Below are 72,089 nucleotides of genomic sequence, written 5' to 3'. Positions count from 1 at the left end.
TTATTGGCAAATTGAAATTGTATTTCTTTTCGAGAAATGTGGGTGGCCCTGAAAAGGGCCTTTTTATTTTGGTGTAGGGGTGAGTTTAACCATTCAACTTTAACTGCCTTAAGCCTTTGCCACGGCCAAGGCCTACTTCTGATGATTGGGTTGAAATCACTAAGGGTGGTACGACAGGCTTAGTCACAGGGTTGGCATGTTTAGCTCGGGAAGGTCGTATTCTCTTCGGTCGTGATAAAGAAGTCTGATACATTTGTTTCAGACTTCTTAACTCCGCTAAAATGTCCAACAGTACCGTAGCCGTTTGATTTTCACCCTCTTGTTTCTTTGCTGCTACTTCTTCTTGCTGTTGTTGCTGTTGTTTTTTTCTTACCTCTTCTTGTTGCTGTTGCTGTAGGAGAAAAGCTTGTTCCGCTTCCTTTTGTCGTTGCATAAATTTCTCCAGTTCTTCTTTCTGTCTCTGTCTAAAATTCTCCACTTGCGGTAATGAAGAAGGTAACGAAGGTTCCGGAACAAATTCTTGCGAGGTAAGAAAATCCACAAAATCCCAATGTACCTCTTCTGAAAGTAAGTCCGGGTTCCCTTGGGCGGTCTCCCTTGCTGGTGCACCCCAATGGATCGTTTTCTGAGTTTCCGTCATGTTGAATCACTGTCGCATAGATTGACTGCACACAAGCGCTAGCGAATCTATATAGACCAACTGACGTCACAGACTGCTCTCTTCGGATTGGATGCGAGCTGACTGAATTTTGTAAAGCGTGTTCGGATTGGTGAATGAATTCAATCCGTTTCAATCCTTCCTGTACCTATAAATAAGCGCAGTTCACTGCATTGATTCACCTATTCTCGTCGCTTCAAGATGTGGACCACAGTTGAGTCATCCACCCTTGTGTCTTCCATGATGTTTAGGACGGACATGCTCATGTATGTCAGGTCCAAGTGGACTGTTGTTGATAGGACAGATACTAGTCAATGGATGAGGAGAGTTTACATAGAAAGACAAGGATGTCTCAAGAGGGTACTTGTGTATGGACCGGCAGTTAGAAGGAGTTTAAGAAGAAGAAGAAGAAGATGTGACAGATGCCATCTATGTTAATATTAATATTAACATAAACCCAAAGGCCCTTTTCAGGGCCAGCCATATTTCTCGAAAAGAGATAGCCTTTCAATTGACTACCCCTTTTTTTAAATTTAAATTTAAATTTAAATTTAAAAAAAAAATCCCATATTCAATTCCCCTTGTCCCTAGACAAACCCAAACTCTATTCCCATGTTAATTTCCCCTTGTCGCTAGACAGACCCACACTATAGTTCCATGTTAAATTCCCCTTGTCGCTAGAGTGACCCACGATTTTTTCCCATGTTAATTTTCCCTTGTCGCCAGATTGTCCCACGATTTTTCTCCATGTTAATTTTCCCTTGTCGCCAGATTGTCCCAGGGGTGTTTGCAATGCTAATTCCCATTGTCGCTAGGGTATCCCCATTTACTACTTATATCGCAAGTCCAAAAGTATCGAGTATTCCGAATAAATTTCAGTTGTCTTCCGAATTACTTCCAATCACAAATGTGCTGATTTAATAATAGCACGAATAGTGTTGATGTGCTAAGTCTTGGTGTGTCACAATGGTATAATCCAATATGTCTCTAAATGAATTCACCATAATCCCAAAGTAGTGATTTAGTCAGAAAGTATTGTTGAGGGTTTTGTAATTCCAATGAATAATTTAAAGAAATTAATCCTCTCAAATTAAAACTGAACACAACTAAAAGACTGGTTGCACATCAGATTTTAGGAAAGGAATGAGTAAATCTAGTATAAAATCCTAAGACACAATAAGATGACCAGGATGAGGTTCAAACGTTAATTTCTAGAACATTGTCAATATGATCAATTTTTTAAAACTTCAATTTTGATTATGAACATGGGGAATAAAAAATCAAGTAGACCAGGAATTCTCGATGGGAAGACCAATTTCCTGAACTCAAATCCAAGTAAATATGCTTACCTAGAGATATAAAATATACAATCATAGACAAAAATTAGCTATGCAATATGTTTACGAAAAAGGCAGCAGTCAAGTAGGCCCACACAGCTACCCTCAATTTAAAAAATTATTTTACATAACAAAGTGAGCTGCGATTTTGTTCCAAGTCGGGCAGGAAGAATTTGAAATTTCCTACTACTTCCTAAAGTATCAGGGAGCATCAGTGTCGCGAATATATCATGTTCTTTGAAGTTGTTAATTAAGTATATTTGACGAACCTCAAAAGATAATGTGTCCCATTCTCGAGTAGCCGCAGGAAGAAACGAGTTGTAATAAAGACTTGTTCTAGTAATTACTGGAAATTCTTTTCATTACGTACGTAGTATCAAGTAATATCAGTAACAGCTGGCGGAATCAGAGATGTGAAATAGGGAGGGCTTGGATCAGTTGTCATTTTATAAACGTGTGTAAGTTTGCGTTGTGGATTAAAGATTTTCCTATAATTATGACTCTATTCTTTTCAACCGTGTAAAGACCATAGTACATACCCTGAAGATGAATTCGATGTATGGACAAGAGAGTCAGATCTCCATCTGAAGGCTAAAAACTCCTTTCCTTTGTATTTTTGTGGTGCCTTAATTTCATTTTTGACTGAGTAGAGTGCGGATTAGTTCTTGCAGCTTTACAAGTCTTTGATAACTAATAATTAAAATCACAAAAATAGTCGAGAAGAATAATTTCTATGTATTCATCTGAAAAAAGTTTCTCTTTTAGCAACTTCAATGATCCACGGACAATATGTCCAAAACCTAATTCAAAGGGTCCAAGTCAGACAGATTTTTGAAATGATTCAATAGCAGCAAACATCAGTAAATTAACACCCTCGTCCCAATCTTTTCCAGTATCAAACCAATATGACCAAATCATATTTTTGATGACATCTTTTAAAGCCCCATGGCATTTAGGGTTATAAGCAGAAGATATAAAGTGCTGGATGCCTAATTGATGAATAACGTGCTGAAATTTTCCAAATATAAATTTTGACCCCTGTTTAGATTGGACAGAGTTGGGAAGGACACACTGTGTACACAACAACATAACAACACTTTATCAAAGCTTTTACTATTGCTTTAGTTTTATTATTCCTCAAAGGAATTGCCTCTGGGAATTTTGTTGACGCACACATTATGGTCAACAAGTATTGGCTACCTTACTTGGTCTTAAGCAAGGGACCGACACAGTCTACTATTATTCTGCTCAAAGGTGTGATACATGTAGGGAAAGAATACAAATGAGCCTTAGGTATCTTCTGATAGGGTTTTATCCTACTATTTGACAAGTATAAGATCTACAGTATTTACAAGCGTCACTTTTGAGTTTTGGCTAATTACAATGATCCAGGATCTTGTGATAAGTTTTATTAACCCCTTAATGACCAGCCAAAGGAGTTTAATGGGATAGACTAACAACTTCCCGTTTATACAACTTAAGAACAACAATTTGATACCTCACTGACCACTCGTCAACAGCGGGTACATTGCTCGAGAAAAGAGAACTAAAAAAAATACAAATGAGGCAGCCATGACTGTGATCGGTGCACCAAAATTAATATATATTGAAGAGCTACGCAGAGAAACAGGACAGTGTTATGCATATTTAATTGCATTATTTGTTAGTTTTTTTCCCATCATTATGGGTTATGTAAAATTGTATTTTCGGACTGACCTTGTCCAAAATCAAATTAATTTTCTACTTTACCAGCATCATTGATTTTGGTTTTGCAAACAACGTGTTTATCTCAATTTGAGTCCAGAACATTGGAAATTCCCGAAGAAATGCCGAGTCATCGTGATGTTTGCCACATTTTATATTATAATTTTCGTAATAGAATCTTCTAGAATAGAAGTTTCTATCAAGTAACAGTTTGGTTTTTAATTTAAAAAATGCTAATTATGACCTAGATCAAGTAGAGGGCTTTATAACTTTGTTTCTTTAGAAATTACTCATTCGTGTTGTCAGATCTTGAAGCAGAATGATTTTTGTCGTGCTCAATATTTGAGTTGTGCTCGACTTTATTTATTCAAATTATTTATTCACTGGAATTGCAAAGTGCTCATCAGTAATATTCTTGGACAGAGACATTATTTTGGAAGTATAGTGAATTAAAACAAGAATATCTTTGATTATTTTTTTCATTCATCATATACATGCTGGCACATCATCGCACTTCAAGTCTTTTGCTACATTAGCACATTAGTACATTCATTCGAGACAACAGGCCGCTATAGGTACGTCAACACCTTCAGGTTTAGATTTTATTTGAAATACCACAAATGTTTATTCAGAACTTTATTTATTAGGAATTTTGTTATAAATTCTAGGACTATTTGGGATTTAATTCAAAATACAAATTCTTTTAATATTTACATTTTGTATTCTATTTAAATAAATTATTTGTTGAATTTTACTAAACTTGTTAATTACTTAGTTTAAGACCATACAGTAGAATAGAAAATTGGTGGCTCTTGTATAAGATACAAATTTCTCTAAAATATTTCAGAAACTTTCTTTTTAAAGCTTATATTCACTTTGTTTTGGAAATTTTACATATTTGAGGAAACAGTGGTAAACCAGGAAGCTTTGACAATGTCATCGAAAGTGGAGAACTTTATTTTAAATCCTACCCGGGAAATATTAGAATCCTTTAAAAAAAAAGGAATTAATCGCTCCAGCTTGTCAGACAATGTGATCTTTCTGAGTGAAGGCTTCTTTAACGAAGCAAGAAATTTAAAAAAATATTTTGGTCCAGTATTTGGTAGAAAAGAACTTTTGGGATAAATGTGCTTTAGGTTTCATCAGTAAGCCTTCGTCTGGGTCTAACCTGCAAGATCGAGAACTGAAATGAAAATACAAGAATGAAATAAAGTTGAGAAAGATAGAGCTTCTGAAAGAGGAAAGAGAGACAAATGTTACAGAAAAAGGAAAGACTTGCAATCATGAGAGAGAGAGATACAATTGCAGTTGCAGAAAGAGGAAACAGAAAGAGAATATTGGCTAATGCAAGTACAATGTGAAAAGAAGAGAGAGAAAGAAATACAGAGAGAAAGAGAAAAGGAAGAAAAGGAATTTCAATGTAGATTAAAGGAATTAGAACTGGCAAATGGAAAGCACCCTCGTCCCACTTTACACACAAAATTCAACTATGATGGTACCAAAATGTTAGATTAGTACTCCTTTTAAAGAAAAAGAATTAGATATATATTTTTCTCAGAGGAAAAAAAAAGAAGGAAAGCAATAGCCATTGTATTAACAAGGAGATAACTCTAAAAGAAATAAAATACTGCTGGTGTATTGAAAAGAGGTCATATTGTTAGAGAAAGTCATCGAAGAAAAAAACAACAGCAGAAAATACATTTAAACACCAAATGTATTATCTCATTCTTCAACTGAAAAATATGTTTTGTGAGGAAAACAATTTAGAAGACGTGACTATCAAAATCGCTTACCTAGTAAAATACATTGGACCTGTTGACACCGTAGCGACGTGGTTGATGATTATCCACCGTTGTTTCAACAAGTAGTTGTATGACATCCACTCCCTGCCAATCGAAGTGGTTGTAAAGTTCAACAAGTAGTTGTATGACATCCACTCCATGCCAATCGAAGTGGTGGTAAAGTTCAACAAGTAGTTGTATGACATCCACTCCCTGCCAATCGAAGTGGTGGTAAAGTTCAACAAGTAGTTGTATGACATCCACTCCATGCCAATCGAAGTGGTGGTAAAGTTCAACAAGTAGTTGTATGACATCCACTCCCTGCTACTCGAAGTGGTGGTAAAGCAGTTTCTGATAGAAGTACTAATGAATGAAGTTATGAATAAACTTTTGTGGCTTTTCTAATCAAATATAACGTTGAAGGTGTTGACGTGCCTATAGTGGCATTATATGATTTGTACTAGATAGGTTAAATTTTGATAGCATATTAAAAAAAGATAATCATAAATCCATCATGGATTTGATATGTATATATTCTGATCTTTATACTAGTTGTTCTTTCCATTTCATGTTGTGTATGTTAATTTATACATTTTGTTATACTTTTATAATATGCATGTAAGTTTGGTATCAGTAAAGCCACTATATTGTATGATGACATTAAGTCTAACTTGAATAAAAATCTTAATTACCATTGAAAATATTTTTTGTTTTCATTTTATATAACAAAACGCTTAAACATGAATGAAAATACTAATAATGATATCTGAATGAAACCTGTTTCAGTTTGCAGGGCGGACCTAACGGCGCCCGCACTTTGGCAACCATTTCTGGCCTCACATGACCAATCTTCTTCACTTCGTGTTATCTCCCAGTGAAGAGTTGGTGATTGTTCCTGAGTTTTATTTTAATTTCTTGCACGGTTTCAACTTCTGTTTATCTTCTTTATACTTTTCTGTTATTAATAATAACGCATCAAACGACTCTTCTAATTTCTGGACAAGTTTCTTGTTAGAATATATCATTCTCTGCATTTTAAGAAAGCTTGAACACTTTGCTTGAGTATATAATTCATTATGTTGATTATTGTGGTTTGTTGAGACAAATAGTGTCAATATTCCTTACAAAATAAAATTATGGCAAGTAGATGAGTAGATGATAAATCAGAATAAGAATGATGAATAAAGCAAGTAGATGAAAAGACGATGAATCAGAATAAGAATGATGAATAAAGCAAATAGATGAGTAGATGATAAATCAGAATAAGAATGATGAATAAAGCATGTAGATGAGTAGATGATAAATCAGAATAAGAATGATGAATAAAGCAAGTAGATGAAGAGACGATAAATCAGAATAAGAATGATGAATAAAGCAAATAGATGAGTAGATGATAAATCAGAATAAGAATGATGAATAAAGCAAGTAGATGAAGAGACGACGAATCAGAATAAGAATGATGAATAAAGCAAGTAGATGAGTAGACGATAAATCAGAATAAGAATGATGAATAAAGCAAATAGATGAAGAGACGATAAATCAGAATAAGAATGATAAATAAAGCAAATAGATGAAGAAACGATGAATCAGAATAAGAATGATGAATAAAGCAAATAGATGAAGAGACGATAAATCAGAATAAGAATGATGAATAAAACAAGAAGTATGAAGGATGATCTTTATATTATCTTCTCAATTTTTATGCCGCTACTCTTAATATCTGTTGTATAAAAACACCATAAAGTATGATTTTTACACGGCCTTTGTATTTGTATATTTATGACTTTGTTATTTTATGCTAGGATGGAAGGGAATGGTCGAGTGATGTAGATGATATGTTATATACGTTTCAAGAACGTATCCCACTTTTTAAGTATATATTAGCGTTTTATCTTCATGAAATTTTTTAATATAATCTTTCAAAGTAATTTCTGAGTTTTTCAGTTCTTTAGCGTAGAATAAATGGAAATATAGTTTTATAAAATATTATTATATACACAGTTTTTACCATAAATTATACTACTTCAATTAAGATTATTCCTAATAATAAAAAGTGCATTTTATCTAAAAATGCTTTCATATAGTGAAAGATTCAGTGCGGTGAGAAAGGGTACTAGTTACTAATGCTTCCATATGATGAGTGACTGGGTGGGGTGATTATGGATTGTATATCTTAATGTACGTTTATTTTTATATGTGGAGTGAGGTGAGAAGGTGAGAATGGATGGTATCTATGTTTCGACATCGTAGATAATTCAGTAAAATCACCTGGCAGGTAGATTTAATGATGCATGATTTAGATTTGCATTCGAAAATCTATCAAGCAGTCAACATGGTAGTACACAATATAGCCTTCAAAATTACGCTGCAAGTAGTTTATGCGATCTTTGTCTATGCATTCAGTAAAAGGAAATTTTAACTGTTCCTCTTACTAGTACAATTTAGTAATATCTTAAAAACTATCTTTAAAGTTACAATAATGCATATCGATCTGGGCTTCTGGCACGTCTTTTGATGGTCTCCTCGACATGCCATGGTTAGTGCCCTCAACGTGAATTGTAACGCCTGAGTTATAATAGTACGTGAAACTATTAAAATCATCGCAGAAAGTGTTTAACTCTATGTCCTTAATTTATGCATAGATGTAAAATACGTATAAACTCTAAATTCTTTTGCGAGACACCGTTTTTCCGAGCGTGTCAACATGAGCCCGTGTTAGAAGTTCGTTCATGGTTCATACCCTTGAAATAAAGGTCACGTGATGTAATATTAGAGTGTGTCAATCGGGCAATGGTGTAAGTATTGTTTATAATGACCCTGAATTATTAATATTTGCATCTACAATACATTTTAATTTATTTTAAACGCATGTTGGCTAATAACACTTTATTAAATAATGATGAGAAAAATATCAGAAAAAATTACATATAAAAATTTATATTTTCTTTTTCTAATAAAGATTTTCGATAAAATTGTCATATTTGAGATATTAAGAATGTTTAACAAATGTATTTCATGATATTTCATAAGATTACAGTGAAATCGTACTCTATAGCTTTTGATTGGATTAATTATTCTAGCATAATAATGTTAGTTCATATGGAGTATTGATAGATTTATCATAACAATTACCCATGTAGCCACACATTTTTGCATGCGAGTAAACTTACTTGACATGTTGATGTAGAATCTCTATGTTTTACTTATCTATAAAACGGTAGTAGACTGTACAGTGTGACCTTTGTTTCAACCCTGAAATCCAACCATCCATCAGTCTCTCAAAATGGCGGCTTACTCCATTAGCAGTTTACCATGTGTGACCTTTGTTTAGCCATATTCTATTGAAATATCGGAATACCCTGCAGCAGTTTTGTACTACTACCAGTTTGGTTTGGTTTTCTTCTAAGAATGGAAACTGGCGACCAACGAGGTAATTGCGTTGAAAAAATCCCTCCTATTGACAGCGTACTGAAAAGTTTTACAAGGCTACATGTATGATCAGTATTTTTAACGACGACCCCCCCCCCCCAACAAAAACAACATATACCAAATTATTCACTAGTATATTTCTCTTTACTTATTTCGAGGACAACTTAATTATGATGAATTCTTATTTGACGATGGGGAAACATTTTTTTGTGTGTATAAAAATAACCAATGTATATTACAAGACAAGAGGAAATGGGCTTACAACAATACCATAATAATCCCATGGTATGGATTCAACTCTCTGTCAATTAATACCCAATTTTACATTTAGATAATCAAATATATGCTTTTCCTTTATGAAAGTATGCTCCCCCCTCTCCATTTCGATTTCAGCTTATTATGAATATAAATTTGCATTAAACATATTATAGACGGTTTACTGTAAGGAACAAAACATAAGAATTGGACGAATTGTTTTCAATAGAGACTTCAGGGGCGGCTTTATTTCGGATTTAACGACATATGCTTGCAAACATCAAGCTGTTGAATTTCTATAAATTGAAATAAACTGTAATTCGTCGAAATCATCTATGATTTGTAAGAAGAAATACTTCGAGAGTAAAACACTTTGATTCATTGTATTTAGGAGAAATTTATTTACGAAATAAACAGTACGGAATATGAAAGGTACAGAGTACGTCAAACCAATTTAAACCAAGCTGAACAAGACAATCATATTTTTGTGTATCAACAGTTTACAAAATAAATCACTAGACTAGCCAGTCCTGGCAATATGATTTCACCAAAAATAGTTCGGACAAAAAAGATTATAGAAGACGAGTATTGAGTTATCGTTTCTGCATAGGTGGCACCATTGCTACCGGTCAATCAATGCTATTACATCTGCAGTTACATTCGATCAATAAAGAAAGAAAAAACACTTCTTAGATATAATATAGAGTTAACATTTCTTTAATTATGCCAAGTACATGATGTTTTATGCTTGGGTGGCATCAGAGTGGGGAACATCAGTTTCTAAGTGACACTAAAATGCAATCGAAATGGATCAATGCAGTTCATCTGGTTGACGAAACCCAGAATGTGTAAGGCACGGCAGCATCGAAATCAATTGCCGTGAGCAGGCCCCATTTCACCCACAAGGACTATGTACAGGAGACAAAATTGGTTTGTGTCAATAAATTTTGTTTATCTTATATTGAATTGTAAATAGTGCATAGCATTTTTAATTAACATACCCATCTGGATAAAATGTACACACATCTAAGTGGACATCTGTTTAAACGGAACACAAAATAATAGATATAAAGTCTAACGGGTAGATGGGGATGTATCCATATGGTTTGTGTACCCCTATCTATGATGGGGAGATTTTATTGTGTTTTATGCTTTAAAAATACTCATAAATTATAAGAGTTTAAAATAACGCCTTCTCGTACTTAAAATTCGATCAATGGTATTCGTACATCATAGTTTTATATGCATATTTTAATGTAAACTTTACCTTTTTTCCCCGTGTTTACATTTTCAAGGCATGAACCCAATGAGACAGTGTAACGTAGTCGAGCTGACCCTTTGAGACCGGGCAGGGTTTTAAAGAAACAATAAACACGTTCGTGGATGACAAATGACAATATATTAAACACTGGTACTAATGATATGAAAATAACACAGAAAAGCATATAAAATGAATATAAAACACATACGAAATATACTTTGACTACTATGTCACATTCATGTAGTCAAAAAGTTCGAGAAACTCCATGTAAACTTCATGTGCACAAATATTTCTAGCAAACGTTCATATAAACAAATACTTGTTGCAAACCCATATAATCAACTACTGGTTGCAAACATTTATGTAGTCAGACACTACTGTCATAATTCACATGTAGTCAAACCACTACTTGTTATTGTTCTTTTACTTGTAGTCAATACACTACTTGTTATTGTACTTTACTTGTAGTCAATACACTACTTGTTATTGTCCTTTACTTGTAGTCAAAACACTACTTGTTATTGTGCTTTACTTGTAGTCAAAACACTACTTGATTGGAAAATACACGTTGACACGGCCTTCTCTCTGGCACGGTCACTTTCCCCTCCGCACTTGTAACCGTACGCTGGCACTGAATTGGTGGGTTATACTAGTAATGGTACACCAGACGTCATGGTATTCACAAGCCCATCCGGGTGCTCATAACCGGCGAGCCAACTGTTTGACTTTAACGAAATTACAATGGCACCTGCCCGACAGCTGAATATGTTTAAGAGCTTCCCTCTATATTGGCTGTGCCCTTCAATATCTCTACCCGATATATATATAGTAGTGCGCAATAATACATTATTTCGCACGTGCCGCGCGAGCAATAAAAGCGTCACGCGATACGACGAAAAATTACATTTACAGAAATATTACGGTGCGTGAAACAAGACAACCTGATTTAAATGAAAAGTATGGAAGACTAAATGAGCCATATCGGGCATTTCGTAACAGACAGAAACTCCTGCCTTCAACGCTTCCAAGTAGGTTTCTTGGACAGTGCCAGAACCAGAGATAGAGGTCAACAGGAGAAACGACTGAACGAAGTGTCACGGAAACGGAAAGCAGAGGAAATGACAAAAGAAGACCCAGAGACAAGTTTATTGAATGATTTTAACTATACGGATGTATTGTAACCGCTCCGGTGGCCTAGTGGTTTGAGCTTCCTCCTCGGATGAAGAAGGTTGCGGGTTCGAACCCCGGCCGAGTAATACCAAAGATATAAAAATGGTAATAACAGCTGCCTCGCTTGGCGCTCATCACTAAGCGGTTAGTGTTTGGACTGGTCGTTGCATACACTTTTCTTTAAAAGGAAACTCGGCAAACCTCGTTTTGTTTTAATGAAAAATGTATACATCTCGTGGTATATCATTGATACAGCGTACATTATATATATATATATATATATATATATATATATATATATATATATATATATATATATATATATATATATATATATATATATATATATATATATATATATATATATTAGTGTGAAAAACTGAGGAATTCGAATACTTCAAAAATACTGTTCCTTTAAAGTTTATCAAATTCTTTTGAAAATCTGAAAGAATCGTATTCTGGGCGTCTCCAAATTTTTGCATCTTTTGATTATATCACATAATTTTAAGTTATTATCTAGTTATTATCATTTATAATTTCCCATATTTCACAGTTTTTGTTGAATACAATATTTTCAAGAGCGTCAGTATACGTCCCCTATTTTTTTATTTGGCATAAATCAGGTGGGTAAAAATGTGCTACCTAAAATGTATTTATTACATTTCTTTCCTACAAACTCATTTATTGGCCCATAGGGGGAGCTTTCCAAGAGTGAATTTTCCTAGTAGAAGGCTTTCCTAGCACACCAAACAGGACGTAGACAAGCTGCAACGATGATGGCCACAATTCTACCACTGTACAGTACAAACACAAATACATGTAGTCGTCTGAAAAATGTGGAAGCATTGTTTGTCAAATTTATTCTTCCTAACTGAAACATGTTCCAAAGTGCACAATCTGAAATGTGTCAATGGTCTAATATACAGATGTGAACATTTACTAACCTGCAAAATAAGCTTCCCGAGTAGCAAAAGCAGGAAAGCAAATTTAAGTGATAGCAGTCCGAATAGGCTCACTGACAGAGAATATTATAATTGTATTGACACATAACTGACACAATATTATAATTCTATTGACATATGACTGACACAATATTAAAACTCTATTGACATATGACTGACACAATATTAAAATTCTATTGACATATGACTGACACAATATTAAAATTCTATTGACATATAACTGACACAATATTATAATATTATTGACAGCGCTTTCTTACTGTGCATTAATGGCATACGATGGTAGCTAGAGAGATCACTACCACGTTATAACAATGGTTTAGATCATTAGTACCTTATTTCATATATGCATTCGTTTTGGCTGAAGTCAGACTGGAATACAGTACTCACTAAAGCGCTTCGGTATTACGCATTTGTTCATCCATTTGATTTTGAAATACAAAAGTTGGATCTATAATGTACTTAATTTTAAGACGGTCACATTCTAAAGCAGTATACTCATTGTCTCCCATGAACAGCGTTATAATGTGGAAATGCTGTACATATGAAATAGTTCTTCATACTTTTTTCTCTACATGTAAAATTGTCTGGATAAACACAAGATGAATCTGAAAGTCTTTGAGAAATATACTGATATTTGCTTGCTTTTAATTTTTCATTTCATACAATAGGTCTTAGCGCTAGGTCATAATACATTCTAAGGTCACATAAGTCTTTTTCAGATAAATATGCTTGTAAAACAAAGACTGAATATTAACACTTTTTTCGAAACAAGATATTTCTTGACCAAGCTAACTCTAACTGATACACAAAGGTAAGCCACAAAAGCTAAGTGTCACTTATCGACCAACTTCTAAGTAAGAAGAAAAATATGTATCACTAAATAATCCAAGCTACTTAACCAAGTTTATGAAATGTATCACTAAATACTCAAAGCTGCTTAACCAGTTTTGTGAAATGTATTCTTCTTGGTAGTCTCTCGAGCCGAGGACGACAAGTTGTGCGATCTCATCGACGGTGGACGCGCAGGTGGCTCCGGAGTCTAAATTCCGATGTTCACAATTCCGGTTGCAGGTGGGGCATGGGACACCAGTGGATGGGGGTGGCTGGGATACAGCTCTGTGACGGCTCTCAAGAGCTGCAGCAAGACGCTGGCGGCGGTCAACCTTGAAGGTGGAACATGCCTTTCTGGCCAGGGCCATCCAGTGGCTTCTGTCAGAGGCAGCGAGCTCAAGTTGGTGAGATTGAAGGTCTGTCCATTTGATGCGCGTCTTGAGATTGTCTTTGTACTTCTTGCGAGGGCGGCCTTGGTTTCGGTTGCCTTGAGCTAGCTCGTCAAAGAACAGCTGCTTTGGGATTCAGTTTTGATCCATGCGGATGCCATGGCCAATCCAAGAAGCTGGGCATGGATTATCTTGGCTTCAGTGCTTGTTGTGTTGGCTCTATCAAGGGCTTCTGGTTGGTGATTTTGATCAAACATGGGAAACAGACCTCAGGAAAGTACTACTATGATCGAGATGGACATATTAATGTGGTGATATTGGTTGAGTTTGTCCACATTCTGAGAATCCTATTTTTGATAAAAACATGTTGTTATCAAATTTGTTAATTAGTTTTATATCATCAAGATATTGGATGAGCTCTATGGATTTTATAAGATCATATTTTATCCACCCGCTGAGCTATTTACTGTACCAACTTGTGTGTGTGTGTGTGTGTGTGTGTGTGTGTGTGTTAATTGGGGTAGGAAAGTAACACCAGATATATCAATCATTATTTGACTGAAATTGTTGCACTCTAAATGACAGACCAGTCTTACATTCGATAAGCAACACTGACAAGATAGGAACGACTTTGTCGACAGTTAAATTATTTACAATTTATTTATACTTTGTTTGTTTGTTTGTTAAAAAACACCTATTTTAATGAATACATGCAATTAACACAATGGTCACGACCAATTTTCTTGTAGATGAAACATTTGTTTTTCTCGAAAACTTTCTGTAGTCTAGTGTTAAAATAAATATCCGTCTGAATTCGTGAAACATGTCAACATTCTCACCACTGCACAGAATGCAGATGTGAACATTACACTCTGCACTATGTCAGTATGTCAGAAGTAAATATTATCTGTAGAGCGCTACCTAATTAACCCTCTCAAATAAATGAATAGATTATTTTCGTCATAAAATTAAGGATTGTTGAAAACTTCATCCAATGCGCATCTATTCACATATTCCCCTGCCCCCTCTCTCTGTGGTCAAGATTACGAACGATTTTGGTATCTGATGAAATGTCTCGCATCCAACACAGTCATTAAAAGAAGGCTAGTAACTTGGACATCGCATCCGAGTTACAAGTTCACAACAGTCCGCGTGGGATCGAGTATCAGGCTCGGTAAACGTTTGTATGTGGCAAAGATTGCCAGTCACTTACCATGGGTCGGTGGTCCTTCCCGGGATATTCCTCCACCAGTTATACTGGCCGCCATGTATAGCCTATCATGTACTGAGAAATGGCATTAACCCATACCAACCAACGAACCAACCTGATCCCTTTGACGGCAGGGTCTTGAATCTGGCACTCATTGATTTGTAGTACTGTGGCTTCATTAAGACTTCCAGCATCACCGCTGTCACGACGTCCAGACCAGAAGTTTTGTGCTCTAATAGCATAATAGCAGGTACAAACTGATTAAATCCTCTTTGCCACGTATATATATATATATATATATATATATATATATATATATATATATATATATATATATATATATATATATATATATATATATATATATAAGCATAAGCATAAGCATCGTCGAGGATGCTCTTCTTGTAGGTACATTATACTTACAAAGAATTTTAGAATGATGACATTGCTAAAATAAATTATGGATAAATTTTTGATAATCTATTGGTTGAGAGTAATGAATGTAAACACCACTGTGCAGGATGCACCGATCCGGTGGCCTAGTGGTTTGAACGTCCGCCTCGGATGCGGGAGTTCGCGGATTCGAACCCCGGTTGTGTCATACCAAAGACTTACAAAGATGGTACTAACAGCTGCCTCGCTAGGCGCTCAGCATTAAGGGGTTAGTGTTAGGACTGGTCGGCCTGGTGTCAGGATAATGTGACTGGGTGGGACATCATGCTATATGTCTGCGGCATGATGCCCCAATGCTAGACATCACTATAAACTGTCACACTGCAGACATCGTAGCGATATGACTGAAAAATTGTTAAAGCTAGGTTAAAAATCCAAAACACACACACACACAAGCAGGATGCAAATGCAAACAACTACACCTTGTATCTTGTCACTTTGTCAGAAGTACGTAATAACTGTCGACCTAATTCACCATCTTCTCACATATTCCCCGCCCACCCACCCCCGCCCCCCCGCCCCCCTCCTTTCTGGGCAGGATTAAGAACATTCGGGGTATTCGATATTTTTCCGCTTTCCAGTACAACTATTAAAAGAAGTAAAAGTAGTAACTTGTGACATCACATCAGCGTTATTAGTTCACAGTAGATGATTCACATAGCTATTTTCAAATGATCCTAGTATCTGTTATCTTGACATAACAGCGGGAATCTCTATCCACAGCGGAATCTCTTAATCCCTCTGAATCATAGTCATATAAAATATTGAATTTTCCTTTAAGAACGAACCAGACTAAAAATTAAAATACTGCGAATATTTTATTATTTTACGCAGTTCTACGATTGGAATGCAGTCAAGTAATCGATATCCACGCAGCTGGTGATCAAACGCTGTATTTTGTGTATAATTGTAATATCGGTAATTCACATCCATGCAGCAGTGCTCAGACGCTGTGGTTGTCTCTGTGAGTGTGGAAAAGTTCACATATGTCGGTAGCACACTATCATTTAAAGTCGGCATCGACGCTGAAACCAACGCCAGAATTGCTAAAGCAAGCATGCCCTTTGACAGACGAAGTGCAAATATGTGGGAGCGCAGATGGATCACTATAAAAGTAAAACTTAGTTCTACAAAGCCATTATGTTCCTGACCCTGCCGTATGCTTAAGGAAGCTGACGAGGATAAGATGGTAGAGTAGGGTTCCAGACTCCGAGTTTCTCATAGGGATAGTACTATTAGGACAGAACTTTTAAGTAAAAGTATTACGATTGAAATTTATTTTAAACTGTATTAAAATAATTTTTCATTAATTTATATTGAAAATAATTTTCCACTAAAATATATGGAGATAAAATTTATATATCTGTGTGCTATTTTATAAAGATCGCACTTTACAAGCAGGTGCAGAAACCCATACAATAATAAAATACATTTCGCTCGTAAATAAATATCAACAAATTGTCAGTACAAAATATAAAATACATTTTGCTTGTAACTAAAAATCAACAATAGTCAGCACAAAATACATTTCGCTCGTATCTAAATGTCATCAATTTAGAATTGGGGGGCAGCTGCAGAACATGCAAATTATTATATCAATATTGGATGCGTTGCGCAGATAGTTCACACGATCGCCACGGAAAAGTTCAAAGGGGCATGTTCTCACTAAGACTGAGCCAACGAAAAAAACTCTATAAATAGCGAATCAGGCTTACGAAGAATTAATTCGTTGCACCAGTCAGAACAGCTCTGTCTTTTCCTTACAGATAGAATCGTCTGCGTTCTCAAACTTCTTTAAAGAATGTGTACTTTTTAATATTTGAGACTTTAACGTAAAGTTCATAATTTCCAACATTTTTGTGAGTTCTTATATTTTATATTATAATATAATGGAATGTTTAATTGTATTTGTGGTATGTATTATTGGAAAAGATGAATTCGCTGCCAACTTCATGTTTAGATTTAATTTGCAGCCTAAAGATTCCTTAAGTAATATCGAGTAATGTTGAGTAACCTATTCCAAATTAGTATCCTATTTTAGCACGATACATTTCTTCAAAATGATCGTTGCATTATTCGCAACTAATGAATTTATACTCGTTAGATATCATGAAGTTAATCGAGATTTAACTATCTATATTACATTCTAAAAGTTACCAATCAATATATACAATAAAGTTGGTAAGCACGATGGTAAAGTGTAAGTTTATATATATTTCTTGCATTTTAAACATAAAGGCTTTAAAAATGTGTCTTTAGAATTTAGCATTATATATATATCAATAAAGAATTCGTTGCACTCATCAGAACAGCTCTGTCTTTTCCTTACAGCGATTCCGTACCTCCTTCCCCAAGATGTAGTCGTATCTTCACGGTTATTGGTGACGCTCTTGTTGGAGAGTCTGAATTCCTTTTTATCTCTCTCTCTCTCTCTCTCTCTCTCTCTCTCTCTCTCTGAACATGGGCAAAGACATTTCTTAACGTATGAGTAATCCCTTCTCATAGCAAGACACGAGAAGAAGGTTATGATGCAAACCATATCATAACAGTACATAAGCCAGGTACAGAAACATCGCTTTTGGCTCATCACGGGGTCGTGCAAACGTCGTCATATAGCAGACTTGCTTGTGATTTAAGGGAAAGTCATGAGGTTTAAAAGGCTATCCTATATCAGTGAAGCCCGGACCAAAACATGCATTCATATACATATACTATTCTTGAGATGTACACCTCTCAAAAGACTACTAACTCATTTTAGTCATTTTAAATTCACGGCTTCAAATGGTAGATTGGAAAACGAGCCCGTAAGTATTTTACTTTTGATACATTTTATACTTCACTCATTACTCTTTCAGAAGATGGTATTGTCTAACGCGGCAAAATTAATTTTCGTTTTTGTCATAACTGCTAACTAGTACAGGTTCATTTTCGAACACAATGGAGATGCCTATTTATTACCTGTTTGCTTTAATAGTGCATAGTTTCCATAATTACCACATGTAAAGAAATAGTCACAGTACATGAAAGTAGCACATATGTATGCCAGCATTTTCTCCAGTGTACAGTATGTCAATGCAAACAACTTCACTTTATACCGGTCCGGCTCTCAAAGTTACGTTCTTTAACTACTCTACGATCTTAATCTAAGTAACAGAAATAACCAAGACCTAAATGTTGGGTAAAACTTAAATTTTTATTTCTTCAAGTTATAAAATGAAAATTTAAGAGGATCTTGCACTGTTATGAATTCAATCCAAAATAGTCCTAAAATGGTCAACACAAGTCTAAAAGAATCGACTGCTTTGAATGAATTCAATGTCTTCGAATGTGGTTATGTGCCAACAGTCTTGATGTATGAGAACGACGTTGTCCAGAACTCTGTTGAATAATTAAACAACAGTCACCTAATAATAATTTAATCTCGAGTCAAAGAGTACCTTTTAATTTCAATGAATAATCCAAAGAAATGGATTCCTCTCAAATTATATTGAAAGAAAACCTTAAAAACATCCGCAGACTGATATTAAAACAAGAACATAGGAAAATAGGCATGAATTAATAGGCATGAATTAATTTTCCGTCTCTAAGTTCTTATATACATCCATACGGCTCTACATCGCAATATTTTCTACATGACATTTCACACAAAATCTCACGTCGTAACAGAACTCACCTGACATAACCATCCATACAGAAATCACCCTGAACTTATACAGAGGTTCATTATTAGGATAAACTTTAAAACTCTTAAACCCCTCTTTATATATATCATGTGCAATGTGCAAATTACGTGCCAGTGAAACACACAAAATAGACATACATAACAATACAAGCTGTAAAGCAGGAACAATAAACACCAAATAGGTAGTATTATTGTATTAATTTTGGTTGTATAGCTGAACCATTGAGGTAAAAAGTATATAAACAGTGCTTTTGAATATTTATCTTGGCATGACCGTCAAGATGGTTGACCTAGGTATAATATTCAAAGTTGGAGTGCAAATTGCAACATAGTAGAGGGGCTTATTTAGCCTCGATAGTGCTGAGTGGTGACATTATTCCTTAGATCTAATTAAAAGACTTCTGCTTTCTTGGCTGTTATTGTTAAGATTAACGCAATCCTTCTGACTATCAAAAAGACTGGTGACTTACAACTGTATCCATAGCTTTATTCTAAGGGCGATTTCAGTGTTGAAATAAATACATCGCCCTTACATAAAAATGTATCTACTTACATGTGCATCAATGCTTTTGCATGGAAATTCTTCCTTATATCCTAAGGAGTTAATAATTTCTATAACAAGTTTTGCTACTGAAGAAGTTCTTGCCCTGGCCCATCAGAATCATATGCATGATACCCAAACTAAAAATATAATTATTGCCCACCAATTAAATCTGTCAGAGCTTTTCTGTGTAAGAAATTAAGAGCACTATTTAATTTCTTTATTTTTTGTTTTACTTATTTTAGTAATCCCAAAAGGGACACAATTTTGAATTAATTCATATCTACCAGTGTTTACCATAAAAAAAGTTGTGAAAAATTGATGAGAACTTGCAATGTGGATTACAAGAGCAATCAATTAATCAACACATCACCTTAAATCAGACTGTTCCTCTTAGAATCACAAATCCTCACTCACTCAGCTTTAATCACTACTGCTTTTGTAGCTCTTAGAAACTCTTATTATACATGTTTAGGCTCTAATAAACAGTAACAAAAGAAAGAGAGAAAACAACAAGCTTTGAAAAATGTAACAAATAATTTATTTCCCTGGAAAAACAATGGAAAAATGGAAAAATAAGAATTTAAGGTTTTAAGAAATAAAATCCAGAAATAATCCAAGAATAATACGTGAGTTAAATTTTAAAAGTCCTAGTAATGAAATGTTCTTTTGAATTCAAGTTCGAGTCCCAACAAAGAAATCCAAGATGGAAGGTGATGACGTATACTGTAGCCTTTATATTACAGATGTGTCTACTGTTCTTTGTTGATTTACAAACAAAATTTCGGTGTTTGAATTTCCGAACAAAATCTCAAGAAATGTCTTTGTCCAAGAATTCTGTATGAGCACTCAAATATTTCCAGGAAAGAGAATTAATCTTTTAGAATCCTAAAAAATTGAATAAAAATTAAAATGTAACTCCAAATTGGTCACAACGAAACACTTTCCAATGTCCAAGGTAAAAGCCCAAGCTGAGAAATATCTCTCTAAACATCACTATTAAATCTAACTACTGTGCAATTTTGGAAAACTCAGAATTGCAAAATAGAGGCTGTACTCAGTATGACCTTGATAAAAACTAATCCAAGAATAACATAAAAATAGAAAGTTGTTTACTTGTCTCAGTGATTTCTGAATCAAGGTCGGGAACTAAATCAAAAACATAAACAGTGTTTCTACTACTAGGTGTTTATGAAAAGAGTCAGGTCAAACTAATTTCTGGAAAATATTAAATTCCTAGTAAACAAAATCACATTACTATGACATGTAATGAAATTAAAATAAATTTTTTTAAAACTTACAAACAATTAAATTATATCAAGTATAAATTAAATGAAATATACGTTAAAAAAACACAAATCCTCACTCACTCAACTTTTACCACTACTGTTTTTATTCCTTTCAAGAGTCATTGTTATGGTCATTATTCACATCGCAGAAACAATAACATATCTGGAATATAATCTGCAGTTACCCAACTTTACAAGAAACCACAAATGGTGCTATAGCTCCTCCTTTTGTAGGCTAATACCATCTGGTTCATAATATCATCAGTTTAGTTCAAGCCAACTAGATGGAACTTCAAACGTTCTTAAGATTTAACTTTATTTAGAGATAGTTCTGTAAACCTTTGCAATTTGAATGCTTTATGAGTTAATTGTTTGTCGTGTCTTTGTTTTGTTTTTGCCTTTGACAAAGTCTTGATGACAGTTGAAAGCGTTTAGGCTGGTTAAAAACTATTTTTGCAGTTTATTGAGATTTTGCATTTATGCTTCTTTGTTTTTGTTTTTTTTGTGTGATTGCTTGAAATGACTATAATGGCTGATCCATATTTGTTGAAATAGCTTCATTCATCTGTCAGTTGCAGTGTCAACATTAAATTGTATCATACCTAGGTCTATAATGAAGGTTTTCATGGTATGGTCAGGTCAAGTGTTAACATGAGCTTGTTGTATCAGAAGTGAAGAAATAGATTCCATGCAAAGTGTGTGCACGTGCGCCGAATTGAAAATATAAATTCCACGCAAGGTGTGTGCACATGCGCAGAATTGAAAATATAGATTCCATGCAAGGTGTGTGCTTTTGTTGTTGCTGTTGTAGGGTTTAACGCCATTTTTCAGCACACATGGCGGTCAGTATTAATGGTGGAGGAAGAACCCGGGAAAACCCCAGAAAGAACCACCGACCCACGAGAAGCTATTGGCAAGCTTTCTCATATACCCACATTGGCTGAATCCGAGACTCGAACCCATGTAGACTGAGGTGAGATGGCAGTGATCCATAACGGAGAGTGCTTTAGACCACTCAGCCACTCTGCAAGGTGTGTGCACATGAGCAGAATCAAAAATATAGATTCCATGCAAGGTATGTGCACATGTGCAGAATCAAAAATATAGATTCCATGCAAGGTATGTGCACATGTGCAGAATTGAAAATATAGATTCCATGCAAGGTATGTGCACATGTGCAGAATTGAAAATATAGATTCCATGCAAGGTATGTGCACATGTGCAGAATCTGTGACATTTGAGTCCATCTTGATGTCTGGAAGGAAACAAATTACAGTGAACTCCCTCTGATCCTTATTTCTCTCCTCTCCATCCCTATTGGAGACAAAAAAATTGTCATCTCTCTCTCTCTCTCCTAAAAACATTGACAAAATTTCCAAACGTTCTTGATGTTAATGAATTTAGTTTATTCAGTCACACATTGTGTAATGCATGTCAATATTATATTTTCCATTCAGAACAAAATTTTATCACCAATACTGGAAGCAAGATGATGAAAATACCCCCTCAAAAATTCATATCATAATGATATTGTCAAAGTAATTTTCAAACTATACAATGTCAATTTAAGGTTCTGCTAACTTCAGAATCATAGGTGTAATCAAATTGATAGAATTTGATCCATTAATTCTCCTTCATCTTCAACTTAATGTTTTTGCAGTTTCACATTAATCTGGATTTAAAATCTTGTTACAAGCTGAGAATCAGAGTGATTATAACCCAGATTACTTATTCCACCACTGTTTTCGTATTTGTGTTGCATCAATGGTGACTTCTTGTCATCACCGATTATGGCTTGTGATAATTTGGGTTTCACTGGGGATGTGTTTATGTCTGCTCCATTGTTGTCATATCCCATCTGCGCATTTGGCTTTAAAGACAATGATTTCCGGTCTTTTGTCCTCTGAAGGGTTTCCTGCTGATATACCTGAGGCAGATTAAAAGTGAGTAAATCTTTATTCAAGTTTTAAAAATTTTTTTTTGTGTGTTATTATTTTAATGATAAAGTTGTAAGTGAAAGACCTGGATGGGTAGAAACGTTTTAGAATGAAATATTTGAGTACAAGAGTACACTAAATCAGACAGATAATTACATTCAGTACTGTAATATGCATTTGCTCCAGAAAGCTTCTAAGATCGGTTACTAAGCCAAGTGTAGGTTATAGTTATTGTCTGCTAAATATCGGGAAAAATCACGCACATTTATAGATTTTAGAATGATGCAGCTATGCTCGATGGTATATATATATATATATATATATATATATATATATATATATATATATATATATATATATATATATATATATATATATATATATATATATATATATATATATATATATATATATATATATATGAAGGGGGCAAAGATAGGTCTGATGAATTAGAGGAAATAAAAACATAAGCATTCTAATAATATTTAGGACAAATAATTATATATTAAATACTAAAACTCAACTCATTATTATGTCCTTTCCTTTGTATATGTAATCTTAATAACAGTTTCAGGGAACAAAAATGCATGGATTACAGAAGAAAAACAAGGAGTTAAGTCAGTCTGTAAAACACACAGGGACTAGGAGAATTTAAATGTTTTAACAAACTTTAATTTATAAATACACAGTTATATTTACTTTCAGTCATGTTAGATCAGTTGTAGGTTGTCAGGCTCATAATCCATCGGTCACGAGTTTGATACAGTTGGCTGACTCAGTCTGTCCTTGGCGAAAGGTTGCATAATTGGCTTAATATTGCCATATATTGTCTTAAAGCTAAAATGACCAAAGCATAAAACAAATTACGTTCATACTTGAATAGTATAAGTACAATAATTTTTTTTCTTAAAGTCAGGAAATTTGTAAAATATACGTTTTGGTATAGCACATGCCATTTTAGTTTATAGGCACAACCTTACCCTCTTGTGTTTGACCCCAAATCTTAGGAACTGCAGGCATTTCTCGGGCAAACAGGGAAAGAAAGTATCAAAAAACGGACAAATAAGCTTTGGATTTAGAGTGCTTGGATTTGTTGGACCTGGAAATGCAAGAAAAGAAATCCTACAGTTTTTAAGACATGGAGGTAGATTTATCAATATTTATTTGATGTACCTATTCTTTTATTACTTGTTTAATAACATCTAGTTTCCTCGATGTAAATATATCAGAAAATGTTGAAAGATGAGATTAAAAATACTGGGACAACACATCTGTGACACGAAATATTATTAGGTAAATTTCATATTGATGTTGTTTTTTATATAAAAAAATAGGCGGTATAAATATGTAATAAAAATTGCAAGTTTATGCATATTAATATAATGTTAGCAAGTAATGATTTTTCAATATTTTTCTGGAGTCTGAGAAGAGAACAAATACACAGAATGTCTCTCAACATCTGATGAACACAAGAAGAAATGCTTAGACATTGAGTGAAAATTAGTAATGAGGAGATATGAAGCACATTTTCCAAGCATTCATTCCACATCTACATTGTCAAATGAATTATAATTAAGAACAATTTTTTATTATTTTACCTGTAAGGAAACTGACAATAACACCCACAACGACAGTCGTTAATACAGCAAGACCTGCATACCAGACATAGGACATGGAATATATCCTGTCAACTCCCCTGGAAACATAAAGTCAAGAGAGTATATGATAATTGTAAATGTTCATGGATTCATTAATAGAAAACAGTTTTTAATTTCATTTAGTCTGATTGCTAAAATTTCAATGTCACCAAACAGCTAGATATTGTTTTATTGCAAGAAACTTATAGAAAGATGATGAAGATCATCCATAATGGAGGGAAGGGAGGGTGTCCACAAGCAAGTAGGCATTGTGTCTGTGAGATGGAACCCTTCTAGAGCAGGGGATGAGGAAAAAAAACCCAGAAGCTCCTTCAGTTTTAGTCATTTCCAGGGATCTTCCAAATATGTTCCAATTCCTTTTCTTCACATCATCAAATGTTTTTTTAACTCTTTCAAATTATTTATCTCGTATTGAGTTTGAAAACAAAATAAATCCAAATGTATGTATGTATGTATTAATATATGTATGTATGTATGTATGTATGTATGTATGTATGTATGTTGATCTGTTAGATATCTACTAGTATTTACCATTTGGAAAATTTAATAAAATTATGAGACAAAAATATTTCTCTCTCTCTCTCTCTCTGAATGTGAGTAAATATTAATCCTTTTATTACGAGTATTTGTCATAGACCAATGTTGACCCTGATGCCATGAAAGTAGTGACGTTAGGTGGTGCTGGTGTGGTGTTGCTGCTAATATTCCAGTTGCAGCCCTCCGTCGAGAGAGGGGACGGTAAAGTAACACTAACTCTGTTCACATATGTACCAAATACGATCCACAAATCCAGTGCTAGTGATGACAGAATCCCTATTAGTCCACCCTGTTGGAAAGAAAAGTATACAGCATTAACATGCTCAATAAATCAAAATTCTCTCTCTCTCTCTCTGAGAAAGAAGCTTTTTGTTTTAACATGTTTTTTTTTAATGAAATCTCAGTTAGAAAACTCACTGATGATCTACCATATGTCACCTGAGTAAATCTTGACTGGAGGATTGGGGCATGTGATTTATATGGTACAGTTTGACAATATTTTTAAGGATTTTACATGGTTAATCTGTATTGATTGTTGTATATACCTTTTTATATAAAAGAAGCTTTTCCTTTTTCCAATATTTTATCATTTAATACTCTATGTTTATTCCTTTTCAGAAGGTTTTATATTCCTAGAGTAAAGTTGTCCGCTATTTTCCAGGAGTAATATGTTCTCAGTTCTGATTTTTCTCATGGATCAATTTGATAAAAAGTGTGCCATCTAATGTGTTTGCCAATGTAGTCATATAAGCACATTTATTCAAATTAAATAAAATATTAATCGTTGCTCTAAAATTAAAATTAGAATAATTTAACCAACATATATACATATATTCATTCCTAAGTGTTGAATGCTCTGCATCTTAAATGTAAGGGTAGTACCAATGTATTAACACATGCTGCTAGGGTAATACCAATGTATTAACACATGCTGCTAGGGTAGTACCAATGTGTTAACACATGCTGCTAGGGTAGTACCAATGTATTAACACATGCTGCTAGGGTAGTACCAATGTATTAACACATGCTACTAGGGTAATACCAATGTATTAACACATGCTGCTAGGGTAGTACCAATGTATTAACACATGCTGCTAGGGTAGTACAAATGTTTCAACACATGTTGCTAGGGTAGTACAAATGTTTCAACACATGTTGCTAGGGTAGTACAAATGTTTCAACACATGTTGCTAGGGTAGTACGACTGTTTCAACACATGCTGCTAGGGTAGTACCAATGTATTAACACATGCTGCTAGAGTAGTACCAATGTATTAACACATGCTGCTAGGGTAGTATGAATGTTTCAACACATGCTGCTAGGGTAGTACGATTGTTTCAACACATGCTGCTAGGATAGTACAAATGTTTCAACACATGCTGCTAGGGTAGTACGAATGTTTCAGCACATGCTGCTAGTGTAGGATGAAAGTTTCAACACATGTTGCTAGGGTAGTATGACTGTTTCAAACCATGCTGCTAGGATAGTATGAATGTTTAAATACATATTGCTAGGGTAGTATGACTGTTTTAAATTATGCTGCTAGGGTAGAACGAATGTATCAACACATTTTGCTAGGGTAGTACATCTGTTTCAACACATGCTACTAGGATAGTACGATTGTTTCAACACACACTGCTAAGGTTAGTACCAATGTTTCAACACGCTGCTAGGGTAGTACCATGTTTTAACACATGTTGCTAGGCTAGTAAGATGGTTTCAAGCTATGCTGCTAGGGTAGTATTAATGTTTCAACACATGTTGCTAGGGTAGTATGACTGTTTCAACACATGCTGCTAGGATAGTATGAATGTTTCAATACACACTGCTAGGATAGTATGAATGTTTCAACACACACTGCTAGGGTAGTACCAATGCTTCAACACATGCTGCTAGGGTAGTACCAATGTTTCAACACATGTTGCGAGTGTAATATGACTGTTTCAGACTATGCTGCTAGGGTATTATGAATGTTTCAACACATGCTCCTAGGATAGTACCATTGTTTTAAAACTTGCTGCTAGTGTAGTACCAATTTTTTAACACATGCTGCTAGGGGGTATTATGACTATTTCAAACTATGTTGCTAGGGTAGTACGAATGTTTCAAGACATGTTGCTATGGTAGTATGACTGTTTCAACACACGCTGCTAGGATATTATGAATGTTTCAACATATTTGCTGTTAGGGTAGTACCACTATTTCAACACATGTTGCTAGGGTCATATGACTGTTTCAAACTATGCTGCTAGGGTAGTATGAATGTTTCAACACATGATGCTAGTGTAGTACCAATGTTTCAACACACTCTGCTAGGATAGTACCAATGTTTCAACACATGCTGCTAGCATAGTATGACTATTTCAAACTATGTTGCTAGGGCAGTACGAATGTTTCAACAAATGTTGCTAAGGTAGTATGACTGTTTCAACACATGCCGCAGGGATAGTATGAATATTTCTACACATGCTGCTAGGATAGTATGAATGTTTCAACACATGCTGCTAGGGTAGTGCCAATGTTTCAACACATGCTGCTAGGGTAGTACCCATGTTTAAACACATGCTGCTAGGGTAGTACCAATGTTTCAACACATGCTGCTAGGGTAGTACCAATGTTTCAACACATGCTGCTAGGATAGTACGAATGTTTCAACACATGCTGCTAGGATAGTATGAATGTTTAAACACATGCTGCTAGGGTAGTACCAATGTTTCAACACATGCTGCCAGGGTAGTATGAATGTTTCAACACATGCTGCAAGGGTAGTATGACTGTTTCAAAACCAGCTGCTAGGTGAGTTTGAATATTTCAACTGACACTAATAGCCTAGGATAGTATGAATGTTTCAATATCACCGGGCATGACAGTCAATCAGGTATTTATTGAATCACATCATACCTCTATGTTGACCTAGTCCAAATATGCCCACATAATTTAACATTGATTTTACCTTATGTTCTTCTCAGGGCATGTAAATAGTGAACTTCAAAAGGAACATGGATGTATGAGGATACAAAATATCAATGAACAGTTGCCATTTAAAGGTATGTATAATCAAATTCCAATATACGACACTCATTACTGAAATAGTCAGTTATGAAAGACTACATGACAATTTGTATGATATATATAATTTATGTGCTCATTACTTTTATTTTATTTTCTACATACCCATTTGTTAGCCATGGGGAAGAGCATTCCAAGGGTAAATATTCCCAAAATGGGACCACCAAGCACACCAAACAAGAGGGAGACAAGCTGAAATAATAACAGTAATGATGATGATGATCACATGAAGCAACCCAACCTAAAGGGAATAAGAGATTAATAATAAAACCATCACTGGGCTTTAAAACAAGAGATATTACTACTACTACAACTACTAACATTCCTACAAAAATAAACACATGCAGATAAACCAGTATTACAAATAAGTAAATTTAGGAATGTGACAAATGTGTTACTACTGTTCTACTTTACTTTTGATCACTAAAATCTGTTGAACATTGTACAATGTCCAAATATATTTTCATGTACTTTATATAGTGACGTGATGTGGAGTACTGTAATGATAGATGGTATTTTAATTGAAATGCAGTTGACTGACCTGCAAGATCAGGGTTCCAAGCTCAGATACGAGGAATGCGAATGCAAGTGATACGAGTCCGATTACAATCACTGAAAAAATAATAATCTTGTTTAATAACGATTACTAATCTTATTATGTAACCAGATGTATGTATGTATGTATGTATGTATGTATGTATGTATGTAAGTATGTACGTGTTGTGGATTTATGGCTCTTAGGCACAATATCCCCAACATGTACCAAATAAAGTCAAATTTGTAAACATTTAATAGCAACAAATATGCTTAAATGTGAGAAATGGATTTTACTTATAACTGAATTAATGGCTTTCATTCTTTATCCCTCTCGCTCGTAATCTTTTTGGACGTCAGATGTATGTATGTATGTATGTATGTATGTAATGCTTGTATGTGTGTACATACATACATGTGTGTCTATGTATGTATGTTTGCTTGTATATTTGTATGTATATATGTATGTATGTATGTGTGTGTGTGTGTGCATATGTATGTATGTATTTATGTATGACTGCATGTATGTTTGCTTGTATGTATGTATGTATGTATATATGTATGTATGTACATACATATGTACATACATATGTACATGTGTGTCTATGTGTTTGCTTGTATGTATATATGTATGTATGTATGTATGTATGTATGATAGGTAGGTAGGTAGGTATATATAGTATGTATTACAATTACAATCTGCTTGCAGATGTTAACTACAATTACAGTTTCAATTACTCAAAAGCTATAATTGTTCAAGTACAAGTACAATTACACCATATCAGTGATGTTTAATTACAAATGCAGTGTAATTGTAATTAATTACTCAATTACCAGTGGTCAAACAATGGTGTCATATGTGTGTTATGACATTTTATATGCACGTCATTTGTTTAATGCTCTAACTTACTGATTTTCTCCCAGCAGCTATGAGTAAGACGTCATGATTTATTTACTTGTAGAGCAATATTTAATGATACATATACTGATATATATATATATATATGTGTGTGTGTGTGTGTATATAAAATATATATAAATATATATATGTGTGTGTATGTGTGCATATATATATATATATAATGAATTTTATTGACATTGTAGATCAGTTTGTCAACAGAGTTTACAAAAATCCTAAGTAGTCAGGTGAGATAGCTTACCAGATCCTTTTGATAGCATGGTCTGGGATCTGGTGCTCATTTCTTTGCAGCAGTTTGGTTTCATGTAATCTTCCAGCATCACCGCAGCAATTGCGTTCAAACCGGAAGATATTGTACTTTGACGATCACAGAAAAATGAATAAATCTCATTTAATATAAATTATTCTTAACCTATCTATCATCTTTATATGAAGTTACACATCTATAAAATACCTTGATCTCCGTTTTATTTAGGAACAAAAAAGTCTCCAGTTTATTCAAACACTAAACCTACCAAATCATACATTTTTTAACCTATCTATGGCTTTTTAAATGTTTACTAAAAGCTCAACATTGATGGTTTTTCTCAAATTTAGAAATATACAGTTCATTATATTCTTCTCCCAATAACTGCTTATCTTGACTATCCTATGAAACCACATGTTATGAGACCTAAGACAATATTAGCTATCTGCTAGACCCTGATTTTAAACATAAATATATTTTGTCTCCTGTACTTACAGCCATCTAAAATAATGAATAGTGTATTAGGACAACATAAGTCAACACAGTATGATCCTGTGAAGAAACAATACTTGACAAGGTTGTGATATCGAATTTCAGGCCAAATACTTAAAAGTATATACTTTCGGGGTGTTCAAACATTATGTAATTATTCCTGTGTGTAAAAGAAGATTATGGTCTGTATGTAATTATCATCATGTGTAAAGAAGATTATGGTCTGAATGTAATTATTCCTGTGTAAAAGACAATTATGGTCTGTATGTAATTATTCCTGTGTGTAAAAGAAGATTATGGTCTTTATGTAATTATCATCATATGCAAAAGAAGATTATGGTCTGTTTGTAATTATTCCTGTGTGTAAAACAAGATTATGGTCTGTTTGTAATTATTATCATGTGTAAAAGATTATGGTCTGTATGCAATTATTAGTATGTGCAAATGAAGATTATGGTCTGTATGTAATTATTCCTGTGTGTAAAACAATATTATGGTCTGTATGTAATTTTTTCTGTGTGTAAAAGATTATGTTCTGTATGCAATTATTAGTATGTGCAAATGAAGATTATGGTCTGTATGTAATTATTACTGTGTGTAAAGACTTCTGCAAGAATATGCTTAAATCTTATTTTTCTGAGAATTTGTAAAGTTGGATTAATATTCATATTACAACAAATTCTCTTTGTATTAGTTAAAGTCAATAATATAAATTAAATTCTGTTATATTAAATGCAGTAATTTACAATAATTACTCTGTGATACGGAAGATACTGGATGATAGAGTGTTTAGTACACTTCTTGTTTATTCCATTTCAACTTTTGTTTAAACTTGATTTGATTCTAGACTGATACCTTAAACTGCCACTGAAAATACAGGAGAGTAGGAGCCCTGGTAAACCGGGTAGATCTCCCAATGTGTCCATAACCAGCAGGGGAAATAACTGTTTAAGGTAAAAAGAAGTATAGTAAATGAAAAGGAAACAATATGCAAGGGATGCTTGCATGTTTGATTTGTAAGTAGACATACTGAAAACAGGAATGTGAAGATAATGTTGCTTTTAAAAAGATAATAAAGAAAAGTCTTGTGATGCTTCCTGTTGCCTGCATTCAAATTTGCAAATACAATTTTTCATGAAACAATCTGTGAATCTCAGGCCTCTTATATATATATATATATATATATATATATATATATATATATATATATATATATATATATATATATATAAGAACACTAATCTTAAAACCCAGAACTTAAACTTTTGTCACAAAATTCTTGTCTTTGCAGCATCCAAAATAACATGTGAGCTCATTAGGCACTTATAATTAGAATGGATATAGCTAAATATTTAACTATTTACCGTAAGTCACTGCACACCGTGCTGACGGCGATATGCTCCAGATTTATAACCCAGTCCAAAGCTAGGTAAGGCTTTAAAATAAAAGACTTGCAAGACAATGAACCTATAAAGATATAATATCAAGCATACACTACCTGGTCATTTTTCTGGACGAGACCAATGGACACTGGGTCACATGCAGCATAAAAAGCATACATGGCCACACCCACCATGACAGATAGTGTTGTAATGGCTGCAATACCCAGAACGTTCAACCAGAGTGATCTGCAAAACAAGAAAAACTGAGACAGTATTACGACGGTGAGAAACAATTTTGGTTCTAAATTGTAAAATAAAATGTTAATCAACTGTTTTGTGATAAATTATGCTATGATTAAGGACTAAATATCCTCTTTCAGTGCTTACAAGATGATGAATGCCCATTCATTAATTAGGGATAGGCTCATGTAAGTATTTGAATAACGTTACTGAGGAGAACTCCCGCAAGATAAAAGGTATTAACTCTAAAAATTCTAACAAAATAAAAAGGATCCATTTCTCTAGATTTTAACTCCAATTCAAGTATTATTCCCATAACCACACACTATTATTATTATAAGTAAAAGAATATAGATATTTTTAATATGCATTTAGAGAGAGACAGTGAGAGAGAAAGACCATCATACATACACTAAGCTCTGTGTTCTACTTACAAGCTGGCCTTATTGAAAGAGGACATTGATATAGCTCTGTTTTCTGGCCTTATTGATAGAGGACATTGATATAGCTATGTGTTCTGTCCTTATTGAAAGAGGACATTGATATAGCTATGTGTTCTGGCCTTATTGATAGAGGACATTGATACAGCTATGTGTTCTCTCCTTATTGAGAGAGGACATTGATGTAGCTCTGTTTTCTGGCCTTATTGAGAGAGGACATTGATATAGCTATGTGTTCTGTCCTTACTGAGAGAGGACATTGATATAGCTCTGTGTTCTGTCCTTATTGAGAGAGGACGTTGATACAGCTATGTGTTCTGGCCTTGTTTATAGAGGACATTGATATAGCTATGTGTTTTGGTCTTATTGATAGAGGACTTTGATATAGCTATGTGTTCTGTCCTTATTGATAGAGGACATTGATATAGCTAATTGTTCTGTCCTTATTGAAAGAGGACATTGATATAGCTATGTGTTCTGTCCTTATTGAGAGAGGACATTAATATAGCTCTGTTTTCTGGCCTTATTGATAGAGGACATTGATATAGCTATGTGTTCTGTCCTTACTGATAGAGGGCATTGATATAGCTCCGTTTTCTACTCACAAGTTTGTCTTATTGATAGAGGATTTTGATATGGCTATGTGTTCTGGCCTTATTGATAGAGGACATTGATATAGATCTGTGTTCTACTCACAAGTTTGTCTTATTGATAGAGGACATTGATACAGCTATGTGTTCTGGCCTTATTGATAGAGGACATTGATATAGATCTGTGTTCTACTCACAGGTTTGTCTTCTTGATAGAGGACTTCGATATAGCTATGTGTTCTGGCCTTATTGAAAGAGGACATTGATACAGCCAAGTGTTCTGTCCTTATTGATAGAGGACATTGATACAACTAAGTGTTCTGTCCTTATTGATAGAGGACATTGATACAGCTATGTGTTCTGTCCTTATTGATAGAGGACTTCGATATAGCTATGTGTTCTGGCCTTATTGAAAGAGGACATTGATACAGCCAAGTGTTCTGTCCTTATTGATAGAGGACATTGATACAACTAAGTGTTCTGTCCTTATTGATAGAGGACATTAATACAGCTCTGTGTTCTGTCCTTACTGAGAGAGGACATTGATACAGCTATGTGTTCTGGCCTTATTGATAGAGGACATTGATACAGCTATGTGTTCTGTCCTTATTGATAGAGGACATTGATACAGCTATATGTGTTCTGGCCTTATTGATAGAGGACATTGATACAGCTATGTGTTCTGGCCTTATTGAGAGAGAACATTGATACAGCTATGTGTTCTGTCCTTATTGATAGAGGACATTGATACAGCTATGTGTTCTCGCCTTATTGATAGAGGACATTGATATAGCTATGTGTTCTGGCCTTATTGATAGAGGACTTTGATATAGCTATGTGTTCTGGCCTTATTGATAGAGGACTTTGATACAGCTATGTGTTCTGGCCTTATTGATAGAGGACATTGATACAGCTATGTGTTCTGTCCTTATTGATAGAGAACATTGATATAGCTATGTGTTCTGTCCTTATTGATAGAGGACATTGATATAGCCCTGTGGTCTGTCCTTATTGATAGATGACATTGATATAGCTCTGTGTTCTGTCTTTATTGATAGAGGACTTTGATATAGCTATGTGTTCTGTCCTTATTGATAGAGGACATTGATATAGCCCTGTGGTCTGTCCTTATTGATAGAGGACATTGATATAGCTATGTGTTCTGTCCCTATTGATAGAGGACTTTGATACAGCTATGTGTTCTGTCCTTATTGATAGAGAACATTGATATAGCTATATGTTCTGTCCTTATTGATAGAAGACATTGATACAGCTATGTGTTCTGACCTTATTGATAGAGGACATTGATATAGCCCTGTGGTCTGTCCTTATTGATAGAGGACATTGATATAGTTATGTGTTCTGTCCCTATTGATAGAGGACTTTGATATAGCTATGTGTTCTGTCCTTATTGATAGAGGACATTGATACAGCTATGTGTTCTGACCTTATTGATAGAGGACATTGATATAGCTATGTGGTCTGTCCTTATTGAGAGAGGACATTGATACAGCTATGTGTTATGGCCTTATTGATAGAGAACATTGATATAGTTATGTGGTCTGTCCTTACTGAGAGTGGACATTGATACAGCTATGTGTTCTGGCCTTATTGAGAGAGGACATTGATACAGCCAAGTGTTCTGTCCTTATTGATAGAGGACATTGATACAGCTATGTGTTCTGACCTTATTGATAGAGGACATTGATATAGCTATGTGGTCTGTCCTTATTGAGAGAGGACATTGATACAGCTATGTGTTATGGCCTTATTGATAGAGAACATTGATATAGTTATGTGGTCTGTCCTTACTGAGAGTGGACATTGATACAGCTATGTGTTCTGGCCTTATTGAGAGAGGACATTGATACAGCCAAGTGTTCTGTCCTTATTGATAGAGGACATTGATACAGCTAAGTGTTCTGCCCTTATTGATAGAGGACATTGATATAGCTATGTGTACTGTCCTTATTGAGAAAGGACATTGATACAGCTATGTGTTCTGTCCTTATTGAGAGAGGACATTGATACAGCTATGTAGTCTGTCCTTATTGAGAAAGGACATTAATATAGCTATGTGTTCTGTTTTTATTGAGAGAGGATATTGATACAGCTATGTGTTCTGTCCTTATTGAGAGAGGACATTGACATAGCTCTGTGTTCTGGCCTTATTGATAGAGGACATTGATACAGCTATTTGTTCTGGCCTTATTGAGAGAGAACATTGATACAGCTATGTTCTGGCCTTATTGATAGAGGACATTGATACAGCTATGTGTTCTGGCCTTATTGATAGAGGACTTTGATATAGCTATGTGTCCTGTCCTTATTGGGAGAGGACATTTGATACAGCTATGTGGTCTGTCCTTATTGAGAGAGGACATTGATACAGCTATTTGGTCTGTCCTTACTGAGAGAGGACATTGATATAGTTATGTGTTCTGGCCTTATTGATAGAGAACATTGATACAGCTATGTGGTCTGTTTTACTGAGAGAGGACATTGATACAGCTATGTGTCTGTCCTTATTGAGAGAGGACATTGATACAGCTATGTGTTCTGGCCTTATTGAGAGAGGACATTGATACAGCTATGTGTTCTGGCCTTATTGATAGAGGACATTGATATAGCTATGTGTTCTGGCCTTATTGAAAGAGGACATTGATATAGCTCTGTGGTCTGTTCTTATTGATAGAGGACATTGATATAGCTATGTGTTCTGTCCTTATTGATAGAGGACTTTGATATACCTATGTGTTCTGTCCTTATTGATAGAGGACTTTGATATAGCTATGTGTTCTGTCCTTATTGATAGAGGACATTGATATAGCTATGTGTTCTGTCCTTATTGATAGAGGACATTGATATAGCTCCGTTTTCTATTCACAAGTTTGTCTTATTGATAGAGGACTTTGATATAGCTATGTGTTCTGGCCTTATTGAGAGAGGACATTGATACAGCTATGTGTTCTGTCTTTAATGATAGAGGACATTGATATAGCTATGTGTTCTGGCCTTATTGAAAGAGGACATTGATATAGCTCTGTGGTCTGTCCTTATTGATAGAGGACTTTGATATAACTATGTGTTCTGTCCTTATTGATAGAGGACATTGATATAGCTCCGTTTTCTACTTACAAGTTTGTCTTATTGATAGAAGACTTTGATATAGCTATGTGTTCTGTCCTTATTGATAGAGGACTTTGATATAACTATGTGTTCTGTCCTTATTGATAGAGGACTTTGATATAACTATGTGTTCTGTCCTTATTGATAGAGGGCATTGATACAGCTATGTGGTCTGACCTTATTGATAGAGGACATTGATGTAGCTCTGTGTTCTGTCCTTTTTGAGAGAGGACATTGATACAGCTATGTGTTCTGACCTTATTGATAGAGGACATTGATATAGCTCTGTGGTCTGTCCTTATTGATAGAGGACTTTGATATAACTATGTGTTCTGTCCTTATTGATAGAGGACATTGATATAGCTCCGTTTTCTACTTACAAGTTTGTCTTATTGATAGAGGACTTTGATATAGCTATGTGTTCTGTCCTTATTGATAGAGGACTTTGATATAACTATGTGTTCTGTCCTTATTGATAGAGGACATTGATACAGCTATGTGGTCTGACCTTATTGATAAAGGACATTGATGTAGCTCTGTGTTCTGTCCTTTTTGAGAGAGGACATTGATACAGCTATGTGTTCTGTCCTTATTGATAGAGGACATTGATACAGCTATGTGTTCTGACCTTATTGATAGAGGACATTGATACAGCTATGTGTTCTGTCCTTATTGATAGAGGACTTTGATATAGCTATGTGTTATATTCTTATTGATAGAGGACTTTGATACAGCTAAGTGTTCTGTCCTTATTGATAGAGGACTTTGATACAGCTAAGTGTTCTGTCCTTATTGATAGAGGACTTTGATATAGCTAAGTGTTATATTCTTATTGATAGAGAATTTTGATACAGCTAAGTGTTATATTTTTATTGATAGAGGACTTTCATATAGCTATGTGTTCTGTCCTTATTGATAGAGGACTTTGATATAGCTATGTGTTCTGTCCTTAGTGATAGAGGACATTGATACAGCTATGTGTTCTGTCCTTATTGAGAGAGGACATTGATATAGCTAAGTGTTCTGCCCTTATTGATAGAGGACACTGATACAGCTATGTGTTCTGTCCTTATTGATAGAAGACATTAATATAGCTATGTGTTTTGGCCTTATTGATAGAGGACTTTGATATAGCTATATGCTCTGGCCTTATTGATAGAGGACATTGAAATAGCTAAGTGTTCTGTCCTTATTCATAGAGGACTTTGATACAGCTATGTGTTCTGTCCTTATTGATAGAGGACATTGATATAGCTTTGTGTTTTGGCCTTATTGATAGAGGACTTTGATATAGCTATGTGATCTGGCCTTATTGATAGAGGACATTGATATAGCTATGTGTTCTGTCCTTATTGATGGAGGACTTTGATATAGCTATGTGTTCTGGTGTTATTGTTAGAGAACTTTGATATACCCCTGGTAGCTATGTGTTCAAACAGTATTGAGAGAGGACATTGATAAATCTATATGTACTACACAGAAACTGAACCTATTATTGGAGACATTGAAAAATCTCTGTACTACTCCCAGCTGGCCTTTTCAAGAGAGGATACTGAAATAACTATCTGTGATACTTTCAGGCTACCGTTACTGAGAGACAAAACTGGCATAACTCTTTGTAGTACTCACAATTTGGCCTTACTGAGAGAGGACACTGACAGAACTCTCTGTATTTGTGCCTGATTTGTTCCAAACACTGAGCAACTATGAATCCCTCCACCGATAATGATGTTCCAAACAGTGTGACGGTGACGTGGGTCAGTACTGAACCTAAGAAAGGAAAATGTTTGTTAAATGATGCCACCCATGATAATGCACAAAACACGCTAATAAGAGTATTAATAAAAGGATACAAATGTATGTAACACAGCATGCAAGCTTGATCTGGTAATCAAGTTTCGCTTGGAACTTCATTAATCGTACTTTCGCATTTGTGCATTTACTTAGTTGATCGATCTATATAACAGTTAGTGAACCAACTGGAAAATGCTATCTTCAAACAAAATATTTAGATGAACAAGCGACGAAATATGTGACATTAACACATTCTTTGCTAAATTATCTTTCACAATGCTTTCAAAACTTAAACTAACAGAAAAGAAATATAAACAAAAGGATCATTCAAAAACATCAAAGACAAAGCACTTGTATACCTATCTGTATGGATATGTGTATGTATATTAATGTTTTCAACCTCAAACAGTCAGTTAACCATTGCCCACCCATAAACATCACATTTTAGTCTGGATTCTTCATAGACCTGATGATAACATTATACAGTCCTCCCTGGTATCCCATGACCTTGCATCAGATCACCTCTGCATTATATGCCATCTTGATGTATCAGTTCCTAACCCTCCACCTTTATCTGCTAGTATGAGAAACCTCCGTATGATAAATAGAACCAAATTAATGCATGACATCCAAGCTAACCTAACAACTTGCTTACCTACTACAGCAGAACAACTCGATAACTGCCTGCGTTTATTGCTTGACAAACATGCCCCAGCTACCAAGTGCAGAGTATCAATTCAAAAGTGTTCTCCATGGTACAGCAGAGTTAGAAACCAGCTTCGCACTGCTAAAAGAGACCACCGTACAGCTGAGAGACTTTGGCTTTCCACCAGACTCACTATTCATAAGCAAATCTATGAAGCCGCAAAGAATTATGTCACAAATATAGTCCATGCAGCGAAATCAGTCCACTACAGTACTAAGATCATGGAAAGTTCCAGCTGCAAAGAGCTCTTTGAGATTACTAACAAGCTATGTCAAGGAACAAATCTACACCACTTCAAACTACTTTCTCTCCAGTCGACCTTCCGGACATGTTTGCAAATTTCCTCCGTGACAAAGTACAAACCATTAGAGATAAGCTTGACACCACAATTTCAATTGACTCGTCGTCACCATACAGTTGGGATACAGAATTTGAACGGCAACCGTTAGAACTTGTCTCTGTCGATTTTGTACATACAATCCTGAAGAAGAGTGCACCAAAGTCATGTGAACTTTATCCAATTCCAACATCACTGCTGCCTGAGTGCTTAGATCCAGGATTGCCTTCACTAACTGATGTTATTAATACTTCTCTCTCATCCTGGGAATTCCCATCATTTTTCAAAACCGCCATTGCAAAGCCTCTGCTGAAGAAACCAACACTAGACCATAACGATTTAAAGAACTACCGCCCAATTTCTAATCTCCCATTCATATAAAAAATCTTAGAAAAGGTTGTTCTATCCCAGCTTGTATCTCATCTAAATACAAACAGTCTTTTTAGCAATGTACAATCTGCATTTCGCCCTTACCACAGTACTGAAACTACTCTTCTAAAAGTAGTTAATGACATTCTCTCTGCGTTGGATAGAGGAAAGATTACAGTCCTCACCATCCTTGATTTGTCTGCAGCATTTGACACAATAGACCATGATGTATTACTTCACTGTCTCCAGCCTTTATTTGGCATTCATGATACAGCCTCACTGTAGTTTAAGTCCTACTTGGTCAACAGGACACAAATTGTATCTGCAAATGGAATACACTCCAGCCCAATTGATCTATGCTGTGGTGTTACACAGGTGTCCGTTCATGGACCTGTTCTCTTCATTATATACACTCAGTCGCTCTCAAGTGTTATAGATCATCATCTAGTGTCTCACCAAAAGTACGCTGATGACACCCAAATATACAAATCTAGCCACCCAACTGAAGTTGATGCAACTGTCCAAGGTGTAGAGAGGGGTACTTCTGATGTGAAATCAGGGATGACATGTAACAAGCTGCAGATAAATGATGATAAAACTGAGGCCATCCTGATCACAACACAAAGACTTTCTCATTCACATCCTTTACCTCAAACAATAAATATCAGCAACACCAACATTAAATTCACACAATCAGTATGAAACCTAGGTGTTACTCTGGACATTACTCTCACATTGCACCAACATGTCATGAACACATGCAAGGCTGCATATCTTGAGCTGAGATGCATCAGCTCAGTTCGCAAATATCTTTCAGTTGATGCCACTAAAACACGTGTGTTCATTAGTACTTTCAAGACTGGACTATTGTAACTCAATTCTGTCTGGTTCATCTCAATATCTTTTCCAGCAACTTCAAAACACAGCTGCTTGGATCATACTTAGAGTACCACGATCAGAGCACACGTCCCCATTGCTCTGTACCCTACACTGGCTATCCATTCAATCCAGAATCAAACACAAAATTTGTTCTCTGTGCTACGTTTCACTGATGGACTCCAGTCCAACATACCTATCCAACCTCACCCATGTGTACACACCAGCAAGATACTTACACTCCTCTTCTGACAATCGTATACTCATTATTCCCACTGTGAAAACAAAGTCATATGGACAGCGTTGTTTTGCATACCAGGGCGCAGCAACGTGGGATGAATTGCCCACTGAACTTAGACACAAAGACACAGTGATACCATTCAAGAGTGCTCTCAAAACTCATTTATTTCGACTGCAAGAACAAACTTAGAGACCTAATAATGTTTCCTACCTTAAATATTCTCAGCATGTCGTTTTTATGTTTTCTAATTTCATGGTATTTGTTTTTGTAATCATATCATTATATGTTGTTTTTTTTTATCTTATAGGTGTTGTATAATGTTATAAAGGGCTTAGAACTTCTAAAGATTAGGCACAATACAAAGTCCTCATTACTATTTTATATATATATATATATATATATATATATATATATATATATATATATATATATATATATATATATATATATATATATATATATATATATATATATGTTGATATTCAACATGTTATTGGTGGACGAGAAATGAATAATTCATTGTTAACGGTAGTAAGATTTGTATATATTGCACACATAATGGTGGTATTGCAGATTAAAAAGGTATGAACAATCCCATGAAAATTAATTTGCAAATTCTTTGGAAATACTCATCGAAGTAATTGGAATTCTATTCTTTTTAAAGCTTATGTTCAAATTTGCTAATTCGCAACGCAAGGTTAAATTAGAAATAAAATTACCACACCATAACATATTATAACCCTCGTATCTTCTAAGCATGTTTCTGCTCTTCATTTTCAAATTTTTTGTTTATATTGAGTGGTAGCCATGTGACATCTTTTGATTTATTCGGTAAATTCAAGTATATGTTATGTTCTTGAAAGAAATGCCTTTATAAGTTTTCAGGATTTGTTAAGATTTGGAAATAACAAACAATCAAAGTTAGTGTACTAAAAGCATACACGACAAAGTTGTTTGGTTAATAACCCCTGGAAAAGTCCATTTTGTAAATTTACACACATAAAAACACATGTTTAAAACGTAAATAAATTTGGTATAAAAACATTTTCGACAATGGGGCGCTGGATATTGTCCAGGCACGCCTTATACGATCTAGTGCTTCTCTTTTTACATTTGTTAAAAATCTTAACATGAATTTATCAGGATTTTTAAAACATTTGTAACATGATAATTGCAGTTGCATCAGTTGATAAATGTAGGGAATATTTTCGTTGGTCAGAACTGAACCATGTGATCATATCCAGTTGAGTTTATTTCTGTATAAACTGTATGGAGAACTACTTTATACTAGCTTTTTTAAATAGAGTCACGTGCAAAGTGCAAAGTCATGTGCAAAGTAATGTAAACACTGAACTGCCTTTAAAACAAAATAAAAATGCGGGTTTATATTTCATTTAGAAAACTGAATGAACTGATTTGATAGAATCAAATAGCACGCCTTTAAATGAAGCTGGGAAATTCAAAATCTGACATGAAGAACATTGGGGTTACATCACTTAAACTGTTAATGAACATGAAAATAGATTTTATGAAACGAAAATTGGGTACTCACATCTGGACAGTAATTATTTGGCCAAGTCACCATGAATTCAGGAATGCATCAAATCAAAGAGCCATTCGTTTGTCAAACAAAACAATGCATCCTCTGCTTTGAACATTTAACTTCTACACAGATCACATATACCAATTTAGATAAAATATTAAGACCATGCTGTGGAATGTTCAAAAACCTTAGATCGTCTACCAGTTTTCTTGACACTGACCTAGTTATTACGTTACATGTTGAAAACCCCTGTTTCTAAAAATAACTACGTAGCAGTCCCCTTCAACAAGAATTCATACACTTCAATACATTTCTAAAACTGATAGGAAACATTTGTAAAAAAATAAAGATATAACATTATAAATTATTGCAATTGGAAGAGTTTGATGTTGGGCTTTTTCTGCATTTATCGTTGTAGAATAAGTTAGTTGCTGACTCACACGCTTTACATAACGACCCTCAGGCATTATTTGATGTGTGATTTGGCAACTGACAGTTTATACCATGATAAACTCAGAAAAAACACATCAAGCTATAAAATACACCTAGTCTTAGCACGAATCGTTCAGGAATACATGTATTTATTAATTTGTGAAATAATACCCTCTAGTTTAACTGGTCTAGGGGTCATTAGTTTAAATCAATCAATAATGTAGACTCTGCCACATTGGTTCTGTGTCCGTATCCTTTATGTGTGTTATTTAGTTGTACCGGCATAGTATTTTCTCTAACTTTCTTTCTATCATGTTTTGGATGTACTTTACGTTTTGCGGTTCGCATGTTGCTTGTATTGTTGTTTCATGATCTTCAAGATATATGTATCTAATTGTTCATCACATATACGCTTAAATTAATAATCATAAAATTCTCCTATTATGTAAAAATATACTTCCAATATTCCTAGTGAAGCAACTTCCTAATAAGCAATCTGTATAAGCTTTGCACTCTGCATTATATTTCTACATTTCGTTTGCATCCATTTAAAGTACCACAACTGTAGCATTTTACCAGCTCCATTTAAATATGGTAGTAGGACTGTAAAAATCAAGACATTATAGGTTGCACTTGAATTGTGAAAAGACTGATTAAAACTGAATCTGAATTGCTCAGTGTATTCATGCATTATTTATTATCCAATTGCACACGCGGAAAAAAGATCGTACTATTTCAAAATGTCATGGTCAAGAAATTGGAAGTCAGATAAATTACCTACTGTTCAAACTATAACTCTTGCTTGTATTTATTTTTGCGCAAGATTGACAAACAATTTTGTTCTATTACAGGTTTAGGTTTTAAAAGGAGCAAGAAAGTTTCCTAATGGGCACCTGAACAGAGTCAATGTCTTCAACTGTAATAAACCTGGAACAGGAACCAAGAATAGAACACGCACATACACACCCACACCCATTTATATAACAGTGATAAGTAACGACCCATGCAACGTTAACACTGACAGAATATTGTTACAGTATAAAGAAAAACAATACTAATTTCTATTGCGATGTTATACAGTACACCACTAACTCTTTCTCCCTCTAATGGCTTACTCGAAGAAGACAATCCTGTTGTTTTTGTTAGCTATTTCCCAGGCCGTGTCAAATCCCCCAACAAATAAAGATGTCTGTACCAGGATGCAGATCATGCCAGCAAAGACAATACACATCTGTATTGTGTCCGCCCATAACACCGCTTTCATTCCTCCCTGGGCAAATAAAAAATACAACCAAAAATAACAAAACATTATTTTTTAATAATGACAACTCCTCTAACCTTTCACAAATATTATATTTCTCAAGAAGTTATTATTTTCACTATCGTATGTCTCTGGACGTATTTGCAAATGTAGCATCTGTGCTTGACAGGTTTTTGAATTATCATTGATCTGAATAAACACTGAAGACAACTGTTGAATTTTGTGAAGATAGATCTTAAGGGACTTCTACGTATACAACAGGTACTGTGAATATTTTAATCCTGATGATGTTTTATACATTATCTTCAAAACCGAATGATGTACCAGTAATAACCAATAATTCCTTATCTTTTGATCATGCGTGTCTTGTATGCACTTGTATATCACCATTGTAAATTCTACCACCTGTGCGTCAATTTGTAAAGGGAGTATATACTTGCAAGCATACAATGCTTCTATTTTCAAACTAAAAGGCTATGGTTGAACATAAAAGCCATCAAATGACTGCAAATTGGGAGATAAATCCGACTTTGGATAATAACCATGTCAGACAAAATCATATAATTCTGCTTTTGGTGATTGATTTTTCACATCAGTAATGCACATTTGTCCTATGCCACTTTGTGACATTCTGTGCCTTTTGTAAAATTACTATTTATGACGATAATTTATCGGATATAGACGTTGTAAAATAATAATAAACATGCCTTTCTAAGATTCAACGAATTAAGAATTTGTATACCAATTACCAGTCAAGCATTAGGGTGTATGTTGCAAATCTAATATTTTTCTTTTGTTAATTTATGCAGCAATCTACAACAATAGTGCACGATTCTATTTTCACTTTCTATGACTTTGTCAGGCTTTGTCATATGTTTGGTAACTTAGTAAGATTTAACATTTTCTTTCCATAGTATATTCGACTAACGCATTTTAAAATAATAAAAACAAACATTTCAAATATGATTTTGTCTAACTTTGTTTTATTCAAATTCGGATTTTATAGTTTTTTACCATTTATATAGTTTTAGATCTGATATGAAAAAGACGTAAAATACATAAGGTACTGGTACGCGGTCAAGTAATGGGGAACATGTTCAACCTTCTTCAAGTCCTACTGAACAACACAAAGACGTGAAAAGATATTGCAAAGACCGCACATAAACATTTAAAATGACAATAGTGGAAAATATTTACTGTTGATATAAATGTGTTTCATAAAATGAATACATAAGAATTAGAAATGTTTGCTTTGTCCATGTGTTGATCGTTCTTTTCTATAAATATATATAGTGAATTACGTTAAATAATCAATAATGCTTTTTTTCAAAACAGTGGAATCTTCTCATTATTTTTTTGGTAAAATATATTGTCTCGGAGAAAACTGATGCACACAGTTCCTCGTGTATATGTATATTTTAGAAGTATATATACTAACTACCGGAAAAGGAGAAGTGAGCAAATATGATACAGAGACATTATACACATACAATACTGGAAAATATTTACTTCTATTATGAATAAATATGTATGACTTAGAAAGTCTTTGCTTTCTGTGTTGATCTTTTTAATATCCATTTATCTCCATTATTATAGCGGTAGTACAAGAACAGAGACAATATGCAGTACCTGAAATACCAAGCTGTAATGGAAAGGACGTCATTAGCACCATTTGAATACTGAAACGGAAATCTATCACAGGCAAATTTGCACAACAGACTATCACTCAAAGACCAATGCTGATAAATGCAGTTTATCATCCTATGCCATGGGATTCCAATCTTGGCTACTAGTGATGGAAATTGCCTCTTCAGTTCAGTTTCAACAGCGTTCAGTGGAAATGAAGATCTGGCATACGAATTCCGTGTTAGAACAGCTTTAGAGATTATTCTAAAAGCCGATCGCTACGTATAAAGAACTGACTACAATGAATTGTGCCAATCTTCACCACCATACGCCAGTTTAGTTAAAGATTGTTGCAGCAGTGGGGAACACTCGTCATTATGGACTATGATTGTTTTGACAAATGTTATCGGGTCACCTATACAATCGCTTTTTCCAAATATCAATGGAACAAATTACAAAGCACACCAGTGGCTGACCGTTTTACAATCAGGCAATAAAAAACAACTTCTAGTCATTATGCGAACCAGAATAGGCCCTCAAACACAAATGACGTAGACTGCCAACCACTTTGAACCAATGCTGAAACTTGGAATCTTTCAACCTACTGCCTATAGTTAGTTCATCAATTTAGTCCGTCTACAAACATCGATCGCACCATCCATTTCATTACATCCATAAATATCGAAGACACCAACCGTTTCTCTTCCTTTACAAAATACGACGACAGATGTCCTCCATTTATCCACCAGAATGACACTTACAGCTTGCCCACAATTCAGGTCGGTTCCTCTCATTGTACCAGTTGCGATATAATGTCCATCATAGGAAATTGAAGCAATGTCCGTGAATGAACAATGTGAAGTTGGTAAACATATTACGTATGGGAAATGGTTGTCAACAAAGGACGTTGATGTGGAAATCACCAACTCTGAAAGTCCTCTAGATGAGGTTCCTTCCGGCCCAAAGTGCAATATATTTTTTTAAATAGACAATACATCGAAGTTTGAAAAGCGCAATATCAGCAGTAAATCATTTATATATAAAAATTATGATTGCGGTGTATGCGAATCAATAAATGCAGAGTCAGCAGGATATATATATATATATATATATATATATATATATATATATATATATATATATATATATATATATATATATATATATATAGTTTCCCACAATCTTAGACAAGTTACAAAAAAGGGGGAAGAGTACTTTACCAGACAAAAGCGTAAGGGTGTTTTATTGGGTGCCACTTAATCCTCAACTAGTATTAAGTGATGTAGTCACTTATCATCGATACTATTCCATTCTCAGTGTTGATGCTCTAATTATATAGAACAACTCAAAATCTAACAATTTTATCAAATATAAAAGATAAATTCACACAATTTTCTGGACATATTTGTTCAGTTTCAAATTTTAAAGACAATTCGAACATAAAGCTTCATTTCAATCCTAATTTGAAACAATAAAGGCCATATTAACCAAATAACTCTTTACATTTAATTTAAGGGACCCCGAGTGGTCTAAAGCGCTCTCCGTTACGGATCATTATCATCTCACCTCTGTCTGCCTGGGTTCAAATCTCGGATTCAGCCAATGTGGGTATGTGAGAAAGCTTGCCAGTAACTTCTCGTGGGTCGGTGGTTCTTTCTGGGGTTTTCCCGGGTTCTTCCTCCACCATTAATACTGGCCGCCATGTATAGCCAGCCTATCGTATGCTGAAAAAATGGCGTTAAACCTTACAACAACAACATTTAATTTATCACATGCCCTAACGTTCAGCTCAGTATGTTGACCCTGGTACTCATCTGCTATTGATTTATCGTCCTTCCTCTTCCTCTGTAGTTTGTGTCTCGTGTGTGCACCCTGCGAGTTTACTCTGCTTCCTTCGCCCTCCTTCCAACTCTTACTTTTCATCATGTTGTCTGGGAATCTCAGTATCGTCTCTCACGAGCACCTTGGGAGCTAAGGGACGTACACTCTCGACTCCTTACTATTCAGACTTTATCACTCTCTCACTGTCTTTCCATCAGACTAATGCAGACAACTTTACCAAGACCTAAACACATTATAATTCCACTTATCTTATACATGCAATGCTCTCTATGTACAAAGAGTATTACTAAACGAATTTTCGTAACACACGCACAAATAATCTGTGTTAATATGTTCGGAGACAGCAATCTACTCATCACTAATAAGTAATCATTCCTATTTCATGCGTCCCAAGAATTACATAATTATACATATAGATACATATGCACATAAATCCAACTCAGTCGAATTTCGCGAAGTTTTAAATCTACATTCTGATAAATGTAGGTACACGTTATAATTCAATTTCTAATAAATTTAACTATACGTTATGATTCAATATTCTAGTAACATCCACTATATATAGGTTATGTGTGTGTGTGATTTGGAGTTGTATCGTAGCTTTAACACTTTTTCAGTCATATCGCTATAATGTCTGCAGTGTGACAGTTATAGTGATGTCTAGCACTTAGGTATCATGCCGCAGACATGTAGCATGTTGTCCGAACCAATCACATGATCCTGACACCAGGCCGACCAGTCCTAACACTTACCTCTTATTGCTGAGTACCAAGCAAGGCAGCTGTTAGTACCATTTTTGTAAGTCTTTGGTATGACTATGCGGGGGATGGAACTTACAACCTCCCGCATCCGAGGTGGACGCTCTAACTATTAGGCCACCGAGGCTGTCTCTATAGGTTATGGATCAATATTGAAATAAATAGATCTACCAAAATAAAAGACAAAGACTGCTAAGATACCGTCTTATCCTTTAGAAGCCTATTTTACCTAGTTCGAATTCCCTTCTTTTTACGAGTTAAGTCAAATAGTGGCTGATATTTAATACGTATCTACCCTTCGAGCGCTAGCAGCGCACTGATGTCTTCATGTGCGCTTACAACTAAGAATTACGCATTTCCCGACTAAAGGATAAGCTCCTCCAACTGGAAGATTTAATTTCTATCATCCCGATTGTTCGACACGCCTATCATTTGATTTTCTTTCAGACTGGGTCCAAGTGTCTTCATACCTTCTCTATGAGCACGCGGTATCTGACCTGTTTGTGCCATTCAGCAATAGCCCTTCTATGCAAAGTATTACATACCTCTGAAGCCAATTCGGAGATACAAAATCAAGTAACTTTTATGTAAGACGTCCGACCCATATGCTATGTTTACCGCAAAATTCTGCCCTTCAGTTCATGACACAGGGGCTTAGGCAGTCTTAAGGCAGCGATATATTCTCAAAGTGTGGTAGCTGTTAAGAGTGTGAGACTTAAATCATAGACATATTCTTGAAACGTAAATAACGATGTTCGACGTCCAAATGAAATTAAGCTTTTTTCCTATGTATGATAAATGACACCCAAATGCTAGATTTTAAAATAACAAAACTAACCCATATCATCATCTATCTGATTTAATAACGTATGAGGCAAAGGAAGTGATGTTCGTGACGAGATACTAAGCTACAGTGTCTTGATCCTTATATCTTAACTATGTCAAAACTAAATTTTAAGATTGGGCAAGGTTTATAACTGTTACCTAACTTTTGAGTTTGATTGTATATATTCAACAATATACAGACGAAACGATCAAGATACTGTTTTGTTGTGATACTTACAATGGCCGTGTAAAATATGCATACTAGGCTTACAACCAACATCGAACCCCAGAGCGACAATCCAGTGACTGGAAATGTAAACAAGATGGAATTCTGATAATAAAGAAGTTATATAAAAACGAGTTGTAAACTTAACTTGTATAAAGAAGCATTTCACTCGGTATTCGACAAGGTCATCCTATTCATGTCAAAATATCAAATTCCTTTTTAGAAGTGTGGAAAATCCATCCATACCTTGGGAAAGTTTTTAACAAAATAAACGGTCAAAGTCTTTCGAAGTCACAGAATAGTATTAGATGTTTTACAACAATGTATGAAAGAAACTTATTTGCTTGAGATGCAACTATTATATTCACCATTTCTTAGATTGCTTCAGGATATCGTAGCTTTGCAATCATCGACTAATTGCATGCCATCAAATATGTTTATCTCTTGATGCAAGACACTGGAACGTTTAAATATTCAGCTGGCATATTAAATAATACTCAATATTTTTTGTAGTTGTTGCGTGTACGCATGTGCGTCCTGATCCTCCTGAGAGAGAGAGAGAGAGAGAGAGAGGGGGGGGAGGGAGAGAGAGAAAGAGTACCTGCATTTATAGCCAGGGATGGAGCATACATCACTAACGACATGTAAAATATCTGAAAATGAATATTTTACAAACTACATTTGTGAACTAAGAGGATGGAATAAACAGGTCAGAATCTAATGCCAAGGTTTGAATGACTTTGTTAACAGGCGGAGTCATTTTGATCCTCATAACAATTACTTTAGAACCAGGCGGGGTCTTATCTGTGTTCTTCAAAAACTTTAAAGTCTGACTTTTTATGCAAAATGAGTCGATATGTCCCTGTTTCATACACAGGTGCCCGACGCGAGCTTGATGTTGAGAAAAAAAAAACAACAATAATCTGAAGGAAAAAAATGATACAGAGTGAAAAAAATACCTTAGATTACCCCCATGACCCGTTTTGACATAGGACCCTCTCTATCATAATATATGAGAGAAGATACGTAACTTCCAAATACTAGGTTCCAACCATATCCTCGATTTCCGCGAATTTTGTCTTTTGGGACAAGTGCGTGCACATGTGAAAACCGGTGAAAAGAGCTACATGTACCATGTTTGCGACTCTACGATGCATCCCTTCTTGAATTACAGAACAGTGGTAGATGCAAAAGTAAGTTTTTACTTACCATTAACTCGATTCAACAATCCTGTTCCATGCAAGAATTAGATATTATCTTCTTCACTTCACATACGTCGTATACATGCGACTCTATTTTCAAAATAGGTAAAGTATGCGGCACAGATATCAACGCCGAAATATGATTGGCTCAAAAGGTTATACATATTATTGCATGAGCTCCGACTTGTCTCAGTAGTCAAAATTCTCGTAAATCGCACGTTTCGGAGCCCGTAACTTCAGTTTGGTACAACGCAGAAAAGTCAGTGATGGCTTGGTGAATATAAAAATATCTCAGGAGTAAAACAAGCCATATAGTATGGACGTGTGCCTTTAAAGACGGAAATAACGGAAGGAAATCGAGGTTCATGGGTGGAACCAAGTATTTGGAAGTTACGTACCTTCTCTCATATATTATGATAGAGAGGGTCCTATGTCAGAACGGGTCATATGGTTGTTGGTGTTGTAGGGTTTAACGCAATTTTTCAGCACACGATAGGCTATACATGGCTTGTAGTATTAATGGTGGAGGAAGAACCCGGGAAAACCCCAGAAAGAACCACCGACCCACGAGAAGCTACTGGCAAGCTTTCTCACATACCCACGTTGGCCGAATCCGAGACTCGAACCGGGTTATGGGGTAATCTAAGGTATTTGTGTCACTCTATATGATTTTTCCCTCAGATGTATATTCTTCTCTCAACATCAAGCTCGCGTCGAGCACCTGTGGTTTCATATCGATGAATGCAAAATTTGTCTGAAAAATATTGATTTTGACATAGACTTGACCTATTTATCCCTATGCAATTAATATGCCGATCCCAAGATGTGCCCGATTGAACCAGACATTATAAGAAGTTGTTGAAAACCCGATATTAAATACAAAATAGAAACAATAAACATATACATAAAATCGTTGAGGTTGCAAAACTTTACATGACTATTTCTATATGAATAAAACCTTGAAATTTTCAGTTTCTTCAAGTTTACTTCAACTTGATGCTGATGCTGAAAAATACATTATATTGACCTAGAAATTGATGAGCCATATCGTCATCTGTTATTTTATGAAAATTTATGTAATTGCAAATTATATCCCGGATACTTCATAGTTATATTTGCAATTACAGGTTAATGGGTGAATAATAAGCAATTTTAGAGAACTATTTAAAAGAAAATGTTCCAGCTACAAAAAGAATGATTTTATTTGTGCATGGCTGTCTTTTGCTAGCCTTCTTGGTTTAAACCGCGTGGTTTAAATGTTTCAAGGCGGCGTATCCAGTAAGATTCCTTTTCCAATATTGTGCTTGTCATCTAAAGAAGCCCCGGAACTATTAGTCGAAGATTAAATATGCAAACCTTCATTTTTGTACAGCAATGACCTTAAAATGATTGTGAAAAAAGCCGAGGGGCGAGTTTTACTTCCGATTGATGAAATAAATCAAACTAGCTTGACAAATGTATAATACTGAAATACAAATACTAGCAATTACGACTTTGTATTTAACATGCTGAAAATGTGGTTTGAAAAAGGTTATGTTCATAATTTGTAATCATTCTAGGCTTCTATTAATATACATCATGACACTTTGGACCTATACTTTGTTATATTATATTTACTTAGGTTTACTCACCATCCACAACATATATATGCTGCATGCAACCATTCTGTTGGCTCTCCCAAACCGCATTTCTATGTACTGTAACATAACATAAATTAATTTCAAGCAGTAGAAACAAAATTAAAACAAATAAAGCATAATCACTCAATTTTGTCGGAGAGACGGATTTGCAACAATCAAAACAATATTATTATGTTTGGCAATGATAGGGTTGAAGACAATCAATTGATAAAGCCATGTTACATAGATATAAAAAATACAGTCAAAGCCATGTTACATAGATATACGAATACCGTCAAAGTCATGTTACAAAGATATGCAAATACTGTCAAAGCCGTGTTGCACAGATATACAAATACCGTCAAAGTCATGTTACATAGATATACAAATACCATCAAAGCCATGCTACATAGAAATACAAATACCGTAAAAACCATGCTACACAATCCAAATACCGTCAAAATCTTGTATCTTTCATGATTTAAAGGCAAACTTCATCATATTTTCCATTGTGATTATAACATGGATATACTGTTTCAATCACTTTCATTTGTTTTTTATATGAAAAAGGAAATGACTGTTTTTATCAACGTGTTTAAAGGCAAACGTAGCGTAATATCAGCACAACAAGTGACATAAGACTTCAATATATTCTTTACATTTATCAATGTGAAACTTAGTAAAACAAATCTTACGGTGAATCTTGAAAGCATCAAACTTTTAAATTCATCTACAACAATATTATGTTTGTACCGAAAGGTCAATATGGAATGTTTTAAAGTGTTTCTAACTTCAAGTACGTTATGCAACCGTGACAGTGTGCTAGTTTGCGTCTCGATGTTAACAAGAAATCTCGTAGTGTTTGAGATTTTCTTGCTATCAAATATGCGATTTTGCATTACATTTTTATGTTATTGCTAGGTTTCGTGAATTGGTGACGTGTCTAGTGTCTGAAACTGAATGAAACAAGGAGGACATATTCTATCATTATCAGTTCTTCTCAAGTTTTATGTCCCGGTACGTAACTTACTTAATGACTTGAAGGGATCATAACAATGTACTGAATAGAATCCTCTTATGTCCCGGTACGTAACTTACTTAATGACTTGAAGGGATCATAACAATGTACTGAATAGAATCCTCTTATGTCCCGGTACGTAACTTACTTATTGACTTGAAGGGATCATAACAATGTACTGAATAGAATCCTCTTATGTCCCGGTACGTAACTTACTTATTGACTTGAAGGGATCATAACAATGTACTGAATAGAATCCTCTTATGTCCCGGTACGTAACTTACTTATTGACTTGAAGGGATCATAACAATGTACTGAATAGAATCCTCTTATGTCCCGGTACGTAACTTACTTATTGACTTGAAGGGATCATAACAATGTACTGAATAGAATCCTCTTATGTCCCGGTACGTAACTTACTTAATGACTTGAAGGGATCATAACAATGTACTGAATAGAATCCTCTTATGTCCCGGTACGTAACTTACTTATTGACTTGAAGGGATCATAACAATGTACTGAATAGAATCCTCTTATGTCCCGGTACGTAACTTACTTATTGACTTGAAGGGATCATAACAATGTACTGAATAGAATCCTCTTATGTCCCGGTACGTAACTTACTTATTGACTTGAAGGGATCATAACAATGTACTGAATAGAATCCTCTTAGGGTTAGGCGCTGTAACTCAATCAGTATATTAGGTGCTTTTTATTAATCAATACATCAATCAAATTATCAATCAATTATCAATCATTCAATAATGATAGACAAGTTTTAAATTGCATCACATGGGAATGAACTGTTTTGTAAAAACAAATTCTGCCAAACACTTTTAACATTCCCGGCTTTATTTATTGGATTTTAACCAATTGCCTGAATCCGAAATATTTGCGAAATTCAGATTTGATATTAACGGAATGCGCATCCAAAAGACAATTATCACATCAAGCACATATCCATCTGAAATTTCCATAGTAGACATATTTTAGTTCTATTGATGAAATATAATATTTTGTCCAAATTTTGCAGGACAGAAAATATCCTTTTGGAGATAAAATTTAATAAATATGTTCCAAAGAAATACAGTCATCAAAACCATTCTATATTTTCCACTCAGATGAAGACTGCATTGATGCTTATCAGCGTGGGACAAACTAATTTTTTAACAGTCGGACAATGGACGGTACTAAATTTTGAACATTTGCATCTAGAAACATTTAGTAAATTCAATTTGGTATCCTATCATAATGGTGGGGCATTAGCTATTTTGCTTTATCTAGTATGTGTTGGCTTTTTCAGAATAAACACCTAAAATTTCAAATTGTTAACAGTTTCTATGATATATCAGTTTAGTTTAAAACTGAATTTATTGTGTTTGGAAATATTTACATTCAACGTCCAAATAATGCAGTATAACAAATATAAAACTATATTCTAAAATGTATCAGTTATCGGTTAAAGGCTAAAACCATCGTGTCATCATCATTTATATATCATGATTTATATAAAAAAAACACCGTGTCATCAGCCGTTATACTAAATTATTCATGTTAAAAAATTCATTGACTTTTTACCATTTCAGAATGCGCACAACGCGACGTCATTCAGAAATAAAACAAATATACATGTAAGAGATTTTCACAATTGTATCAACGCTAAATTTCAAGTAAAACAAAAAGTTTCTTCTCCTTATAAGGCACCATTATATATATACGAACTTCGTTTGTCTGAAGTGAATGAACCACCTCTATCACGTCTCAGAGAAACAATACCTGTGCAATATGCTCTAAGGTCTCACTGGGATAGTTTCGTACTTTGCCCACCCCCCCCCCCCCATTTTTAAGGTAGAAGGCATGAAACTAATTATCACAAGCTTCACACATAAGCTAACTCTGTAACGTGGTTTCGATTTACTTTGAGTTAGGCTTGGAAATGAGTTGGCTTGTTGGTGACTGCCTGTCACAGTTAGATGAGCATTGGAGATCAAATGCGTAACTTGAATTGCAAATGAGCAGTCGACTTGGCTTACGTGTTTACGTGTGTCTGCTACAGAGGTAAATATCTAAAATTCTAGATGGTTGAGGGGTGATGAAAAGTATGCTAATTTGTTATAGTACTAGTGAACTTTATTTATGCATAAGGCAAATACTGATTCTTTTAGCTGCCTTGTCACAGGAAAATATTCAAAATAGCTATTTCCTGTCAAAAATGAATGTAAAATTTAGTGGTTGTTGGCAGTATAAAAACCACCATTTGCATCAAGAATTAACCTGATTGCAGCAGTCAGAATCTCACATGTATGCTTTCCACAAAAATCATTAGTTTGTTTTTATTTGTATCTTCAGTGTAAATTTATTCTCATTTTTCTGCAATAGGGCATTGTTGGATGAAAATTCACCAGATAAGCTGTCCAGTGAGACATAAAATTAAGATCGAACTATTTGAACCCAGCTTTTGCGTCTGTTTTCAGCCCAAATACAAAACATACCAAAATAAGCCAAATGTCATGCATGCATCTGGAACATGAACGTCTTCCAGCCTTGACTGTTTTAAAACTTCCAAAGTCTTCTGTCTTTGTAACATCTCCCTAGCTAATAAAACAACCCATATAAATGTATACCCTGCGTGAAGGAAAAATCAGAAGCAAATATTTCCATTGTCACAGCTCCAGCCATGTCGATATTAACGGTATCGAAAAAGCCGAACGCGCTACTAAAATACCTGATCTGTAAAACTATCTGATTTTAAATTACCATCAGAACCACCCGTAGAGACGGCGTAGTCACTGCAAGAATCAGAATCATGTTACATATCCCGTTGATCGGGAACCTTTGTATATTTTCAACATATCATTGTTGTGTTTTTAGTTGTACTTTTATCGCTCGTTGGTAATACATCTTTTTCATATATACTATTTTATCATATAATCTTTTAAGTGGCGCTTTATAGCCTTACAGTGCTGGTGCGCCAAAAATTGCACAATAGATCGATCAATGGATCGATCAATCAATCAATCAATCAATCAATCAATCAATCAATCAATCGTCCAAACCGGACATCTGGCAACGGTGAATGCCGGCTAGGTCTCAGACATTTGAGACAAACAACCCTGGAATTCTTTGACATTTAGTAAAATCACCTCTACCCCCTATTTCCACACGTCTGGGGCGAAATAGAAATTCCATATAATCCTGGCACAATCTACGCTAATTAGATTATCACTGATCCAATTTACGTGTGTATAGCTCTCTTGGTGTAGGAAACGTTTAAGGACATTTCACACTTTGGTACGTATGGGAGGACGAGCTTTATATCAATACATGTATTCTTTTCCTTTGAAAGCGTGGGGATAATAATGCGCTATATTTTATCTTTATTCCATTTTGGAGGTTGGCGCATCTTACTTGCAGGCCTGCATATATCGCATTAAAATCATTATAAAAACATCTCAATATTTAATAACGAATAATCAATGGAAAATGTGACAACTAATTTCACCACAACTAAATCCATTACTGACCGTATAAACTTCGAATCAAGAAATACTAAAAGTGCCTAAATGCTGAGTCCCTTTATGATAAAATCTTAAGTATGAAACCCCTATATCCATATCTTATGTAATAGAAGACCGCGCCTAAATGTTAAGTCATATACCCTAATCTTACGTCAAAGAAGACCGTCTAAATGTTAAATCCTATAACCTAGCTTTACGTCAAAGAAGACAACCTGAATGTTAAGACATATACCCTAATTTTATGTCAAAGAAGACCTCCTAAATATTAAGTCATATAACCTAATTGTATGTCAAAGAAGACCGCCTAAATTTTAAATCATATATTCTAGTCTGATGTCAAAGAAGACACAATAAATGTTAAGTCATATATCCTAATCTTATGTCAAAGAAGACCGCCTAAATGTTAAGCAACATACCCTAATCTTATGTAAAAAAGACCGCCTAAATGTTAAGTCATATACCCTAATCTTATGTCAACAGACCGCCTAAATGTTAAGCCACATACCCTAATTTTACGTCAAAGAAGACGTCCTAAATGTTAAGTCATATAACCTAATCTTATGTCAAAGAAGACCGCCTAAATGTTAAATCATATACCCTAATCTTATGTCAAAGAAGACCGCATAAATATTAAGTCATATAACCTAATCTTATGTCAAAGAAGACCGTCTAAATGTTAAGTCATATACCCTAATCTTGTGTCAAAGAAGACCGCCTAAATGTTAAATCATATAACCTAGTCTTATGTCAAAGAAGACCGCCTGAATGTTAAGTCATATACCCTAATCTTATGTCAAAGAAGACCGCCTGAATGTTAAGTTATATACCCTAATCTTGTGTCAAAGAAGACCGCCTAAATGTTAAATCATATAACCTAGTCTTATGTCAAAGAAGACCGCCTAAATGTTAAATCATATAACCTAGTCTTATGTCAAAGACGACCGCCTGAATGTTAAGTCATATACCCTAATCTTATGTCAAAAAAGACCGCCTGAATGTTAAGTCATATACCCTAATCTTATGTCAAAGAAGACCGCCTGAATGTTAAGTCATATACCCTAATCTTATGTCAAAGAAGACCGTCTAAATGTTAAATCATATAACCTAGTCTTATGTCAAAAGAAGACCTCCTAAATGTTAAATCATATACTCTAAAGTTTTCTTACCAGAAAACATGACTAAATGTTAAGCCATATACCCATACTTTTTATCAAAGGAGTCCGCCTAAATGTTAAGACATATACCCTACCTTTTTATCAAAGGAGCCCGCCTAAATGTTAAGACATATACCCTGACCTCGTGTCAGAGAAGTACTTCTAAATATTAAGTTTTATAAGCTAATGTTCTGTCAAACAAGACCGCTTTATGTTTAATACCAATAATCTTGTCTTCTGTCAAAAAATTCGTTCTAATTTTAAAGAATCCCGCTTGAGAGATAAACTACCCTACCATAATCTTCTGTGAAAAGTTACCTTAAATGTTAACCTACTGTAGCATGCTCCTTTTCAAAAAGTCACCCCAAATGTTACTGTAGCATGCTCCTTTTCAAAGAAGTTACCCTAAATGTTAGGCTGCTCTACTATCATCTTTTTCAAAAACGTCTGCCTAATGCTCAGCTACTCATTCCGACGCCTACTCTTTAAAATGACGAAATTATTCCTTTTACAAAGATCAATAAACCTATCACAACTATTATTCGCTTTTTATATTTTGAAGCTGTAGTCTTGTAAATACCTTCCCAACCAGTTGATGATCTTTGCTATATAGCTCAGTAAATGACTCGACATCAGTACCTACATTTTCTTTTAAGAAGTCTCTAAACATTTAAAGTTATATTTCTATGGCTGCATGAACTTTCAAGTCTGAAAATATATACATATACAGTACACCCCCTCAGTAGTTAAAATATTTAAGATGTTTCCGGTAGTTGAAAAATGAAACTAATTATACCATTTGAGATATAGACAATATTTTTATATTGATTACCCTGTGTCAAACTCTAACCGAATATACGAATTCCATCTGATTTGTGTTTAATGTTTTGTTTGCATATTTAATGTATATAGATGTGTGTGTTTTAGCCTGTTGAGAAAGTTTGTACGCACTGAGCAATACCACACCTACATGATCTATATTTTGAATTAATTATTCTTTCTTATAAAAATGTAATCTCAGTATGTCATTTCTTAAAGGAAATTGTCCATGAAAAGTCTTTTTATCTTTTGTAAAAGGAGCCAAGATGAAACGGTGAGTGACAGATGCTATTGGCCGAGAACACTGTACATGGGAATCATAATTTCTAAACTTGACTCATTGCGATATATGTCTCTGAGCGCGTGTGTCCTCCACACATTAGTCTGCTACCTAAAATTTACAGCAAAGTTTAATACGGGTTAAATAGAGTTTAGTTTGGAAAGTGAGCATGTACACAGTACGGTCAGGCGTGGGCATCGCTCGCTTTTGAAATGATCAGTGTGAACAATAATCTAACCAAGGTCACGGATTGTTTTAAATTCTTCTTTTATCCTTGTTAACTATACCCATTAGCTCATTAAGAAAAAAGGTGGTTGTTAAAGCAAGGCAAAATATGAAATACAGCCGCAAATAATATTGATGTAGTTGAAAATTGTAGTTATCTTGTCCTTGTTTTCTCTTGCAATGTAAAGTTCCCAAAGTTCAACAAATACTGGCTGATACATCTCTGAATGAGATGAACTTACTAATTTGTACTTTAAATAAGGTTACTTAAATTATAATGAATGCTATAAACTTCTTGATATAAATACTGTCCCAATTTTAATAATGCAGGCACCGCGTGGTTTCACCATGCTGGCGCTGTTGAACTTGTACAACAAAAGGTTTTAAAAATTGTGTTAACGTAAAAATATCTACTTCATACGTCGGTGTTTACGGTAAACGTGGATGAATGTCACTTTTAAACCTAAGGTTAGTTATTGAGGTATCGATTCATAATTTAACGTTCTGTAAGTAATATAATGAGTACATCATATTAACATTTATCTCTGAGGTATCAAGTATGTGGAAGAAAATTTAGTTTACGGTCTAAAATAAGCCCCGACAATTTGGTCTGTTCCACAACAGAAATCAGACCAACAACACGATGAAATCAGCAGAAGTGTATACAGTCTGATTTTATTTCGAAAATGTGAAAAAAAATTTTTTATAACTATCCTTATGATGCTCAGAAAGATCGCTGCCTACCTTACTTTTGAAATTGTTATCGTTTAAAAAACTGGAGATAAAGTGAGGTAGGCGGCCCCATTGACCAAGTCTGGGTACTGATATCAATGTTGCTGTTCGCTGAAACTACCGAAAGGCCTCACTTTTCCATATTTTATTAAAAATGTGTAATAACGTATTTGGAGCCGTGTCCTGTAATCAACCCTGCTTTAAGTTTCCTGTAAGTGTTTCAGACGTTGACTGTGGATATAATCAACCCTGCTTTAAGTGCCATGGGCTCGATTAAGAGTCTTGAAAGGTTTATTGTCGACTGCAGCATTAGAAGGTGTAAAATTTAAAGGAACCTTTACTTTTAATTTTTTGATAATGCGGAAGGTTTTAGATTACTCCTTTTGTGAGAAGTTTTTCGAGAATATTTCAGCAACTGTATTTCAGATTTCTAGTACAGTTGTTACCGTTTCATCAGATTTCTTTATTTACTTGATACAATAGCTTTTGAGTTTGTGATTAGGTATCTTATTTTATATTGATTTAATAGAGACATAGGATCTCCACAGTTCTGCCTAATGGTGCGACCAGCATTAGCTCCGTGTATACGGTATTTATTAAGATTTTCATTTCTTGGACTGGTCCTGAAATGCAGTATTTTTGCAAGCCACAAAAGACAATTTGCTACTCTCCTTTATCATTCGTGGCCTCGTGTGCGGATATTCCTCGTTTTGCACGAGTTCGCATAAACAAAATAAATAAACAAAACAATGTAACACTCTCCATCACTTAATTGAAAGTGCTCCTATTATCGATCGTATTTGAAAGAGAAACGTTGTTTGCCTCATTCAAAAAGCGTTTAAAGTAATGTTGAGTCACAATGGCGAGATAGTTTTACCCTCACTCGCTGTGATCGTTTAAGCAGGTACATCCATATTCATTTTGTTGCGCTCGATTGAAGTTATATGGGTAGATAGCATGGCGTAATGACTAAGTGTTGATGCAGACCTAAACTGTTGAATGGCTCTGATGATGATTTCCACGTGTCTCATGCCAAGTGAGCGCATAGCACTATCGTAATACTGTATCCGTGATCAGTTGTTAGCTACGATGTTGTAGCCTCAACTTGATTTGTCGTGGCTGAGGCTACGATCTGATCCCATATCATGTAATGGAGCAAAAACAAATCATCACTAAAGTCAGAAAAACAAATAGTTTAGAAATCTACTACATAAGTATAATCATGCTGTGAAAGAAGTTTAGCTTAATTTGAATTTATTAAGCCCTTACACGATAAAATAAATTGGCATGGTTACACTAACCTCATCGTGTCCGCCATGACAGATAACGCGAGACTATCGCCGTGACCCCATTTCTATATAAGGCTTACCAGACCATATTTGGCTATTCTGTGATATGTTATTATCAATCAAGTGGCGAATAATGGCTTATTTGTGGAATTTCAAAGTAACCGGTAAATCGTATTTACTTTTAATGCGCAGAATTTCCGACTCAAACCGCGCCATATTTTTACTACGATTTGTTTATGTTTCCAAATAAGGCCTCAGTGTCCTTATATGGCACAAAAGCAAACGAGGCTGAGAACGAACGTAGTCATTTATTGAACTAATATGGCGTACGATCTAAACAAAAATATCGGAAAAGAAAAGGAAACGAGATTTTACAACTATTTATACAATGATTTGCGATACTTCCGGTATTAAATAAGAGGACTAATCGATTTGTTTCATTATCTGCAAGGAATATGTTCAAATTGTTGATATTAGGCTAAAAGAGCGTCGGGTGTGATTCACACCCGGCTTCCTCCATTGACACATACTTTCATGTTAGTACCCTGTCCACGAGGTAGGAGTAAGAGTACTAAAATTCGTACTAATCAGTTGTGTGATCTTGATGAAAGCTTTTGATGGGAAGATAATCCATTCAATGACCATAAACCGTATTAGTGTGGTGACCTTTAGTGTTGTGATTTGAGATTGGCATATTGAAGAAGCCCCTTCTTCAAAGCTCGTTTATAAGATTTGTAATCGTGATGTTCATGCGGTCTCAACATCGTTTTGTTCTTAAGCAAATCTCTTTCTCTCTCAGTTAAATTCTTGTGTCTCTTTTTAATGTTATAGATAACATATGAGTCTTACAGATCCGTGAATGAAACCAAAGCCATGTTTATTCTCCGCAGTTTCCATGAAGAATTTACTCAGTTAATAATTCATTAATCCACTGCATGGCTCTGTTATGATCATCTAGATATTCTTTAGTATTCTTTGTATTACAAACTATGAATTCTCTTCTATCTATTTATGCTATTTCACTCAGATTCACAACGTTGGTAGCTTATATAAAGTTGCATACGTGACAAGGTTCGAGTAGTGCTGGTTTTATACAACGTAGATTATGGCACATACGATTAAGAACAATCTGATTATAAAGATAATATCAGTGATAATAGAACTATCATAGTTTTTCATCTATTACACCCATTTACACATATTATTCATGTGTGAGAAAAAGACTAAAGGTTAACATAAAAGGGTCTAATTCGAAAAGAAAAACAATTATCATGCAGCAAAATTAGAATGTTGATACGGAAAGTTAAAATTCATATTTAAGATGGAATCACACCTGACACACAAAACAATGGAAATAAAATAAAAGTATTTTTAAGTCTTGCAAATACAGTGACTCCGTTATCAGTTGTTTGTACTTAATACTATACATTGAAACGACATGTTGTATGTACTTAATGCTATACATTGAAACGACATGTTGAATGTACTTAATGGGAAACATTGAAACGGCATGTTGTATGTACTTAATGCGACTCTCACCGTGATCCCTTTTCTCCTTAAGGCTTGCCAGACCATTTTTGGATATTCTACGCTATGTTATTATAAATCAAGTGGCGAATAATGGCTTCTTGGTGGAATTTCAAAGTTGCCGACAAACCGTATTTACTTTTAATGAGCAGAATTTCTGACTCAAACCGCGCCAAATTTTTACTACGATTTGTTTACGTTTCCGAATAAGGCCTCAATGTCCTTATGTGGCACACAAACGAACGAGGCTGAGAACGGAATTAATCATTATTTGAACTAATATGGCGGACTATCTAAACGAAAATATCGGATAAAAAAAGGTAAACAAGATTTTACAACTATTTCAGCAATGATTTTCGATACTTCCGGTATTAAATAAGAGGACTACTCAATTTATTGGATTATATGCAAGGAATATGTTCAATTTGTTGATATTAGGCTAAAAGAGCGCCGGGTGTGATTCATACCCGGCTTGCTCCATTGACACATATATGCTCATGTTAGTACCCTGTCCACAAGGTAGGAGTAAGGGTACTAATATTAGGACTAGTACTTAATGCTAAATATTGAAACGACATGTCGATACAACGTGTAGAGCATGACTGAAAATATTAAAGAACAGAAACTAAGTTGAAATTACCTCAAAAACGCTTGTGATTCCGAGATTATAGAAGACCGGTATGAAGATATGCGCAGCGCCGACAGCTGCTACGATCGCAGATATTGAGATCCACCAGTACATCGTATTGTATGTGTAAACCTCTGCCGGGACCCCCATTATGGTAATGGCGGAGATGAAACTGGAAAGGAGGGACATGCTGACGGGAATAACATGCATTTTCCTTCCTCCCAGCAAGTAGTCTTCCGGTGTATTTTTCTTTCTATCCTTAATAGCATAGTAAACCCCAATTAGAGCCGAAATTCCCAAGGTAGTTCCAGTCACAGCATAGTCTGCTGCGTGGAATGTTCTTTTGATTCCACTTACGTCACGATACGATCCAGACATCTCTAGCTCTGTCAAAGCAAAAACCTCTTTCTTCTCTTTGTAACTATGTTTTCTCTCAAGCTAACACATCAAGTATTTTTGAACGCAGGCTCGTCTATAGACATGAATCGTCCCAAACTATTTTTATAGCAAAACATTGCCCTAAAGATCAAACAAAGTAAACAGGATAAACAGTTCATGACCCATACTCTGACAACAGCAGGGCAGTCGAGGACAAAGTTGATTTTCGGTGTCGTGTATTTCTATCTGCCTTCCCCTTAATCGCCATACAAGTAGAATGTTTCTACTTAATTTAATTTAATTTAATTTAATTTGAATACAAGCAAATTAAAAATATATATGACTCTAAACATGAATGACTGGTGGACTGATTTACTTCATTTCCTCTTAAGTTTGTCAAATTCAGGATAGGACATATTGTTATATACTATGTAGCGGCTGCTACTGGTGGTGGTGTTGTGTGATTGTACCTTCTTACAAAATGTCCGCTTTTTTTGGCTATCGTTATCTAGAAGGTGATCGCCCTCTGTATTGTTGCCATGGATCGAGTAAATATTAAATTCAAGTGTGAAACTTATAAATGGAATAACTAGAGATCTGAGCACATACATAGAACAGAACGACAAGAGACCGCGTACATGTAAAAACAAAAATTAAATCAATTACATAAACAACTGTGATGATACATTACATTATGACGATACACTTCTTTTTTGGAATAAATCTTTCAACGAATTTCAAGCTCAAATGTATTTATATAAATAGCCGGTCTATTGTAAATGACTTATAGAATTCCAAACAACAGATCTGGAAAATTTCAAATCTGACAGTTCCGATATAAAATCGAAAATAACCTTCCCCTTTATGGTCGTCTAACGGTTAAGTAAACGAAGGCTTAATTTAGAATCACATCCTCTCCCGACACAAACATTAGAAATCATTGCAGTATAGCGATTTAACAAGCACATGTCCCCATAAATCTAATTAATTGTTTTCTGGCCCCAATTTAATGCACTCTTCATAGAGCTACATAAATTTGCATCCTTACACACTAAAAAATGTCAAATTAAAAAAATTAAAGAAATTGCTGCTTCGTCCGACGCATTTGCATGAATGTACATCTAATTTAGTACAACCATGTAAATATGTCTATAGAAATATCAGAACTGATATCGTATATCTTCATATGTCAGTGGCGTTCTTTAAACATGTGACTCTAGTAATGCTACAAAGATCGCAAGTACTCGCAAAATCTTCGGTTCAATGATTATTACTAATGATGTAGTAAAGAGAAAGATTAAAGATTTTCTGTCTATATTTGGAATGGTCCAGATTACTGTTATAGTTATATTACTGTGTAATAATATGCAGTTAGAATTCAACACACACACACACACACACACACACACACACACATATATATATATATATATATATATATATATATATATATATATATATATATATATATATAGGTCTGAGAAGAAACATAACAACGATTTACGCAGGCATACGGTTTTGATCTCAGTTACAGAAATCGCTAATATTGCTTAATATCTGAACAAATGTAAACAAGGCTGTTGATTATCAAATTATTTTGCTGTCATTTGTGTTCTCAATTTAAAAACAAACAACCATACTGTAAGTATCCGATGTTGCCCGACATGTCTATATATATAGATTTACCCGAACCAACCAACCTTACAAGCCCACAGTATAAATATGATGGGTTGATGACTCACATGATCACGTTGATAAACATTACAAACATTTCCATTTATAAGCAGCACTAAAAACAGCTCTCCCTGAACTTGTCACGATTCGTATAATACGAGACTGTGCAGATAATAAACAATAAATGGCTTATATGTCAGAAAACCTCCGAATTCACTCTTTTTAAACGTACATATATATCAATGCGACTTACTTGTAATACACTTTTCTTTGATAATACATGATTGCAATATTAAAGAGATACTTAGAAAAAATGAACACTTTGCTTGACTTCATAAGTCAATATTGCCAAATCTCCAAGGCCTAATATCATACACTCTGGGTGACTCTGTAAGTGGAAACAAAACCCATCTGTATTTTTGTCCAATTATAATACGTATAGGTTACTGCATTTGTATGGGAAAATATGAACGAGATTTTCGAATGGAAATACTGCACGACCTTGGGAGTGCAGTATATTCATCCGACAAAACGATCATATTTTCCCATACAATTACAGTAACCTTTTTATTATATGCTAATTTTTTATTCTACCTATTGCTTAATTATATTAACAAAATAAACTACAAGAAACAAAGTAACTGAATGTATGCCGCATTCCAAACTAAATACACAAGCGCACATTCATCATTACACAACAACATTATTACTGTCCACATAACTCCGCCCAGATAAATTTGAACTTAGTCGCGCGCTCGACATAACTTTCGAAAGAAATTGGCGTGTCTAGTTAAAATTGAAATTTGGAGTCATATTGTGAATGAATGCGCATTGCAACAACTTTTCCATTTGATCTGGAATGAATAGATTCTGGCATTTCTCTCTCTCTCTCTCTCTCTCTCTCTCTCTCTCTCTCTCTATATATATATATATATATATATATATGAATGAAAATATATGACATTTATATGTTTATGTGTATGTATGTATGTATGTATGTATGTATGTATGTATGTTTGTGTGTGTGTATGTATGTATGCACGTACGTACGTATGTATGTATGTATGTATGTTGAAGAACTCCAAGCTGCGCATGTTGAGTACCAATGTAAACTCAGAAAGCACCCCAATTATCTGAATAAAAAAGCAAGATGAGCAGCTGTCTGAACTTATTACTAAGAGATCGAAATATCTGTGCACGCTTGCAGAATGACTGGGGGAAAATGTGATGATTATTTATTTTTACTTCCACACGAAACTATGAGACGATGTTGGTCGTCGGAGGGTTCAGCACAGTTGACTATTCAGTCTATAAAATAGTTCTAAACAGGTCAGCATATGCATGCATATTCTTTCGCTGGTAAATTGGATCAGAAGCTCCTAGTTCCAGACCATAATACTACAGCCCAAGATGTTAGGGGAAGCCGTCAAAAAGGTAACAGAAACAACCAAAGTCTGACAAGATGGTGTTTAGGTGTTGCTCCAAAAATAGGCTATTTGGGCAAGCGATAGACATATAAGTATGTTCTGACTGCGGTTCATGTTCCAAGTGTCGTTTCAAGTAGTTCGTATTCCTTACCTCAAAGGAGGCTATCAATGTCTTTGACGCGTTAGCACAATTTTACATTTGGGCAAGCTAAAGTGGCGCATAAATGTATATGCAGGTTGAACCGACCCGGAAGTTTATAGATGTTGTGTCGCAAATCGTGGCCAAACACAACATACAGGTTAGGTGGGGCAAGACAAACGTATGCCGTTTCTTTCCTTTGCTGCGCTGCCCACGGCAGAAGCTTCGCTACGGACTTTGACAGACAGGTCCTCGGTGGATTCGCACGTATCTGTATACCTGCTAGAAACCCTGACGATCTGTACGTGCTTATCGTGGGTTCTGTAGCACCTGACTACCGCCTGCCTAACTACTTCACAAGTTTAGGTCCATAACTTTATAATATCATCCACCATGATGACGCACGGCACCCTTACTCCCCACCGGACGGTAGTGCCTACGTTTAAAGATGTCACCGCCAGTGATGTCCTTCAGGACATTTGCTCGCTTGAGACTTACACCCGCTGACAGTTAATCCCCTTTCCAACGTCTCTGTCAGGTTCTACCCGCTGGCGGCATTGTCAAAGTATTTCCACTATAAAGTATGCTTCATGAAACGTATCCATAATAGGCTAGAGTATATATCACACAGCACGCTGTCCAGCACAAAAATAATGCTGTCGCCCTAGTGTACACACATTTCTCATTTACCTTGTCCTTACCACACCTCGCAATAGCTGATGACAAACGAGACCTCACATCGCTGTGTTTTTTCTTGCAGTAGCCTCTCCTACCTTTTGTCGGTCCTCATAGAGTCGGTATATACAGCGCAACATATATCTTATAATTAAAATAAATTCCACTTGGCTCTATCTGTTGTGGGGGTCTCGGCCGCCTTAAAATAAAGATCATTTTATGCTCTTTTGTGGTCCCGACGATGTAAACCATAATGTAAAATTCTCTTGCCGCCGTTGACTCTTTGCTAGGCGGTGTTACAAACCACACTGCGTTTCCAAACTGCCTCCTCGACAGTTGGGATACTCCCGCTGACGTCTCCTATCGTGCCGAAGTTTGGTTTATTCGCCACCTCCTCCTTGCTTGAGAAAAGATTCAAATATACAGTTTAAACAATTTATTGAAGGAAAAACAAACATAAATCGAAAGGAATAGTTTATATCTCAAAATGGATCCAGCCTTCAATATCAAAACCACAAATCCTGCCACAAGGGAAACAAAGAAGAAAAAGAAGAGGCGAGGTCTACTGCTAGAGCAAATTGCAGGAAAGAAACAAATCCACGAGATGGTAGAATGGAAATTTAAAAAAATCACAAGTCAAACGAAAGCAACTACCATAGACTCGAAACAGAAAATAAACACGATACATAGAAACTTATAAAAGCGAAATCACAAATTTGTCAACTTGCTAAATGACTTGAATTAACTCCGAAATATGGATAATAACATCAAACAGCATCAAAGAAAACTTGAAGACAGTAAATGTTATAAGATACAAAAAATATGATATGATTTTCTTGCTTGCAATGGGGTATATCATAAAAATTTGACGTTTGAAATATTAATTATATGCGATAGTAATAGTTACTCTGCAAAACGACAAACAGATTGGAGAATGCTAGTATATGAAACATTTATAAAACAAATATTGAAAAAATATCGAAACTGACCTTTTATGTAAGAGGAGAACTACTCATAAAAATGCTCATGCTTACTATTTTATGCATTGGCTGAACATGCAGAGAAATAAAAGCTGTTTGGAACGATCTTGAAACATTCTTAGAAACATTAGAGAAACAAAATTTAATCTGGGGAGGGGGATATTAAAACCGCACTTTAAATGTCTTTTAGAAAAAGAGAAAATACTCGTAACTGAGCTAATGGAGAAATAATATGAAAGTCATATTTTTAGAACATTACATCTAAAGAAAAGAAACTACACATACAATTATGACGAGAATGTGCGAAGTAGATCAGATACAGTTTTATTAGTAAAAAACTAGAAAAAGAATTCAACGGATATATTAGGTCAAATCTTCTCAGATCATTTGCCACTAGAGAGAACACGACAGGAAAGTAGGGAACTAGGACATGAAATGACATCACAAAAGAAATCAGGAAGTGTAATTTAGGAAGATATTAAGGTATCCTAGTGGAAGATTGGGAAAACACAAACATGTATATTTCACTGTTTATACTAAGGCCAGAAAATAATTTTTAATATTGATAGAAAAGAGGTAAAGCAGACATGAGTGATTTCTCGGAACCATTTCCATAAGTGACATATCATCAACAATTGAGACATACCGTATGGTGTGTCACCTGTATTATTTCCTTTATATCCTTGTTATTTCTCAGCTAAAATTTTTCCATACAGGATAAGGTGTTTGAGGAGAAAATGTCCCCTGTCAACACCCTCTTTCAATACCAAACCAACTGGAGACTTGACCATTAATAACTACACAAAACTTGATCTTCCTTTAGAAAGGTTTTATCCAATTTCTTATTTGTTCTTCAAGATTTTAAAATGTCATAACTTTATCAACAAATGCTCATTCAATCGAGTCAAATGAATTTTCAAAGTCGATTAAAAGGAGTATTCCAGGTATTTTGTGCTCTTTGGTTTGAAACATTAGGTCGTATAATTTTCTTTCATTCTATCCAGTGTATGGTACTTTGAGAAAACCTGTCTAATCCTTATGTATAATGGTGTGTAGCACAGTTTTAACACCACTTGCAATGTATGCAGAATCAACTGTGTATAACACATTTAAAAGTTAAATGGGTCTCCAATTTAAAATACAATTTATTACATTTTTGGTATAAATTTTTGGTTCTTCTTCTTTCTGTGTGGAAGAAAATTTCCCAAAGTTCGTGATCACAGCAATAATCCTTCACTAAAAACACTCCAATATTTTTGCAATTTTTTATATAAAATCCTGGAATTTTTCATGAGGCAGCTTTTATATACTTATATATATATATATATATATATATATATATATATATATATATATATATATATATATATATATATATCCATCCAGCGTCAGAATAAATAAGTAACATTTCAAGACTGACAGACCCAATGCTTTTTATACGAGTACATATAACATTTTTTTTCCTTTATCCAAATATTCTTGTTAACTCTCTGTTAAAGAATCATTGCTTTTAACAAAGAAGTGGCACCATTTTACTTATGTAGTTTCTATTTTCAAAGTTACAGAAGTATTTAATAAATTTCTCTCCTTCATCAGTCCATAAAGCTCTAGACGTACCCCTCACCCCATCCATCGTTTCTTTCTAATATCGTCTAACTCGTTCTTTTTTCGTCCAATGTAAGTACTTCATTCACATAACTTTTTTCTTTTAACCTGCTTATATCTTTTATTAGGAGATTTTCCTGGCGATCTGTTATTTGTTTCCTAAAGGATGCATATCAAATGTTTGTTCCTCTAATTCCAACAGACTCATTTCAAATTAAGGTTCATAATATATAACAGTCTGAAATCAGTTACAAGTATATTCTAAAAAAGCATAAGTATTGATTCCATCATCACTGACGTTTCTCTCTCTCTCTCTCTCTCTCTGAAAGGCCAGTTCTAGTTGTCTTGTATAATCACATGCAGTGGTTCTAGCTCTTTATGCAGTGCATTTCATATTTCTTCTCAATTCTTTTAATAATACATATTTTTTAAATATAGGTTTACTTATTTTTTGACAAATGGTATTGATGCCTCCTTAGCCTTATTAATTTGGTTGATGTTATCAAGAATGACGGAATACATTTCGACCTAATCCCAACACATTCGCTCATTATCTTTTCATTAAATTTGTCCTTACATTCCCCTTACACATGCTTACTTACGGTGCTGAAAAGCGAATGATTAGCAAGATAACGAGCTGTTTTTTTCTTCAAGTCATCCTAAATAAATTCCATTCGCAAGTTATTTTTGTATGTGTATAACAAAGTCATATTGCCGCCATATTCCTTCCTAAGAAGAAATTCTTACATTAAGAACCAGGACAGATCAAGCACAGACTGACCGGTATATATGGGTCAGTTGAACATTCATTTTATCTTTACTGAGTGAATTTGCTGCCAAATCTTTGTCATTTGTTTTCTTTAAACATACCCTGAGTCAAACCCTGAGTTAAATCAGTTTAACATTTTCAGCTATTTTCATTGGAACCGGCTTTTTGAAAGACTCTCTTATTTCTTTCATTTCATCACCCATATCAGTAAAAAAAAGTTTTCACAAGCATTATTTATTCGGTGCAAGATTATATTCATGACCACTCCATCACATTGCACTGCAATATATGCGTATCATAACTGAGGTTGCCTGGTTACTTATTGTGTAAAATTTAACCTTGCTGAATTTAAGCATTTGAAAAAACGTTTCCAAATTGGTACAGATAACAAATGGCACATTTATTTATTTTTTATAATGTTCGACTATATGACCTTAAATCAGTAATAAGATTTTACAGAATTCTTTATCGGCTACAAACGAGAAGATTTCCTCTATAAAGAACAGTAATCCATCATTGCACAAAAACAAAATGATAGCTAATTTGTCATTTATCCTTTCATGTTTTAGTAATATTTTGAATGAAACAATGAACTTGATATTACTAAAATTCAATTTGTCAGCATGGATTTTATACCTGGATATGGGCTTAGCTTTGCAGCCAGATGAAAAAAAGACTGAAAAACATCCTAATAAATTTTTGAATAATTGGTACTTTTGTTTTTGTTTATTCATTCTTTGAATAACAAAATATTATATATAATATATAATAATAAAAAACTATAAAACATACCAAACTTTTTATGCAGAATAGCAAGATGGTTTAATTATTAATGTGGAAAAACTTTCAAAGAGTATTGGACAAATATTATGTACTCATATAAGAGTGAAGCTTCGTTTCGTTTGGGATGGTTTTAATGAAAATGTTACTGATGTTAAAGTTATTTTTGCCATGTATATAATATTACGTGAAATAATAAATAGGACTATTTACAACTGTTTTCTTTATACAATTACTTTTCAATGCTGGTTTTATTTGTAAAGATCTCCTGTTTTGTTTTTGTTATTAAGGTTCACGGAATATACTATCCCTTCATCACCATTTCATATCTTCTGTATAATAAATAATTGGATTGGCATAACAAACATTTATTTAAAATCTTCCGTCCAATTTGGAGTATATCCATTTCAAGTTCACACACTCACACATACACACACACACCTATTTTTCTTTAAAATCATAATCACGATAAACTGTTTGCTCGTTTTCATGTTGGCTGTCCTTATATAGGTGTCCCTTTGATGTATTTGTCTTATATTATTATGATTACCTCTGATATTTGGGAAAACTTCTAAATACTTGTGTGTGTATTTTCTGCGTGTACTTTTAGGAATTCTATCAAAACGTTATTAACCACATCATTCTTCTCTTTACAAGTGTGATATATTTCAATATTCTTATAATCT

The 72,089-nt window shown here is 34.7% G+C and overlaps 1 protein-coding gene and 1 long non-coding RNA gene across 2 annotated transcripts; one reads left to right on the top strand and one right to left on the bottom strand.

The window, feature by feature from the left end:
- Nucleotides 1-22,267: 22,267 nt before the first annotated feature.
- LOC149803318 (sodium-coupled monocarboxylate transporter 1-like) lies at nt 22,268-63,354 on the bottom strand. The gene is made up of 15 exons (XM_089951356.1): nt 62,989-63,354; nt 51,799-51,864; nt 49,567-49,618; nt 48,978-49,045; nt 43,543-43,697; nt 37,759-37,899; nt 31,847-31,976; nt 31,204-31,292; nt 29,851-29,966; nt 28,698-28,768; nt 28,262-28,348; nt 25,171-25,376; nt 24,491-24,588; nt 23,873-23,991; nt 22,268-22,882 (listed from the first exon to the last, which is right to left on the bottom strand). Exons 1-15 carry the CDS (start codon nt 63,352-63,354, stop codon nt 22,634-22,636), a joined length of 2,013 nt encoding a protein of 670 aa, XP_089807482.1. The 3' UTR covers nt 22,268-22,633.
- Nucleotides 28,055-43,637, top strand: LOC149803319 (uncharacterized). Its single transcript, XR_016419954.1, has 3 exons — nt 28,055-28,134; nt 31,196-31,301; nt 43,279-43,637. It is a non-coding gene; the product is annotated as an uncharacterized LOC149803319 (long non-coding RNA).
- Nucleotides 63,355-72,089: the final 8,735 nt, after the last annotated feature.

The sequence above is a fragment of the Sinohyriopsis cumingii genome, chromosome 3 (genome assembly GCF_028554795.1).
Source record: "Sinohyriopsis cumingii isolate HCF-2022 chromosome 3, ASM2855479v2, whole genome shotgun sequence".
Lineage (NCBI taxonomy): Eukaryota > Metazoa > Mollusca > Bivalvia > Unionida > Unionidae > Sinohyriopsis > Sinohyriopsis cumingii.
This window is presented reverse-complemented; position numbering and strand designations above follow the sequence as displayed.

Coding starts and splice junctions, on each gene's coding strand:
- LOC149803318 (XM_089951356.1), bottom strand. CDS start 63,354: ATGTCTGGATCGTATCGTGACGTAAGTGGAATCAAAAGAACATTCCAC. Junction 37,900..43,542: donor AACAGGATTGTCTTCTTCGA/GTAAGCCATTAG, acceptor TTCCTTTCTTAG/GTTCAGTACTGACCCACGTC. Junction 29,967..31,203: donor ATTTTCAGTGGCAGTTTAAG/GTATCAGTCTAG, acceptor TGATCGTCAAAG/TACAATATCTTCCGGTTTGA.